The 72,089-nt window shown below is 36.2% G+C and overlaps 3 protein-coding genes and 1 long non-coding RNA gene across 4 annotated transcripts; all 4 read right to left on the reverse strand.

Annotated features, from left to right (window-relative positions):
- Positions 1-29,606: 29,606 nt before the first annotated feature.
- LOC134853996 (uncharacterized) lies at positions 29,607-30,761 on the reverse strand. Its single transcript, XR_010164390.1, has 2 exons — positions 30,481-30,761; positions 29,607-29,868 (listed from the first exon to the last, which is right to left on the reverse strand). It is a non-coding gene; the product is annotated as an uncharacterized LOC134853996 (long non-coding RNA).
- A 7,870-nt stretch (positions 30,762-38,631) lies between these two features.
- LOC134853995 (uncharacterized) lies at positions 38,632-41,914 on the reverse strand. The gene is made up of 3 exons (XM_063870048.1): positions 41,831-41,914; positions 39,458-39,633; positions 38,632-39,202 (listed from the first exon to the last, which is right to left on the reverse strand). The coding sequence occupies exons 2-3, from the start codon at positions 39,626-39,628 to the stop codon at positions 38,903-38,905; spliced, it is 471 nt and encodes a 156-aa protein (XP_063726118.1). The 5' UTR covers positions 39,629-39,633; positions 41,831-41,914; the 3' UTR covers positions 38,632-38,902.
- Positions 41,635-43,152, reverse strand: LOC134854874 (NADH-dependent FAD reductase-like). Its single transcript, XM_063871233.1, has 3 exons — positions 42,926-43,152; positions 41,776-42,053; positions 41,635-41,648 (listed from the first exon to the last, which is right to left on the reverse strand). The coding sequence occupies exons 1-3, from the start codon at positions 43,150-43,152 to the stop codon at positions 41,635-41,637; spliced, it is 519 nt and encodes a 172-aa protein (XP_063727303.1).
- Positions 43,153-56,446: 13,294 nt separating this feature from the next.
- On the reverse strand, positions 56,447-57,864 carry LOC134853947 (26S proteasome regulatory subunit 10B). Its single transcript, XM_063869958.1, has 2 exons — positions 57,229-57,864; positions 56,447-57,141 (listed from the first exon to the last, which is right to left on the reverse strand). Exons 1-2 carry the CDS (start codon positions 57,853-57,855, stop codon positions 56,563-56,565), a joined length of 1,206 nt encoding a protein of 401 aa, XP_063726028.1. The 5' UTR covers positions 57,856-57,864; the 3' UTR covers positions 56,447-56,562.
- Positions 57,865-72,089: the final 14,225 nt, after the last annotated feature.

Below are 72,089 nucleotides of genomic sequence, written 5' to 3' on the forward strand. Positions count from 1 at the left end.
CTTAAAATTCCCCCATAACTAGCAGTAAATTTCCAAATTCTATGCAGTAAATTAATAAAATGCAAATGCAGTACTAACCTTTTGATATTTTCATTCATTCGCACAGAAATTCTATCCACACTCGCACAGCTCGCCCACGAAGAATTGTTTAAAATAATGAATTTCAGTTTCAAGTTTTCACACTCAACAACTCTAACATATAATAACATGTTTCAAACTTTCCTTTAACCCGGTTGGAAAGGAATCATATACTAAACAAAACTAACCAACGCAGCTTACTAAATACCACAAATCATAGAATAACATCATGACTAAGAAAAGGAAACCAACGGTACCCAAACCGGATTAACCCAGTTTAAAACTGGATAATTTATTCTTTTGAAGACTATTATAAAGTCTAAGAAAGAAATAATAAAACACAAAAAAGTCGAAAGACAAACCCATACCACGAACAATTTGCTTTTTGGAAAAAGGACATAACCAACAAGACATAAGAAAAACCACAACAAACCCAACATAAAACGTTGTCACATAACAGGACCCCTCACAAAAACCGCATGAAATCATACTCCCACTCCTGGCCTAACCCACCAGGAAGGACGTCCTGAGCATGCTCTATAGCCGGCCTAACCCACCGCGCTACATCCACGCTTTGTGACCACACCTCTATTTTTAATAAGAGCTACTCAAGTGTGAGTAACTCTTCAAAATAACCGAACTAAAACAAAAAGCTTTTGTGAAAACAACTAACTAAAATCATAATTAAAAAATATTAAACTAATAAATGTTTTATAAAATGTAAATTACATTATGCAATACATAGATCAGAATACAACACCAAGGACGAACATCTAAAGACAAAACGACCCCACTACACTCGAGAGAGAATGGCCAACCACAATCGACATGCCACTCACAATCACAACTCAAAGGATTTAGAGTACGACTTGACTTCGCAGAAAAGGACTTCATTGAACTAGACCAATGACCACCTCGATGTTCAAGTATACGTACAGATCCGAGTAACCAGGCATCCCCTCCACGCACAATCTCCACGCCATTCCCAAACTAGATCAGACACAAAAGAAGTTCTCCACGCAGAACAGAAAAACCTGACATAGCCAACCATTCTGAAATCAGATTTGAGTTTGTTGCAAAGACTTAGTCGTTGTCACTAGAAGACACAACGTCTTATGTCTCTAACTCCAGCTTCCTGGAACTTCTTTAACAAAGAGGAAACGGAAGAAAATGATGTTCGCCAAAAACCAACGTCCATCATCCATCCTTCGAATTGCAGAAGAACTATTCTAAAAAACTCTGTAAAACCCGGATGGGTGGAACCTGATCTAAACTACATTTTATGATTGGATAAATTAGATATTTTACCAATGTAAAGTATTTAATATTAACCAATCATGATCCATCTAACTAACAACCCACTTATTTGTAAGTGCTGAAGTTACTTGTAATTTCAGCACCAGAGAGATTTGAATTTAACTTAGAAATTAGTTGGACTCTCCCGAGCACTTCAGCAGCCGCAATAAACCAGTATACCCTAGATCTATTGAGCCTAGCAGAGACTAGTTAAACAACCTGAGACTAGATAGTATAAGAGTAAGATTAGGATTGGTATTAGACTAAGAAGTTGCACGAATCTATCCGGCCGAAAATAAGATAGCGTGACGAGCAGACGGTGTACCCTATCCGAAATTACTCTATGAGTTATACACTCCAGTCCTAACTCAATTGCTCGCAACGGACAATTCTTCGCACGACAATTTTGTCAGAATGTTTTTCTTAGTAGTTCTGTGCATCATTCCATATCGAGTCCTACACCCGCTAAAAGAACCCCATTGCCACTTACACACTCTCATTCCGAACCCCCCCCCCTCACACACTAGTTTCTTCCTCCATGTAAGGCACTTACACAGTGAGCATCACCACCAGTCCCTCCATACCCATGCCATTGGGCAGCATGAAACACCTGACGACCAAGTAGAGGTTGAAGAAGAAGCAGGCGAGGAACATGCCCAGGGCCAGAGTGCACGCACACACCCACCCACACTCCGTCAGGTCCCTACAATGAACAAACGGAGGTCAACGATCAAAATAAACGAGGAGGTCACGAAGAGATAATGGGATATATTTAACTATCCCCCGTATAGCAAAAAGGGGGGACTTAGTACACGGAACAAAAACTCGCATATGGTTTATCGCTGAATTAGTTCAGCATATGGGGGTGATAAATACCAAGATGCATGTCATGTTAAATAGCACGGTAAAAGACTCATAGAGGGTAAATACAAGTACTGACAAAGATGCTATAACCGGATGCTGTGCAAGTTGATTAAAGTTCACGCACCGTGCGCATGGAATTAAGACAAGCTTTTTTTGGGAGCCCGAATGATGCTCAGAAGTGTTTCAGTGTGATAATACACGCAATTACATACATGCGCTTTTTGAAATTTCTGATTTTGCGTGAAAAAAAAAACAACACAGTAGCCCAAAAGATTCGAAACAAAAAGAGAATTAGAATCAAATATCAAATAAAGACTTCTGTTTTGAATTACCATTAATTACCTTTTCACCCCCAAGTCATTGCCCTTTTTATCTCCCTTTTTGTCCCCACTCCCTTTATTCTCTCCCCCTTTATCGTCTTCCTTTTCGGCTGTGTCGCCTTTCTGTTCCTTCTGCTTGTCTTCCGCGCCCACAGGTTTGTCTCCTGGGTCTCCACTCGGTCGTTGGGGGAGTTCGGACATTTCTCCTTGGCTTCAACTGGAGTAAAAAAGTATTGGGAGCAACAACAAAATCATTAAGCGACGTTGAAAATGCAACATTAAATAATTGACAAACAATAAAAACGATTAAAATTTCGAGAACTCATTCAATCTACTTGAATTTCCTGACAGATAGAAAAAAGATTTCGAAGTCTTGTGTCAAAATCAGATAAACAAATATTTCTCGAGCAGCAACATTAAAAAAAATTGCGTATTATTTTATCTCTTAATTTCAGAACATATAAGCTGCGGGACATTGAAAACGTACCAAAAATAGAAGAATAATGTTTTTCTCAGAGTAAAAATGATTTAAAAAATTGTGAAATCTTGCAAATAACTTGATGAAAATTTATCAACTAACTGGCATTGGATTCAATTCTAATATGGAGACAAAATTAAACGCAAACAATGGCTTTTACTCTCTAAAATGTCTAATTCCAAAAACCAAGTTGGACAGCTTTTCATAAAAATTCAATGAAACTTTAAATCAACCATGAACATGTTTTTGGTTTCAAGTTTTACCAATGCACTTCGAGTCTGAAAAAGAGAATTTTTACCATGTACAGTAGGTTTTTGTTTGGTAGAAAAAAATTTCTCACAAATGAAAAGTAAATAAACGGATCATTCGATGTAAAATACTTTTCAATGACAAAATTGAATTGTGCAATGTGATAACCTTTTTAAGCACGTCTGTGTCTGATAATTCCACATCGTTAGAATAACCTATAATTCTAGGAGAAATAACCCGGAAGAAACTGGCAATTGCTTGAAACCAAGCCAGGATAGGGGATAGCTTGGTCGATGTGGAGTCTTTTGTTGAAATTCTAAGGAAATGCCGTCCAACATAGTCCTTGAATTTAAGCATTTTGGAAAAAAACTTAAATTTGAGCTATATTTGTCCATTTTTTATTTATTTTCTCATGAAAAAAATTCAAAGACGTATTGGAACCTGATCTAAACTATATTTTATGATTGGATAAATTAAATATTTTACCACTGTAAAGTATTTAATATTAACCAATCATGATCCATCTAACTAACAACCCACTTATTTGTAAGTGCTGAAATTACTTGTAATTTCAGCACCAGAGAGATTTGAATTTAACTTAGAAATTAGTTGTCTCTCCAAGAGAAATTCAGCAGCCGCAATAAACCAGTATACTCTAGATCTATTGAGCCTAGCAGAGACTAGTTAAACATCCTGAGACTAGAAAGTATAAGAGTAAGATTAGGATCGGTATTAGACTAAGAAGTTGCACGAATCTATCCGGCCGAAAATAAGATAGCGTGACGAGCAGACTGTGTACCCTATCCGAAATTACTCTATGAGTTAACCACATCGGTTATAACTCATCTGGTGCGATCATAAGTCTCGAATAAGACCTTAATAGCTTAGATTTAACCAAAAATAGATTATAATTAAGACAAAACATTTTTAAAAAAAAATGTTAAACGATAATAATTTAATCGAAATATCTCTACGACTCAATAGATCAGAGCCGATATTCCGAACGATAACAGAACTAACCGGAATCGTAAGAAGACCTCGAACAAGAGACGACATACGACAAAGTAGAAACTTACCATATAGTTATATGGTTGTACGGCAAAAGCCAACACAAACTTTTATATTTAGAATCTTATTAGCAATGAACTTAGATTTTCATTTGCAAACATAAAATTTTGAAGTCAATCTTCATAATCATTTCAGGCGCTAAACAAAATTATTAATATACAATAACGATTGATAAAAAGATCCCAAATTGTTTTCTTAAATTCTGCAGTCTTATATAAAACATGTTTGAAAAATATTTATTGAAAATCAAAACAAAAATTAGTAGCATGACAATAAATTGTAAGTAATCATAAAATCATCTGTTGTCCCATTTTCATCACCTAAACATAACAGCAATCATAAGCTCACTAATATCATTAAAAAACTAAATCTTTTTCTTAAATAAATTTAAACCATTTTAAACTTAAATTCATTTAATTTTAAAATCAGATCATCAAGGCTTATCCTTGGATCTTAATTAATTTCCTATTTCACTAAATTCAAAAACCTGATCATCAAGGCCTATCTTTGGATCAAAAAGAACAATTTTGTTCTCCCCACCCACTTAGCAAGTGTCTAACGACCTCAAACGTCGATTCACTATCCAACCCTTCCAAAAAACCCAAGACTAATAGAAATTTTTCAACAAAACCAACCATTCAAATTAGGATAAACAGTGAAGAACTTAGGTTATTCATCCTTCACTTGAACCCTCCTCTTACCAGACCCAGGATAAATCTTAGACTTAGTAAGTTTAAAATAGTATCTAACGAACTACTTGCGTTCTAATTATACCTGAACCTTGTGGATCTATTTACTATTCTCCAACCCTTGAACACAATCACTACCCCTAAGTAAGATTAAGTAGGTTAACACCTTAGCTTAGACTAGCCACGAGAAAGTAAAAAATCATTCTTCGGAATCGATATACTTTTCTCCCCAACCCTGAACAAAATGACCCAGGTTAAGCTAAACAAAAAATCGTAAGGACTAACAGTCTAAGAAAATAGAAATCACCTAACAACTTTTTGCATCCCTCATCCTAAACCTTATGTCATTCAAAAATCTAGGAAATAAACAAACAATCGTTTTACACAACTGTGAAATAGATAACCAAAAATACGATCTTGTAATCACACCTCATACACAAACAGTTGGATATATTAGAACAAAACGACTAACACTAAAAAGAAAAATAATAAAAAAACAAAGACAAATCACACAAAAAAAATTTTCAAAAAATAGAAACGCATTTTCAGAATCAGAAGCCAGCAATTTAGATGAACTCTATAATTTAAAAGAATCGATTGATAAAAATTGTCCCATTCACGATCAATTATAGTTTTCCGACTCAGAAACAACTTCAAATTCATCAAAAAGAGGAAAAATAAGAATAAAAAAGCAATATAAACACAAACCAGTACACTTGTATAATTGGAATCAACCAATTAGACACATCGATAGTTATATATTAACAGTCAGTAAACGAAAAAATGAGCCACAGCCACACTCAAAGTGACGATAGTCCAGATGACGAAGAGGTTTACCCCTTCCTCATAGATGCACCCGATAATAGAGGGCAGTATGATTTTTGCAAGAATTTACTTGTAAATTTGTTTGAACCCGGAATCAGCCCATGCAAAGCAGAATTCCCAGATGTAAAAATCAAAAGACAATATATTGAACATTATCTGAAAGATATATGTAATTTGACACAACAATATGGAATCTATACCATAGAATTGAGCACACCAAATCCGAATCATCGAAAATATGTAATTCAAACAGACGATCTTGAATTAGAATTTTCAAAAGTATTCTTAGAATAAATTAAAAGCATACAATATCATAATTCACAAATAGCAAACTCCATATTCACTAACGAAGTTTTTGCAATAATATATACCTATATTTCTATATTAGAAAAAACAGAATTTCAAAGTACATCACCAACCGAAACATCCAAACATACAAAAGTACGACATGAAATCACATTATTTTCAACTTTTCTACATATAATCAAAGAAAATTTCATTAAAGACGAGGTTTCACAACACACAAAACATGACTTACAAAAAATTTTGGCATGGTTTATAATAGATTATTTTACACATAATATAGACTTAATTTCACAAGCAAGAAAAAATTTCAGATCTCAAAATCCAAATGATGATACTGCCATTACAGAACAGTCAGACTACGTTTGGGACCCTGAATGGTCTCATCATGCATTTATAAATATCCCACAATCAATCTCAAGTCAAGCAATAAGTACAATATCTTAACAAGAGATTATGTGAAAGTAGTACCACTAACCATTGATGCAACACCATTAAACTACAATACATTTTTACCCGATACGCGAAATAACAGTTTAAATTCGACCATTATACACAATGAAAACCTTAATGGAACTAGAAATCTTACACAACAAGATATCCAAACACTATCACACTTCATAAATGAAGAAATTGTCCAAACAACAACAACTACACAACAAAGTATTTCACCAATACATCCAAAGTTAACAACACCAAAAAATACAAATACTTCATTGGCACAAGTAACCTTACAATCAACCGTTAAACCTTCGGTTGCTCCAAAATATTCACAAATGGATTATCAAACATATAGACTTATGACAGTACCATGAAAACCACGAAGAACGTTCACAAGAAACTTTTTTGCAGAACACAATTATGATTATGCACATTCATCAAAAACAAACTATCCCCCACAAAAAACTAATAATAATCATGTAAGTTCTCACTATTGGGATAACCCAATGACAACAACCAACTCAGTAAATTTTCAGACTAATTCACATCCTCCACAGGACCATAGTGAAAATTATCCATTCTTTCAACAAAATAAAAATAAAAAGCAAGCACCTCATCAAACGGATTACTTATCATCTGATGATGATTATTTACAACCAGACATTTTTGCACCATATACCCAAGAATATCGCAAACAAGGAGCGTGACGACCTTAAACATATAATAGAATTTTTTCTCCAAATCAACAACCAATACAAATGCCAAATCCAACTAATACACAAGCTTTTCAACCAATTCAACCACAAAATCCAATGATTATGCACTCATATCAACCAACTCAAATGCAAAATGAAATACCACTCCCATATTACCTTCAACAACACGAAATAACAAAAAATCAGCTTTCAAATTTTTCACAAATGCCAAATTCCGCAGAATCACTACAAATGACAATGAATCCATACCTTATGAGTGGATCATCAATAACATCAAATAAACCACTAATGGTATTCACAGGAACAGACCCTGAATATTCCGTAGAAGATTATTTAAATGCAGTAACAGCAAATTTAATTTTAAATATAGGACCTGAACCAATTAATACACCACTACATCCAAATTGGATACATCGACGCACAGCGTTGATACAAACAACCTTAAATGGCGCAGCTCAAAAATGGTTTTCAGTATTACCTATAGAAATAAAATCAGACTAGAAAAGATTTACACAAGAATTTTCAAAAATGTTTGACTCAGAAAGAAATAAACAACACCAAAGAGTTTTATGTAATGAAATTCGCAGATTAGCAAATGAAACCATCAAACAATTAGCAGTACGTATCGAAACACTAGTTCGAAAAGCATATTCATTAAATACACATGACTATAAAAACACAAAAATGACAGAAATTTAAATGATGACCTTAACACCTCAATTAAGGAACATAGCAATAAAAAAGAGAGCATCTGATCCTTCTTCAATTCGAGAGCCCGATTTAGATTTTCGAAAACTAGTAGATAAATAAGAACAAGCAAAAATCACAAGGAAACTTGAAGAAACAGAAAATCTAAAACTACGATATGTTAATCGAATTGAAACAAACACTACACATATCAATAACATACAGGAATCAGATACAGACCTAGTTGAAAAAATAACTGAAATATTAAATATTTATGAAAAACACCCAAATTCTAAAGGCAAACATTCTTTCAAAAAATGATATAATTATTGTCGACGATACGGACATAGTATTTCCGAATGTAGACAAAAGCAACAAGATAACCAAAACAAACCTCAAAAGTATAAAGAACCAAATAAATCATTCTATCAATATATGAAGAAAGATCAAAATCTACCAAACAAAAATGTATACAGCAACAACAGTTCAGGAAAATCACTTCCGAACAACACTAATTACACAAGAAATCAATCACCATATAACTCATGCTATAGAGGAAGATCACCAGAACGAAGAAATACACAGAAATCTTCACAAAATTATTATAATCGATCAAATAGTCGAAATAACTATTCGAGATCAAATTCAAATACAACACAATTTGTTTCTAGATCCAATTCCCAATCAAACCCAAGAAATAAACACTATTCAAATAATCAATCACGAAACTCATCATATAACAGAAGTAGAAACTATTCACATAATCGAAATAGAAGTTATTCGAACAATCGAAATCAGAATTACCCGAACAATCGATCAAGAAATAACTCATATTACAGATCAAACTATCACAAACCAAACAACAATTATCAAAACAGATCACGGAATAATTCACAAAACCGAAATTCAAGTTATAATAATCAATATAGAAATTATTCCCAATCACCACATAGTAATAATAACCATTATAATAATTCTAAACATCGATACAGAGGTAGTACACCAAAACATCAAAGACATATTAATCAAGTACAGTCAAATGAAGAAACAACATCAGACCCCCCAGGTGTTGATGACACAGGAAATAACGAACTACAACTAAATCAATTAAACTGTGGATCATCAGACACAGAAAGTGATACAGAAAATACCATTTCCATCAATATGATAGCAGTCGAAAACGACTACGAACCTATTATATATGAACAACCTTTTACATCACATATATATGAAAATCAATTGGAACTCTTTCACAATTATTACATTGAACCCATCAATACTACACAAACTGCACAGGAAATAAACAAAATTAACATGGTAAACAAACCCAATGAAAATGATAAAACAAAACGTCTAACCACAAATCATATTTACCAAAATATACAAAAAGAACAACCCAGAGAAAAAATTTGGACAAACCATTTCTCTTAGAAAGTCCAAGAAACAAAGAATTTCAACCACCAGATCTTGAAATTGATTTTTTAATTGATTTAGGAGCAGAATCAAACATTATTAACATTCCCACATGGAATGAAATCAAAACATTACACCCAAAATTAACGCCTCTTGCAACCTCTAGTAAACTAGCAACAGCACAAGGATCAACATTAGTAAATTATGGAAAAGTTCAATTATTCCTCCTCCCCACAAGAACAATGGAGCAAAATAAAATTCTAAACAAACCATTTAAACAAATATTTCATATCACTGATATTAAACACAATATCATTGGCATACCATTTATCTCGAAATATATACCAACGATCAACATCTTGAATAGTAAAATACTAATCAAAGATAAGTACACAAAAACAAAAAATACAGCTCTAACATTTTTTCAAAGATTAAATAAACAACCACCATTCTTTTCAAAATTTTATCCAATTTATAACCAACAACGGAAACACTTAAACCACTATCAGGAAATATATATAATTTTTCAATAAAACAAGTTCACCAATATGATAAAAGTCAAAATAAACAACAACTCTTTATGTCAGACTTTGAGTTTAAACCTATCCATAAGTTTTTCAAAATCACGATTTCATCTATAAAATATTTGAAAAATACGAATTCAGACATCATTTCGTTACATGTGTATAACAATACACCGTATCAAGTAACATTACCCTTAGGACTTTTAGGATATTGCAAAACAAACGCTACAATATCACCCGTACATGAAAAAGCATACCGCGTAAATAATATACTCCAATTATTAGATATTTGTCAATCCACAATTCTTAACGAAGAACTATCCATAAATAATATAATAAGTAATGAAAAAAGAAATACAGATTATTTCACAAAAACCCCATATTTCAAACCTACCTTCAATAAAAACAAACTACACAAAAGAACAACAACAATTTTTAACGATGTTTAACTTTGAACACTCGCAAATTACACAAATCGAATTTGACAATCTAGCAAAACAACTGTTAAAATATTCAACAGTCTCTGCAACATCAAAATTTGATGTTGGGAAAATCAGTTCATCACTACATCTCCCGTTAAAACCTGACGCAGTTTTCAAAAAACAAAGAGCTAGTAAAGTACCAATTCTTTTACACGACAAAGTAAATAGATTACTCGATATTTTAGAACAATACAAAATTATCTCACCATTAAACAAAAAAGAACAACCAAAAAGTAACACATTTATTAACCCTGTTATCATCATTGTCAAAGGAGAATCATTAAAAATAGTTTTAGACGCTAGATATCTCAATTCACTAATAGACGAATCAAAATGCAATTGGCCTATTGAACCAATACAAGTTATTTTAACAAAAATAAACGGAAAATACTTTACAACCGCAGATATGAATAGTGCATACAATCAAATGCCACTAGATGAACAATCACGACGTTTAACACAATTTGTTATTGGAAATCAACAATATGAATTCAACCGCCTATTCTATGGAATATCCATAGGACCAGCAGCATTTTCAGCTTCAAAAGTTTCAGTATGAGCAAAATTTTTAGATCACTAATACTTAAGAAAAACGCAATCACCTATTTAGACGATGTTTTTATGCAATCACAGACAAAAGAAGAAATGTTTACAGTTTTAGAACACTATCATAAAATACTTCAGAACGAAAATCTGAAGGCTATTCAAAAACTTCAACCACCAACAAACAAAAAGAAAATCCAAGAATTCCTTGGAATGTTGAATTTCTTAAGCAAGTACGTTTATAAAATGCAATTATATTTAAGACCATTCTATAATATCCTCAGACAGCAAAAAAATTTTGAATGGACCACTGAACATCAAAAACGATTTGAAGAAATTAAAAAACTTTTAACTGAACAAATTTCAAACACAATTCCAGATCCAAATCAACCATTCTATGCAATGTGCGATGCTTCAAATTTTGGCATTGGCGCAGCATTACTACAATCACACAATGGTACAAATAAAACGAACCTTATATCATCAAATTCTCGATTATTCACTCAAGCAGAGCTACGACTCTCAACTTTAATGAGAGAATGTACAGCTATAATTTATACGCTTACAGAATATGAATTTCTGATACTTGGATCAAAACATCCAACAGTTCTATTCACAGATCATAAGCCAATCATTTTTCTCTTTACACAAAAGTCAAATCCAAATCACCGAGTTTATAGATTTCAATTAATTCTAATGAAATTTCCAAACTTACATATATTTTGGACAGCAGGAAAGTATCTTGCATTACCAGATACATTAAGTCGAAATACACCACCTGAATTACTGACACGAAAAACTACAGTTGAAATACCCAAAAATATAAAATTTTACCTGGCAAAAGACGAAACATCACCCCGACTAGAATGCAAATATGCAGTAAAAACTGACATTGAACAATCACAGATAAATAACCTACAACACTTCCCGCTTTACTTAGATTGCCAAAATAACCACTACGAAGTTGATCTACTTGAAACATCAACTTTCAAACCAATTCCAAATTCACAATGGATAAAAAATAACACTAAAAAAACGAATAAAACACCACTCAAATAAAAAAGACCTTTTTCCGTTAATTGAAAAACAAAAAATTTAATTGATAAAATAAATTTATCAGGACCACAAACAAATGATTCAAACTACACAATAAGTCAAGTTTTTGACCTCCATGACCCCCTTGACACAATTCCTTTATCTAAATTAGAAATTGAAAACATTCCCCCCCCCCAGTAATTAGACAACTAAAATCATGGCACAAATACAAAACTAAGCCCGTAAAAGCAGATACCACAATTTTAGGAAATAAAACACTCCTCCAATATTTCCGAAAATTTAATAATACAACAATTAATGGAAAAAACACAGACCTTCTAGAATATCAATTAAATGATTCTACAGTTCCCTGTCTCCCTTTAAGTATGATTCTAGAAGCTTTTATATACACAAAACATTAAAGGACACTCTGGATCAGAGAAAACATATTCAAATTTCATACAAAACTTTTATTTCCCAAATTTACCAATTTGGATAAAAATACTATGCAATGATTGTATAGTATGTCAGCTAAATAAACCTTATCCAAATCAAAAACAAATCGCACAAAAACAAAATTTTAAAGGACAAAGTTTATATTTTAACCACCGTATTTCATTCGATACAAAAGGACCAATTTCCTCATCATCTGAAGGAAACTCCTGCATTATGGTAATTGTTGACGCATTTACACATTATGTAGCACTCAACCCAGTACCACATTGTAACGCTTATTACGCTTACACGACACTTTATGAACACTGAATAGTCAAATTAGGATTACCCGAAATTTTAGTTACAGACAACGGTACAGAATTTATAAATAATGAAATCATCACACTATGTCATTTATATAACATCAAGCACAAACCGCGTACATCTCATGCACATTGGACAAACGGTTTAGTCGAAGGTATGAACCGTTCACTACAAGAATATCTTAGATGTATCATAAATGGAAATGACACAAAATACACCGATTGGTCAGCAGATGTAAAATTATTTCCCTTAGCATATAATTCACAAATTACGACAACTCTAGGAATGTCACCATTTGAAATGGTTTTTAATCAAAAGCCACGTAAGCCAATTATGTTTACAGCAAACTCTCATAAAAATGCACAAGGTCATTGCCAACCGAATAAAGACTCAATTTGTTATAACCTACCTTTACACACGCACGATGAAGATCATTTTTATCACCCACAAATCCTTAAATTAGCCTACGCTACACACACCGAATGGATTTTAAATATAGATAAAAAACACAACGAAATTTACCAAAAAGTAACAAAAAAATTGTTACAAAGGCAAAACATTAATGAACAAATAAATTCACGCTTTACACCAGCCTCCGATTTAAAAATTTGAACATTTGTCTTAATACCTAATTTTAATACACAAAAAGGAATTTCTAAAAAATTACAACCCCTTCGCAAAGGACCATACCAAATAACTGCCAAACCCACTGACGTAACATATAAAATCACCGATTCAGACCAAAAAGAAATTGTTCAACATAAAAACAATCTATTGCCTTACTACCCAAAAGAATGCGCACTACGCGAACTAACTCAATTATATTCTTTCACAGGTTTAAAAGTTATTCAAAATCACCCACATACAGAAAATGAAATAAATGAACAAAATGACATTCACATTGAAAAACAAAATAAAAAATCAACTACAACCAAAAACAATACAAAAAAGCTAGACCAAAATATACCTCAAAAAGAAAAAAAAAATTGAAGAATGGTAGAAAAAATTATACCCCAAGAACAAGTCGAAAAATCAAAACATAGAGAGTCATCACAACCACGTAAAAACTAAAAAACATTCATCCCACAATCTAAAATAATAAAGAAAGTTGAATTTCAAAAACAGCTTTAATTTTAAAATTTAATACTATTTGCACCTCTGGAACATTTTGAACTTTCATTTTTCAAAATAACATGCTGCAAACACGCGGCGATTCTAGTTCAAAATTAGCCAATAGGATTCATTCAATCCGTCACCTTCTATAACTCTAACACAAACCAATTAGACGAAAGATATTAAACTCCAGGTATATCTATAACTATAACTTTACAACCTCCAGGTCAAAAATAAGCAAACCACTCAAACTTGACAACTAAAAAAAATACCACCATAATATCATAACCCTCCCATATCTAATAACGCAAAGATCAACAATATTTTCCCAATTCAGACCTCAAAAACCCCCCAAACAAAAATGTTAAATTAGCCTAAAGTGAAAATACGACCATATAAATTTAGCCTAAAGTACAAAAATCTCAAAAATACCCCAGATCAACTGACAAATAAAAATAAAGTAAGAGAAGACCTCCCGAACACCATAAAATTTGCCCCCAACAACTTTTCACAAAACCCAACCCACTTGTCAAAAAACCAATAAATACTTCGACCACACTTGAAAATTGCCCCAAACAATAAAAAATATTCGACCAAAAAGCCATTTCTTAAATGCTCTGCTCTCGATCAGTCAACATAATTTTCAACATTTTCATAAACTTTTTAACAATACTTAAACTTTTATTCATATTTCTCTTTGATACTTTTGAAGCTTTTATAATAAATTTAATCTTTTTTTGCAATATTTTTTTAATTTTCTATTCCCTGTTTAAAATATATCTCCAATTTTCCCAAGTCATTGACCATATTCACAGGTACGAAAACCCAAAATTTATTTAAATGATACGAACCATTTTTAGTAGAACAGATATTTTTTTACTATTTGTAATTTTTATAACATTTTTATCATCCCTCATATTGACAATATGCAAATGTATAAAAAAGGCAATCATAACATTCGCCTTAGCAACAATCCTTTTAATTCGTTTTCTAGAAGAATACTACAATAAACATGAATTTTTTCACTAAAAAGAAATCAATCAAAAAACCCTCAAAAATTGCTAACTAACAATCACACAGTCAGTCTTCACCGACAACATCCCAAGAAAACCCGACACCACCTACAACTACCCAAAACCCCCAAACATCAACGCGAATTTCTTTCCAAGATAACCCATATACTTTTGAAGAACGACACGCTCGCTTATCTGAACCACTAGAACCAGTTCAGCGACAGGCACCTCTAAGTGAACCAACATATAATTTGTACCCAACACTACCACAAGAATTAAGTAGAATACGAAATATTAGACAAAACCAAAATACAGTTGAAATAAATAGACAAATTATGCATCCACGACGGAATAGAAATTTTCAAACCCCCCGAGTTCATTTTGATATACCCCAATCCCCATCACCAAGTACTCCGGAAAACCCAATTAGCATATTACCGGAAACCCCTACACTTCTTTCACAATTTAGCACCTCAAGTCTACCCTCAGATTACTTAGGTTCAACACCAACATCTGAACAAATACGTGAAAATCCCTTTAACCCGCCAAACCAAACATCACGACTACCATATTGGAAAACACAATCATTCACACAAGGTGAACCAAATTTAATAAATGATCCAATAGATATTTCTACGGATACAACAACATCATCATCACTACCAGAAACATTATCATTACCGTCAACACCATCAATAAGCCAGATTTCACCGACGCCTTTCCCTTTAAATTTCCCAAATAACCTCGACGCTAGATATCGAGAACAATCATCAACAAATATCCCTCTAAGATTAGTCTGGAACACATTCACAGCACCCCCACCATTATTTGGACAACACCCAGATAGTAACCGACTCCACAACTGGGCACTCCATAGACTACAGTATAGACAAGACCTTCGTGACCATAACATCCAAATACTCCAACAAAATAGTCTACAATTAAATTTTGAAATCACGGTTAAACTAAACAAAATTGCTCAACATCCTTACCCACTAAACCCACCTAATATAACAGCTCAATCACAACCACCACCATTCATAACAACTGAAGTAATATATAAATACGACAGATATACCAAAAAGACAATTGGTTACATCACATTTTATAACCCGTACTCAGGATTAACATACACATGTATATTCTAAAAATACTGATATTCCTCCAACTCTTTTTTCTAATAATCTCCGATCAGAACATAAATCCTTCTCCCCGCACCGGACCCCAAGACTTATTAGTAACACATTACGATTGTGAAGAAAATGAACAAAAAACACTACACAAATATGCAATAAATCAAGTATCACAATGCGAAACGGAACCACAAGCTATAGAAACAACAAATGTAATAGCGACATTATATTCAAAAGCCCGAGCAACAACAATCATAGGATATAAATTTACAGCAACATTTTCCGAAAAGAAAGTACATTGTTCACAATTTTCAAACGGAAATAAAAACCGACTTGACCATGAATCATTCTACCAAAGTAATATAGAACGACTTCTACATCTCAATCCCGATGATTGTAAAAACGAGCTACTCAGACTAAACATCACAAGAAATAAAAACACCGACAGAAAAAAAGTATATTTTCAAGTCTTTGCCGATTCTGTACATCAAGCAGAACTTGAAGGATATCAAGGACACATGATATCAAGGACAAATACCCATACAACGGCGCACACGGAAGATTAACTTATGACATACACGATAAGCACTAGATACCACACATTGGTATAAATATTGCATCAAACTGCAAAGCAGACACAAAAAATAAAGGATATCAAGAAATAAGGTTTTTCGATTGGAAAATACAACTCGAAAAAATACAACTCACACGAGATTTATCTGACAACACAATGATCTATCAAGGAATTAGACTACCTTGTAAAAACGATCAAGGTTATTGTGATCCTACAACACGGACACAAGCAACAATTGTTTGGTTTCCCGAAGATACATGTACAACATTTCAAGTAGCAAAAATACACGCTCGAATGATAAAATTTCACGAAAAATATTTCATACAATCAATTTCATATGAACAAGTCCATCCATCACGAAAACAAAGTACTGATTTTCGAAATAACCATAATATAGAAAATAAATTAACACGTTTTCAAATATATCAAGAAACAGAAATCGCATGCAAATACAGAAATCCACTTCACAAAACACAATATTCTGAAATATTAGTTGAATACGATAAAGGTTTCGACATGACCACTGGAAAAATAAAAATTGACCCCTATGCCACAGGTCATCCTCTACACGAAGGAACATCATATATACCAGTTAACTTTCAAAAAAGTAATGGTCAACCTGGTGGACACCTAAAGCCACATGACACTAGAAGCACAGGTTTACAAGAACTATCACTAAGGAATAATTCTTATTTTGGTAATATCCACTATGATATTCACTTAGATATGAAGTTAGACTACACGATTAGTCGAATTTTTCAAGAAATGTCACTCTCCGAATTGGAAACACTTCATCAACTATGCGAATTAGAAAGGACACAAATCCTACATTCACTTGCACTAGCAGTATTAAAAATACCCTACGCAGGATATTTATTATCAGAAAATAGATCAAATTTTCTAGACTACGAAGAAAACATTTTATGGTTTTATACTTGTACCAAAAAAGTATCACCACTATATGTTTTTGAAGATAAAAAATGCTATAAAAGAATCTCTAACTTTTATAAAATTAAAGTACATTTTGTTGACACACTTTCAAGACGAACATATTTTTGGGATACCGCAGTCCCATGTGGATCAGAAAATAGCCACAATGTAGTAAAATGGAATCCTCATGAAGATAAATATTATCTTCTTACCCCATACCCCACGTTAATGCAATCACTCAAAAAATTTTCACCCGAAAGCATCAGAGCTATTGCTCGAAACCCAAATATCGATTTACAATCAATTGGAATATATTCAAAATCCGATATCCAACATCACATTAGAACACAACAATTCCAGGAATTATTAACACAAATGGACACTATACAAAGACAATCAATTGACCAAAACTTACGCAAACTTGCCAAAACCGCAGGTTTTGCAGGTATCTATAAACAAGATTATAGCGGATATTTTAAAGACATTAAAGACTATATATATCTAAACGGTGAAAAATACAGACCACAAGATATTTCACCTATAAATATTTTTAGCTTTGTTACACTAAAAAATGAAACTCTCGATTTTCTAGGATGGCCCTATTACATCTTCTTAAAATTAACTATCTTATACGCAATGTTTAACTTTATAGGATTTCTTTTTTCACTTTTAGAAGGAATCTATAATACATGCGCTATACACACACAAGTAAATAGACAAGTAAGTGTAGCACGCATACTATTTGCAGGGTTTTTTGGAATTTTTTCATCATCAATAAACAAAATTCTTCTAGACGCACAAATAAAAGAATATAACACAAAAATAGCGACAAGACAGAACACGTACAACGAAGAACATAATAATATAGAAGTAACGCCTACAGCACCACAGTTACCACCCCTACCACATAACCGACCATTATCCTTAGTCCCACGAAATTCCCGAAACCTAGCAATAACACATAACCCAAATTTTAGACCAAACATATCGCAAAGTCCCATACAACATATAATGACACATCATTCACAAGATGATAATACATATGAACAAATTATCGAACAACCCCATACCACCGCTTTTCAAAATAATAAATTTTTTAGCCCACGATGAGCCGACAACTTGGATCCTTTCACCGCTCAAATTCCCATCCAACCAACCTCAACACTCCAATTACAAAAAATTCCACTTTTTGCTTTCCCGCCACCCAATTTTCCAACAAGTAATATAACATCAAGCATGAATTCGGATACTAATTCAGATATTTCAGTTTTATACTCCATTTCACAACTCAATAACCCTAATATAGAAACCCCTGACGAATTTGCAGACTCCGAACCATCTCCATCCAATAATTTTCAAACCAACTCCTCAGTTTTATCAAAACCCACTTTTCAACCAGTCCCGCCAAATAATTCACTCCCATCCGTTTCCACTCCTTCTTATGCTTCGCAAGTGACCCCAGCCTACTCTCCACTTCATTCCGACCGATCATCTAATTCTCCCGTTACTCCTCAAATCTCCCAAGAACTCGATAATTTTATCACCCTACAACAACAACTAATACATCCTAACACCCTCACTATAAATCAGATTTCCTCCACAATAGAATCCTCAAACCCATCTACTCCTACACCCTCCTCAGCTTATACTGCATCATTAGCACAATCATCCACATCCATCGAATCATCAAATAGCACTAACCGAGCTTATCGCACTTTTAAAAGAAAAATCCCAAACCATCCATTCCCGACCAAACCAGGAACAGCCCGCGAATATATTAATCATCCACACCACACCAACACGAAAGATATTCTAGCAATCGCCTTACCTTCATTTCCACAATATACTTTAAACACACCTAACGACACTAACGACACACGTAGTTTTGTAGATGAACATGTTTTAATGCCTACACTTCAGTGGACAACATATTATCATTTTAATAATCCCCTTTGCCTGCCACTATCTAATACTCATAGCGATATAGAGAAGAATAAAGATATGCTATATAGACTCACCGCAACACTAACACCTAGACAATTTACTTATATAGGATATAAAAAATCACTAAAAACATTCACTGCACCCCGAGCTAACGAATTTACACTAGAATATTACGACCATATTATCATCCGAACTAATCAAGACCAATTTTTAGATGACGACCGCTTCGCTAACCCACAACTAACAGAAAAATTCTTCATCAAAACATCATATGTACTCACACTCAATATTTTTGATAGAAAATATGATCACATCATTTCTGAAGCACTAACTGATATGCAAGCTTACGAAAGTTTGAAAGAAAAATTTCAATTATTTTCACTAACCTTTCACTTCCTTGCACCACATGAACGCGATTTGCACTGTTCAAATGACATTATGTTACGCACTAAACAAGCTCACACATATACATACTATCGCTTCATACAAAATCATTTTGATCTACATACTCCATCAAGACAACCACCCATCGTTTTCAGTTTCTTAACTCTAAGTACACTTCGCCATTTTTTCTAAACTTCACCTATTGCATCAAAGATACTAACCTCCACGGCATCCTCGGCAATTATGACCCAATAACACAAATGTATATATTTTGTCCCATCACGAAGACCTTTAATGCTGAAGAATCCAGACCCTTCCTTATCCCACATGAATTTATCCAACCTATAGAAATCCCTATATTAGAATTCATTCACAATACTAAATACAATCACAAAACATATAATCTCATTCAAACCACACCTTATGAGTTTGCAGTCGGCACCGAAGAACTAAAAACTATTAAAGCACTTCAATTGCTTTGGCCACTGCTTCAAACTAAAAACATCATTCGCATACTAGCAAAATTACTAACAAATTCAGACATGATACACGACATCTTCCCCCACGGTTTTTTCCCAGACGACTAACAGGTAAGTATACTTTACAAATATTCTTAACTAATAAATTTAAAAATTCTTTACTCATGTTTCTTTTAGATTTTTAGTCTTCATACCACGATCATCTGCAAAAAAAAACAGAAAAGAAAAATAAAAAATAAAACTTGTTAAAATTCTTCTAAACTTCATTAATATTTTGCACAAGAAAAAATAATAAAATTCATACCAATGAAGTAAATTAATTTATAAATTGTTTCCCCAAAAGCAGTAATTTTAATTATGATGAAAATTTATAACTTTAACTTTCCCCCAAAATTAACAGTAAAATTAAAATTCTAGGTAATAAATTGATAAAATGAAAATGCAGTACTAACCTTTTGATAATTTCATTCACTCGCACAAGAATTCTATCCAAACTCGCACAACTCGCCCACGAAGAATTGTTTAAATAATTAATTTCAGTTTCAAGTTTTCACACTCAACAACTCTAACACACGATAACAAATTTCAAACTTTCCTTTAACCCGGTTGGAAAGGAATGATATACTAAACCAAACTAACCAACGCAGCTTACTAAACACCACAAATCATAAATTAACAGCATGAATAAGAAAAGAAAACCAACGGTACCCAAACCGGATTAACCCAGTTTAAAACTGGATAATTTATTCTTTTGAAGACTATTATAAAGTCTAAGAAAGAAATAATAAAACACAAAAAAGTCGAAAGAAAAACCAATAACAAAAACAATTTGATTTTTGAAAAAAGGACACAACCAACGGAACATAAGAAAGACCAACATAAACCCAACATAAAACGTTATCACATAACAGGACCTCTCAAAGAAACCGCACGAAATCATACTCCCACTCCTGGCCTAACCCACCAGAGAAGACGTCCTGAGCATGCTCTATAGCCGGCCTAACCCACCGCGCTACATCCACGCTTTGTGACCACATTTCTATTTTTATTAAGAGGTACTCAAGCGTGAGTAACTCTTCAAAATAACCGAACTAAAATAAAATGCTTTTGTGAAAACAACTAACTAAAATCATAATTAAAACACTCTACTAATAAAAATTTTATAAATTGTAAATCATACTTTTCATTATATAGATCAGCATACAACAACAAAGACGAACATCCAAAAACAAAATGACCCCACTATACTAGAACAAGAATGGCTAACCACAACCGATATGCCGTCCACAATCACAACTCAAAGGATTTAGAGTACGACTTGACTTCGCAGAAAAGGACTTCATTGAACTAGACCAATGACCACCTCGATGTTCAAGTATACGTACAGATCCGAGTTACAAGCCATCCCCTCCACGCACAATCTCCACGCCATTCCCAGACGAGGTTGAACACAAAACAAGTTCTCTACATAATACAGAAAAACCCGTCATAGCAAACCATTTTGAAATCAGATTGATTTCGTTGGGAAACACAGTCGTTATCACAAGAAGACACAACGATTGATGCCCCTAACTCCAGCGTCCTGGAACTTCTCTAACAAGAGGAACCGGACAAGAATACGATGTTCGCCAAATAACAACGTTCATATCCTTTGAATTGCAGAAAGATAATTCTAAAAAACTCTGTAAAACCCGGATGGGTGGAACCTGATCTAAACTATATTTTATGATTGGATAAATTAGATATTTTACCACTGTAAAGTATTTAAAATTAACCAATCATGATCCATCTAACTAACAACCCACTTGTTTGTAAGTGCTGAAATTACTTGTAATTTCAGCACCAGAGAGATTTGAATTTAACTTAGAAATTAGTTGTCTCTCCAAGAGAACTTCAGCAGCCGCAATAAACCAGTATACTCTAGATCTATTGAGCCTAGCAGAGACTAGTTAAACACCCTGAGACTAAAAATATAAGAGTAAGACTAGGATCGGTATTAGACTAAGAAGTTGCACGAAGCTATCCGGCCGAAAATAAGATAGCGTGACGAGCAGACGGTGTACCCTATCCGAAATTATTCTATGAGTTAACCACATCGGTTATAACTCAGTATGCATGGAATAAAGGTAATTAATGTTGCGTTTAATGTCGCCCAGTCTAAAAGGCTGCCAAGTTTAGAAAGAGTCAAATCAAACCAATCAAACTGTTAGATGTCACTGTTTAACAAACCATTGAGATGTTTTTACTTCGCTTGTCCAAGAAGGACTTCTTGCCATTGACGTAATATGCTGCGATGTTAAAAATTGGCTGGCATTTACAAGTCTATAAAACAATTATATTTTTAAAATTTTGTTACAATTACATTGAGTCATTTGCTCATTTAACTACTCAAAAAATCTGTTCAAAATATTCCTTTAAAATGATTCAAAATGGTTTATTTGAAAAATGTCACTCGCTACTTTTTAAAGAATTTTGGCTCTGAGAAATTTATCAACTACTTTTGATATGATACACTAGATGACAAAATTACATATAAAATTATGTTATTACCCTCTAATTTGTCCAACTTCAAAAACCGTTTAGACAAAATTTACCAGTTTTATATAGTTTTTTTAATGGAACTGATCTGCAACTTAGCATCCTCTCCAAGTCAACATTACTGAAAAAATTTACTGAAAATAGTAAAAACTGGCATTTTCAAACATGAAATAAACTGGTTCAAAAATCGATCGTTTAAGAGAAGGTAGTTCAGATCACTTGCAGTCAGTTTTTGATAAAATTTTAAGTTTTGTTGTTCAAATTGTTCTTAAAAAAACATTTTAGGCAGAAAAACATAATTTTGATTTAAATTTGCCCGCTAATGTAGGTTTTCATGGTCGCACAGTATATAAAAACAGGCAAAGATTTCGAAAAAAACGCAATAAAGCCACAATTTTTCAGATACCTGAAGTTTCTTAGCTTACTGATATGAATACTGATATGAAAGCAACCCTATCACTAAATTTTTTAAACACTCAAAAAAGTAGATCTATTTAAAAGCTCTTGCTTTGTTCTAAAATACTCGATGATTTATGAAAAAAAAACCTTGAACAGATTTTCTGAAAAACTAAAAAAAAAGTAAATAATTGCTGGCATATTCAAGCTAAGCAGCTGGGGAAAATCTAAGCAATTGGTGTAAATTTTCAGATACACTAGAGGACGTTGCGCAAACTCAGACTTTTTCTCTAAAATACTTATTTTCAAGGATGATTTTGGACAACTTTTACTGGGAACTTAAACAAAACGTTTACAGAAACTCTGCGCTCAATGCAATCATCAAAATTTGATTTCGAAGACTGAACAGATTTTTGCGGGTCTGAATATGCCAGTTTTTACTATCTGCACTAAATGTTGCGTCGGTGTGAACTTTTTTTGTGAAGAAGCGGGGGACAAACATTGACATTGTTCAAGCGATCTGAAACAATGTAGGTATTTATAGTAAAGTGTTCAAGGTGACAATTTAGCTGTTTCTAGCAATTTCACTCGTCTTGAACCATTAAGTGCAGTTGGTGGAAACTGGCATTTTCAGACCCGGAAAAGCCATTTAGGCCTTTGAAACCAATATTTGAAGGTTTCATAGAGGGCAGCTCTGATCTTTTGCTCTTGGTCTATGCAAAAACTTTGTTTAATCAAATTCCTAGAGAAATTTATCTAAAATCATCCTAGGAAACAGTTATTTTAAAGAAAACGAACAAAATTGCGATTAATTTCGTCATTTAGTGTACTTCTAACTCTTTGGAAACTCCTGTATTTTTCTACAAAGCGGCAACGAAAATCCATTGGACACATGAATCAATTTTTGATCAAATTAAAATGGTTGAAGTCAATTATTAATTCTTGCAAATTGTTTTTGTAGCTTTTGGGCTTTTAGTTTTTCTTATCAAGTAAATTATTCAAATGGAAGGAGAAATTTGCCTAAAAACTTCCAAGAAAAAACGATTTTCTTAATTTAAAAAGTCAAAGTAGCTCCAAATATTTTCGCCAAGAACTTGTTTATGGTCAAACTAATAGTCCTACATAAGGCTTGAAATGTTTCCGAGTTTTCAAGACTTCGAAACTGAACAAAACACTATCGAGTTCTCAAAAAGAATGTGGTTTTCGAGGGTTAAGCTTCATTAAAAAAAAAAATTTTCACAAACGTATTGTTCTAAAAACTATTACTTTTTCTACTGTGCTTTTTGAAAGATTCAAGTGTTTTCTAAAGTATAATTAAAAATAGTTCTGAAATTTTTTGAATAAATTGCCCATCACATTTTTTCATCTCGAACATAAAAAGAACACGTACTTTATTCCAATAGTTATGATGCTTTTTCTTCTGTTATGTCCGAAGAGTCCTCGCAATTATTTTCAAAAAATAAGAGCTGTCGAACAATTGTCTGTTTTTTTATACTAAAGGGGCAAACTAAACGCAAATTCAGGTTGTTTTTCCACAATGTTTTTTTTTCAAGGATGATTTTGGACAACAATTGTTTCAAAATTTTCCAACATTTTATCGTAGACAGAGAGCCGATTTAGCCAATTTAGTGCCGAAATAGTGTCGATTTCTATACGCGGAATAATCTGGCATGTTAATGAAACTAAAATTGATACTTTCTAAAGTAGCTGAGAAAGTTGGCTGTTTCGATGTGATTTTTTTTTTTCAAAATTCGAAGTAAATAATCTTCAGAACCATCCTCAACATATGCTTTTTAGATAATAAAAACATCAATATGCGCTTAGAATTGTTTGCTGGAGTGGAAAACAAAAAGTTTTAGACTGCAAACAATTTGCCGTTCTAAATATTTTTCATGCACACTTAAGGACAAAATTAAGCGTAAGTTCAGGTTTTTTCCATCTAAAAAGCCTGTTTTCAATGTCCATTTTGGACAACATTTGCTTCCATCTTCGGCGAAACTTTACATACACAAAGGAAAATCAACGGAGCTACCGTCTAAGAAACTATCAATATTTGATTTTAAAGAATTGCCAATGAAACCGGCTCTGAAACTCCAGTTTTCCTCACTTGCTCTCTAAGTTTTTGAATCCGCGTGAAAAAGAAAGAAACGGCCGATTTCAGTAAAACTTTCACACTGATTATTTCGCATGAATACTTTTTTACTCACCTTAATCGAGAAAAAGTTCACTGCGATGCTCAACTGATAGATTCATAGATGGTAGCTCTGACTATTTTGCTCTTGCTCTTTATAAAAAATTTAACTGAGATTGAATTTAATGTTGTCCAGAATCGGCATTGAAAACGGTCATTTTAGAGATTACAAACCAAAATTTGCGCTTAATTTTGTCCTATAGAGTATCTAAAGACTCCAATCAAACGCGCAATAAATTGTAGCAGATAAACAACAGCTAAACTGGAGAAAAAATAAGGCAACTATTAAATTTAAAAACTCTAAGTTTAAAAACTTTAAATTTTTATAAAATTTTGTCATCATAAAATCTTTTCAAGCCTCGTGTGAAAACACTACGTTTTAAGCATATTTAATGCCAGAAATAATTGAAACAGCAAAAACTTGAAATCTCACAAATATTGGGATCCTTACACTGAAGGAACCAAGATCATACTTTTTTATCCAAATAAACCAGTAATTAGCAAAAAATTTCCTTCCATTTTGAGACTAAAGCAACGTAAGAACACTTTTTGTTACGCGGGTTAATTTTTGTTGTGAAAAAAGCAAAAGTTTAAAGTTGAATCTGTACAAAATCAGCTTTTTCGAAGACTTTTGCGATATTTTTTGCAATTGTTTTTAACTTTTTGTTTTTAAACAAAAAAAAACGTTATTCTCCGTGAAATTTATGGTTAATAGTTACCATTTTATTTGTGTTTACTAAATTTTCCATTGTTTTTTGTTGTTTTTAAATTTTTAAGTTGCGTTACTTTTGGTACAGTATATATGTTTCAAATGTTTGATTGTTCGAATAAAGCACGGAAAAAATATCATTTGAAGCAACAGCTATATTTTGCTTCGAGAAAACTTGTGATCAAATCGAGACATGCAGAGTCGAAATGTGAAAAAATTACGAGATGCAATGTAAGCTGCCGATTATCTGGTATGAAACATACGCTAAAAACTTTAAAAAAACTCACTCATTTGAAAAAGTTTTCATGCTAATACGTGATTTTCTCTTTTTAATTATCTTTAAATGATTGCTCGAACATCTATATTGCACAAATGATTCGAATAAAGCCCTAGTAATTCACAATTTTTTTAAGCACAGCAAGGAAACATATTGAACACATGTGTTATATTTCACTTTAATGATAATGGTTAAAATAGTGCTATGTTTTGCTATTAAGTTCACGCGTGCATATCTGTGTCATATAAGTTGTGCTATAAGTTCACGCGTGCATATCTGCGTCATTGTGACTTTCGGTCTGCTTGACGATAGCGATATAAAGAAAAAAGTAGCTTAATCAAATAAAAATACAAATCTTTGGACTGTTTTTTAGTAGTTTTATGTCGTTTTTCTGAGTTACGCTTTTGCTTAAACGCGAAAAAGTTATTTTTGTGAGCTAATTTTGCAGAAAAAGTTGTCTAATTTAAAACTATTGATTGGCATATCAAAATACAAGTTTTAAAAGTTCTGTAGAACTTTTCGAACTAATATGCTTTTCTAAGATATCTCGGGATGACACTCACAGAAGTGTGCGGAAGAAGATTGATGCACATTACAACAAAGCGGTATATCAGGGGAGCAATACAAGCAAGAGAGCCCTCTAGCTCGTATAGTGGAGCAGCATATCTTGGACAACTAATTTGAGCTAAAGGTGTAATGAAGTATGACAGAATTCACTAATTGTAAAAATAGTGCTTAGTTAAGCATCCATTTGTGACTAGAAATTTGTTGAAATTAGCATAGACACTGGTGAAAAAAAAATAAGGCGCAAATTCCGGTTTATCTCTAAAATGGCTGTGTTCAAGAATGATTTCGCATAACTTTTTAGATAGATCAGGAGCAAATGATCAGAGCTACCCTTCGTTAAATGACTTACCACTTGTTTCAGGGACTTGACTTACCAGTTGTTTTCAGTTGTGAAAATGTCAGTTTTCACCAGAGCGCTAATTTTTTCAGAACTCCTGAAATTGTAAGAAGCATCTGAGTTAAGTTAAGTTGTCACACTAGTCAAGTTGTCAATGTTTCAAATCGCATGAGCTATTTTTTCTCGCTATGGAGGGAAGCTCTGATCATTTGCTATTGGTATAAAAATTTTGGTTTAAACTTCCAGTGAATGATGCTCAAATCATCCATAAAAACAAGCATTTTAGTAAAAACAAGCATCATTACCACAGAATATTCCGATCATAGTCCTGAAAATCACAAGGTATTTCAAAACATTGTCGTCTTTTTTCGGCGTGGTGTGATAAATGGAGCTTAACAAAAAACTGCAAATTAGGTATATTCGACAGTCAAAATAAAATCATCAAATTGAAAAACAATTTTTGTAAAAAAAACAACTTGAAACAAAAAAAAATAAATTTCTCTTCAAGTTTTGCAGTTTTTTGAACTTTTGAAAACTTTAATTCCAAAAAGGCGCTAAAATACTCAAATTAAACTACCGTTACTCAAATAAAACTAATTTTATTTTTTTTTTAATTAAGCTATTGTAAGCTTTTAAGCAACTAAAATAAGACTGCTCCCTCGCTTTACTCGTTCGAAATAAGCCGAAAAATCAAACGTTAAAGCCAACTTCTCTCGACAGAAAAAATTCATTTGAAAATTTTTAATGTGGTTCGAATCACGACGCTAAGGGCTTTAATATGATCTATCACTCAGCCCAATCAGCTCATAATTTGTGGTACCTCATTTTGCGTAAAATAATTTAATAAAAAAATTTTAAGCAACTAAAATAAGACTCCTCCCTCGCTTTACTCGTTCGAAATAAGACGAAAAATCAAACGTTAAAGCCAACTTTTCTCGACAGAAAAAATTCATTTGAAAATTTTTAATGTGGTTCGAATCACGACGCTAAGGGCTGTAATATGATCTATCACTCAGCCCAATCAGCTCATAATTTGTGGTACCTCATTTTGCGTAAAATAATTTAATAAAACACACCCGAATACAAAGTGCCTTCCCATTTTCAATGGTCGGAATAACACGCACCTCATTTTCAAAATAATTCTCGTTAAAAGGCTTGTTAATTTCAAAGATTCAAATTAGGATGCACATCTAAAATGACCCAACTATTAAACTTGACATATGAAATGACCCAACTATTAAAATTAACTTTTTATAATGATAATTTGATTTATCATCTTCTGATTGTTTTATGGTCCAATTTTTTCCAAAAAAAAAACTGCATTTAAAGGTTACTGTCAGTTAAAAAGGTCATCCTCATCTCAGCAGTTACGTCAGTTACTGTCAACCTCATCTCAGCAATATGAAAAAAAAAAATTAAATTCTCCCTGAGATTATGTTAAGTTTTGAAGAAAAAAAAATTAATTGAAAAAAAAACAATATTTTATGATTCCTGAATTGCGTTTAAAAGTTATTGAATCAGGCTCAGAGGTTTCAACTCACAACAACCCGAAAAAAAAACAAATATATGCAATAGACACAGATTCATGACTGCAAGTTCGCCAACACAAGCGAGAACGCAGCAAGGGGTAGCTTTAAATCATGCTTGGCATAAATCTGTGACACATAATTACGCGTGACTTAACGCAAGAGCATTTGTGAGAAAACTGTCCCAAAAAATTCGAAAAAAAATTGACATAAAGAATTACAAATGGGTGGTTAAATTGTGTCGGGAGAGTCGTCAAAACAGCTACTTTGGCTTGTTTCAAATGCACAAAAACACAAATTTTGCTAATGATGATTGGGAATGTAATTAACTTGGACCAATCACACTAATTTCGCATGTTTGAATTGGAAGAGAGAAAAAGAAATCGCGCAATAATCATTGTTTTCCAAACTACTTTCAAGTCAGACTAATAAAATTTTAGATTGCTGGACCTTGACGACAATCCAGGCTAGCAAAAAACTTATCAAATTTAAAATGAATGCTTTGATTTTTTAAAGAAAATTAATTTCAAAAATGTCGAATTCTCCTTGTTCTCAAAATACGCCGCGCATAGGAGTCTCTCGAACAAAGATTTGAGCTTTCTGCAGAGAAAATACCACTAAAAAACGCTGGGAAATTTGTAGCATATTATGATATGTAGCAGATATTCGTAAGAGTCAAATAAATGTAGCGATCTTTGCCTTAATCACTCATTAAAAAAAACAACCAGTTTACTTTTTTGATGTATTATCTCGTATCAAAATAACATCCTCATAGTGAAAGCGTTTAGAGAAAGCAAAAAATATATAACTAGTCAAATGCGATATTTTTCTCTTTTAAACTATGTCGCTTTGGCGTGTTTTCTAATTGAGTTTTCCTTTGATGTTCTTCTTTGAGATTCTCTAGTGTTCTGTTCAGTCGAATTATTTCAAGTCCGATTGAGTAGTTGGCATATTCCTCTTCCAGTGCGGCCATGGATTGCTTGGGTCCTAAATACAAGGTTGCATTACTGATTTGCACTGGTTTTTTTTTTTCATTTTTAGACAAAAATAATGAAATCATCGCCAAATTAATACTTAAACAGGGAAGTTATAACTAATCCCCTTCCATCTAATTAATTCAGCCAGCCAGATGCCAGTTTTCACTTCTGTTTTTTTTTAAATTATTATTTAAGGGGGAGGGGTGATTAGTAGGCGGGACTCTGATTATAGTGATAAGAACTTATTGTAACCAGTTGACTTAGCGTTTGAAATATCTTTTTAGTCCCGCAACTAAGGCCGCGACCAATTGAAAACGTCTTCAATTTGATATATCACTGAACCCTATCTGACTTTAATTGTGGCACCTAGCTTTAATGAAAAAAAAAACGAAATCCGAAAATCCTCGTCAACTTCTGTTATCCAAAAAAAGAAAATAAGAACACAGCAAACACACCATTATAAAAGTGCAAATGAACTCTTGTAAACAGACACAAGATAAACTGATACTTTTTAAAGACTTCCAGCAAAACAGACCGACCGAAAAAAACTAATCAACCTAAAAAAAATAAAAACTCAAACTGTTGATCAATTTAAAATCAAACTGTCTGTCATTTAGTTTACCTCTTCCATTGACAACGTAAGAGAAATCAGGCCACTCATTAAGTGCATCACTCCATATTGCGTGTTGTGATGTATCACTGCTGTTGTTATTTTTGTTGTTGTTTTTAACTGTCTGGGAGTTCGTTCTCTGTCTGAATGAAGTCACACTGTCACCAACCCAACGAGAGTAGTTAGCTGCTATTCGCCTGCTACTACTGATCTGCGCCATTACCATACCATATTTATCACATTTACAGCTTCTAATTATAACATTTCTGCTTATATGCAAAGAAACGCTCATCTCAACTGAAATGAACAGTAATAATTTAATTCATTTATCAGTTTTATTTTCAATTCAAATGTGACAACGCTTTTTCTTTAAAAAATAGAAATATCGATGATATAACAGAAAATTCGATCTTTTCTTTTGAAAGTCAGACCACTAAATGGAAGCGGACACTCAATAAGTGAGAGAAAACACGGCAGAGACAGGGCTGGCACTGTTGTAAAAAAAACATGATAGTGATTTTAAAAAAACTTTGTTTTTTTTTGTTTTGCAAAAGCAAACGTTGTGTGTAAATATTAAAATCCTGAATGAAAAAATTTAGAACCCAAAACAGGTGCTAAGAGTCCTGACGAGCTCAACCGGTGTTCCAAACTTACTTAACACAAACCAGTGAAGGAGCGATTGCGCGAAAATTTTGTCAACCAATCAGAGCTCATAATGAAAAAAAAATACACGGGAAACAAGTGAGAAATTTGGTCAGTTTGGGAGTTTAAAGGTCGCTGATTGCTTGAAAATTTTGGCGCATTCGGTCCTTCGCGGATCAGAATAGCCTTTACCAGAGCACAAAAACTGAAATCAACTACAAATTTTTATAAACCAATTTGCAAAACACCCAGAACAGTAGTAACCAAAAAGAACAAGCCAAAAAACTTAACAGGCCTCAAAAAAGTAGAAAAAACAAATTAACAGTTTGTCAAACTTGACTTTCAAAATTATCAACGTCGTTGCAATTCAAAAATGTTTAAGCAAACCCATTTTTGATGAAGCTGATCCAAAGAGAAAAAAATGATTGAACGGGCAAATTCGTTATTATAGCAGAAATTCTTCAAATTGAAATCCGGATTTGTTGAAACTAAAAATCGGATCTTGTTAACTATTTCCTCCCTATGCTTATGCATCTACTATTTTTGATAACCATTTTTGTATAAAATATGCAATTCAAAAATGTCAACAATTAATTGGTTTTCATTTTTGCGCGCTCGTAGTTGTAGCACTCCACTCCTTAAATAATACATACTTTAAAAATTTTAATTAAATATATTTTCTGAAAATTGTTTTCAGCTATTGAAAATGTGTCAGCCAAATTTGAAACTTCTGAAAATCAAAATACGTCCCGTACCCAGGGGATATTCTGTGCAAAATCTGAAATTCTTTATTTCTTACATAAATTGATTCTCAGATCTGAAATTCTTTATTTCAATTCTTGATAAGAATTTACAAATTTCAGAGCTGAAATTTGGATCTGAAATCGAAAACTTCAGATCTGAAATAACCTTGAAAAACAAAAATTCAGATCTGAAATCAGATCTGAGAAACCTTTTGTTAAATTATAAATTAAGCAGTTTGAACAAAAAATGAGTGTTTATTAGTTGATGTTTCTGCAATACACAATTATGTTTAGATTAACTAGCGGTAAAAAAAATTCCAAATAATTTCACAAAAAGTGTTTATTGGAACTAAATTTTTTGTTCAACTGTGTTAAAATAATTTCAAAACTGTAAGATCTGTCAAATTTTTGATTTTTATGAGCTATTTAGTTGAGAGCATAATTTTCCTTTTGTTTGGAGAATCGTTTTGAATTAAAAGAAATCGAAAAAATATATATATTTTCTTCAACACAAAATTAAATCATTTCGAAAAAATTGGATCAATAGGTAAACATTTTATTCAGCTGTGAATTCCAAAAACTGAGATGCAACTAAGCATCAAGATCCAATTCAATTTTTTAAATTGGAAACCATAATTAGGTCCCTCTGAAAAAAATATGTTCAAAAGTAAGCTTTAAAAAATTCACAGACATACCACTCAACCAGCAAAATGAGGTTCAACCAATTTCGTGCAACAAATAGTTACACGGCCTATCTGAATACAAAATAAATAAGTGCCCAAATCCACTTTAAACAAAAAAACAACAAAATTGCGTTTTATAACCTGCTTGAGATATTGACAATTTTCGGAAAATAAATTCAGAAAATTGTCATCACACTTTTACTGTTAACACTTTTTAACTATCAATTTTCGGAAAACAAAATATATCACGTGAACCTCTCTGAATTTACACAATCTAATATGGTCATAATTTGTTCATACAGCTAACCCCAATCAGAGAAAACAAGATCAAACTATGTATTCAATTATCCTATTATTTCAAAACGAAAATCAAACGGCAAAAATTTTTATAGCGTGAACTTAACTTAAACTCTTTCCTGAACTAAATCATAGCCAGCAGAAGGTTGGAAAAAAAAGTAAAAGAACAAAGAAACCGAAAAAAAAGTCGAATATCTTTCGAATAATTTTCAACGTTTGATGGTTTTATATGATTAGCTTGTTTTGTTAAATTTATCCCTTTTACAGAAATTTGACCCAATGTAACAATTTTTTGTTTAGCTGAAAACTCAGACAACTCAAGTTCATATTCGAAACTATAGACATGAATTTCGTGATCATTCGTGATCTTTGCACTTTTTCGTGATCTTTGCACTTTTGCTATTCTATAGTAGAATTTCCACTCCTTCTAACAAAAAAATGACTTGAACTTGAAAAGACCAAAATTCAAACCGCAAAAAATCAATATTGAGAGAGATCAAATTTTAAGCCTTTTTGATGAAAGAAAAATCAGCCAACAGAGAGCTGGGAAAAGGTCAATAAACGCAAGAAAACAGATACAAACAGGTCATTGTGAAAAAACCAGGTCCGTATAAAAACATAGGATTGCATAGCCATTAGGTAGTTTGAGAAGTTTTAATGGACATTACGTAAGAAAAACTTACATCACCTTTGCGAATCCAGAAATATAGAAATTCAGGAAACAACCTTCAATTTGTTCACGATCAAATTGGATTTTTCGCGACATGATTGTTGATTTCTTTATAAAATCAGTTCAAATTTTTTTAAAAGAAGACAAACTACAATATCGAAGAGCAAAAATGCAAAGTTCACGACAAACGTTTTCGAATTTTTCGAGTTTATTTCTCATATTTCCCAACGGAATAAAAAAAAATTATCTTATGATCCAGTTTTCTCACATTGGGTTGATGTTATCAAAAAAAGTATCAGTCATGAACTTTTATGAAATTCGAAGAGCTTTAAGGGCATTTAGTTTTTTCTGAAATTGGATTGTTGTTATTTTTCAAAAACCAAGCCAGTATTTGTTCTGTTTCCTTGCGTTCATAGACACTTTTCAAAAGCGGAACAAAAAACTACCTATTGATTAGTTAGTTTTCAAATAGGTTATTACTATCAAAAAAAGTATCGACCATAAACTGTTCTTGAAAATCAAAGAGCTTAAAAACTTAAGGGCAAACACTTTTTCGTTGAAATTTGAAATAGGAAGTCAGTCATTGTTTTTTTTTGAGTTTTCTTGCAGTCATTGAATCTTTTCCAACTGTTTGTTGGATATGTATGATAAAATTCACCCAAAGAGGAAAATAGATCAAAAAGAAAATTTTATGATTCAATAGGAAATCTGAAAAGTAAAAATTCATTTAAAACTAAATCTCAAGCTCCATTTTCCCTCCCTTTGTATCTTTATTGTTGTTGAGCACAATTTGCTTTTTACTTAGCAAATTTTAGCCGGAAGTTAAATTGAATTGAAAAGGTATAATCTATGGAATTAAAATCTATGACGACGGTGCAAACTATGAGCTGTTTGTTTATAAATCTCCATCAATCACTCATAACTAGTTGTTGAGCTCCCAAAAAACTTGCTTTCAAAAATTTTAGGCTGCTCTGCATCATACTTGAATTCAATGACCACTGGAAAACCAAAGCTTATGTGAAGATGGTGTTTTGAGGCCCGGCAGCTTAACATAAAATTTAAAAAAAAATCCCAAACTTGCAATTTAGCAGTGTGGTCTATGCCGACCACTTAATTAGGCGAAGATTAACTTTTACATTCATTAAAACACATATTGAAAAAGAGTAATGAACGCAAGAAAGCAAAAAAAAACACTGATTTTCTTTAAAAAACCTCAACTTTCGAAATTCATAGAAAAAAAGATGCCTATTAAGTTCTTTGAATTTCTAAAATAATAAATGACTGGCGCTTTTTTGATAATATGAACCCAATTTGAGAAAAATGGATCAACAGGTAAGGTTTTTATTCCGCTGGGAAATCTTAAAAATAATTTCCACTTTCGAAACTAGAAATCGTTCACGTTTTTTCGCGCCATTTCCCCGTTCGTATTTGGAGAGTACTATTTACGTCATTTTCAGCAGATTAATTTCCATTGAACTCAAAAAGTGCATTTAAGTGTATCAATATTTCAAGACTTTTTCCTGAACAAAAAACGAAAAAAAATCAGCAAGACCTATATAAGAGTCTTCACTACGCACTACGTTCATTAGTCATAAAAATCAGGTTGTTTTAACATATTGAAAATTAAGGTTTGATTGTTATTCGTCTTCATGAGCTTTTTAGCACCTAGTTAAAGCAATTATAGCATGGTGAAAAGCACAAATGCTTACCCTTCGCCACAAGACACCACTAACTAACTTTTACTTGAAACAACCACTTAACAATACCAATAAGCTGTCTAAAAAAATTGCATGGTACAAAACTGTCAACATTCAGTTATTATAAAAGCAAGACTGCTCATATATCAGAAAAGCCCTGAATATTCCAACTGCCGCTTTATCGTTATCGAATATTTGTTGGAAAAGAAAAACAAAAAACCGTTATTTTTGGACTATATGAAACATCTAGCGTGAAAACTTGAGATGTAAGAAATTAACATGAGCGATTAGCTTGCCTCAAATCAATTTGGAACAATTTGCTGAAGCGGTATATTTTTAATGGGAGATGCTATCTTTTTTGGGATATCAAAAAGATTTGTAAATAACCATTCTTCCAATACTTGGGTGAATAAAAAAAACACCCGAAGCACAAATATTCCGCATTTCTTCGAAAGTCGGAACAATATTGCAGCACACTTTTTAAAAAAGATAGTTATTGCAGCCCGCAACATTAGTGGCTGCAATCATCACATAAACTTCTTAACAATCCCTTTATAGTATCTACTAAAAATCTCAAATTCAAAATTGCCTTTCAACAAAAATGTTTCTTTATTCCAGATGTTTTAAGGACAAAGATAATTAATTGTAGTTCCTGCGAATCGCAGAGGAGCTATCAGTAGGCCTAAACAGTCCTGTCGAGGATAGTCCGTTTGTATTATTTCCCCACATTCCAGACTGTGTTATTTTGTTGAGCGAAGCTCTTTTTTGCGACTCAAGGCCGTTTTTGTGCGTCTAGAACTTTCACGTGGTACCACTTTTGCAGCCAAATTTGGTCAGGTTGTGGTAGACCTGAAGCTAGAGGTCAAGTGAGAGCTCGTCCTCACACACTATCATTGCCATGGCATGGGATCGATTACACGATCTGACGATTCCAAAGTGAACGCCTTACCACTATGCTAAGTGCCCCAGGCTATCTTGCAAGATTCTTGCGAGATCTCGCATGAGAGAACAATTCTTTTCAGAACTTCTACAATATTTTAGTGAGAAAACTCAACTAAACACCTTGCACATTTTTCTATGATTCTTCTTTGTATTTCTGAATGAACAGTACATAATCTACACATTATAACAATTCAAAATAATTTTAAGTCAGGGGACTGTCTGGTCTACTGTAAAACTAATGGTAGACTAAATGTTCGGTCGGAGAAATGCTTTATTTTACGTTCCGACTCAACTTATTGCAATTCGTTTTCTTTTCATTATGTCATTCAATGTGAATACAAAAAAAATCCAGTACAGTGATACTTCATGGCAATATACGACTTACACAATTTCCATGATTCCCAGAGGCTATGACAAAGGCGGGTTATCATCATCGGTTCTGTAATGAAATTTCCATCATCATTAAGCTCAATATTGGTATGATCAGCTACAGTTGGCAATTGGTTGGACTTAAAACCCTTTAACAACATCGTGAAATAGCAGTATCAGTGATTTAAAAGCAGCGTAGTCTACTTGATACGGAAAGTATCGAACATCGTCAGGGAGGCTGTTCATGTTCACATTACTCAGCCAGGAGTGATCCGATGGAAGTCGTTCCATGCCCGTAGATGGTCGGTCTGCTTGCGGCATCCTCGTCGAGCAATGAAACTTATTATTCTTCAACAATCAAGGCTTTTGAAGTATCCAAGTGGATTTATTTAGAAAGAGAAGCAGCTTAAAACTACTACGTAACACTTCAGTATTTTATCAGCCTTCTTGTAGTAAACTGGTCCGGCTAAGTTGATCATTGTAGACGAACGGTGGCGACGGGTTGAATCTCTTACTATCGTAATTTTCCATAAGCTGAATCATTGCTCTGCTATAAAATCTGAAGCAAGCGATGCATTTGCCTGTTGTGCCAAAGACTTGTCTCGTAGGATCCAGAATTGCTGATTATTGCGACTGACAGAGGCATTTAATCTAGTATAGCTGAACAAGCTGACTTTGGAGAATCATAGTTTTTGACAAATACGTTTTCGGAGACCAAATTGTGCTAACATTGTTTATTCAATTAGGCAGTTAGCTGCTGCGAATCGTCCAGTAACACTAAGCAATTCATCATTGTCTATCAATGAATACAGCTAAACGAGGCTTGATGTCCGGTTACCGTCTTGGAGGTTCTATGATTTTTTGAGCTCAAATTCTTTAGAGGTTGGAAAAATAATCTGGAAAAACTCCCAGCAAAAACCTAGAAGTCGTTTCAACAATCAACAACGCTGATTTTAGAAAAATTTGCCACCCTACAATTCAATTCAATTTTGTAATGAGAAAAGCAACATACTTGTAAATCAATATGCTATCAGATTCCCCAATTTTTCTGTATTCTTTAGTCGTTGTATCAATTTTGATACCAAAGGAACAGTTTTTGTTCTCATGCGAAAAATTTCGCTAGCAAAAATAGAACTTTTTGCCGGTAACGTGGTCCAGATGCGCGGAAATTCAATTAAGTTTTTATGTAGGTAATTTTCCCTCATCGAAAACTTTTGAATATGTAGGTTTTTGGCTCTTTTCCAGTTTCCCACCCATTTAAAATAGACTTTCATCAAATAAATTTCAAGAAAAGTCAAAGAGGGGGACTGGAAAAGAGCCAGGTTTTTGCCCAAAATCTAATTTTGATTGAGATTTTTCCATAAATTCTTTGCAAAAATTGGTGCTCGAAATCTGATTTGTATTGACATTTTTCATGATTTCTATAACATCTGGCACGTGTGTATAAAAACCGCGACTAAAATATTACTATTTTTTACTAGCATGTTTTTCAGATTTCTAGTAATCAGATTGAAGTTCAGGTTCCAATAAGTAACGGGCACCAAAATTGCATTATGGAATTTTGCCACATTCCGGCTTTGCACAGCGATTATTAAAGAAAATCAAATAAAAATTAAGGATATATAGGAAAAAAATAAAGATAACACGGGATATTATATTCCCTATCAATCTCACCTTCGATAGTCCTTCTTTATAGCGTAATGCAAAAACCCATGCGCTTAGGACCGAGGACTACTCGCATTTGGACCAAAATCCGAAGAAAAAATAATTTGCCAAAATAATTTTGGACACATTAAACGACAGTGCGAGCATTCAAACCTTCTTCACGATAACAGCAGTCTGGCTGAATGTCCCACGTTTCGCCCCCGACACATTTCGACCCTCTTGAATCTAGTGCCACATTTCGCTCCTCACACATTTCACCCCTAATAATTTCACACATTTCGTCCTCGCAAGTTTGGCCCCTAACTTATTACAGTTAATTAACCGCCGCTTTCTTAACGTACATTAGGGGCGAAATGTGTTTGGGTCGAAATGCGCCGTAATTTATGAGGGGCAAAACGTGTGAGGGGCAAAATGTGTGAATACCAGTCCGGTTATCTTTAGTTCTGATTAAAAAATCAAGATCAACTTTGACTTAAACCTACATGTAAACCGATTATCGCAACAAACGTTTGAAGTGGACTAGAATCATTTCAACTAAACACACCAGCAATGTATATCAAAGCAATTGGTACCTTATTGACAATACAATTTCATTTTTTGAACCATAAGCAATTTACGATTATCAAGGATTTAACTCAGCGCAACTTGACCCGGCATTCCATCAGCCTGTTAGCATGTGATAAGTACTAATGCCGACAAGTGACCTTTTTTCTTCTAGATGCCGCATCATTCGACAGCAACTTTAGTTAATAGGTTGTCGAAGTTTTTGACATCTGGAGGTACGAATGTTCGCTTTGCTTCCTCACTCAAGAACACCTCCTTGGAGTAGTATGAGAAAGGCAGACTCGTATCCTGCAAGTGAGGGTTCCGACTTAGAAACTCCTCGAAGGACTCCAGACTGTCAGCGGGGGAATCCTTGATGGCATTGTTGACCATGGAGAGGTAGAAAACGGAGATGGTCTCACTGTACCCGAAGATGATCTTGTCTCTGTTTGTGCTGTTGAATTTACGGATACCTTCTCGCACCTTAACACAAAAAACTAGGTAAATTAGTGGAATGTCTTGTTTCAACAAACAATGCTTTATTAAGACATAATTTTTAACCATGATATTTAAAAAGTCAACTTGTTGCATAACAGCGAAAACATTGTCACAATTAATTTTTATTGTTCCAGTATAATCTCAACTTGCATCTTCTAAGACATCTTCTTCGCCGTAATGAGCAAGTGAATTTTTAGCTGAGACCAAATCTAAACTTCAGATAAATTCACCCCAACTGACCTTATTGAGGGCGGTGTGCATGTCGTATTGTTTGAGGTAGTTCCACCCCATGCGCAGATGTGCCTTGTGGGTCCAAAAGTCATAGGGTAGCGTGGTGTCTTCGAAGGCTGCGATGAATGTGTCATCTCCGATGGATCTGTATGACCTCCCGAAGAATAGTAGAGGAGACATTCCGGCTAGAAAAAGACAAATGAAAAAATTTGGGTCCCTCGAAAAAGCAAGTCTGTATGAAGGTTCCCGCTACTTTATAAGTATTTCCAAACTCACAAAAAATTGCATATCGGTTCCCATCGTATTTGCATCTATATATTCTAACACAGAGGCGAGGTTGCACATGGCATACACAAGAAAAAATATGACGCTATTGAGAAAAACTAATGAGTAAACCTTTGAGTGTACAAAATTTCTTCAGTGACGCACGCCAATTATGAGTCTGCATAATTGCTAAGTGATGCAAGCCAGTTATGACGCATTAGCAGTACCAGTCAATTTGGAAAAAAAAATTATCAACTAACATGCCTCAATTTATAGAGCGGATGCATTTTAAGTTGTGTACGAAAAATTTAATTGAAAACATCCGACCCTGCCCAGGTGCGAACCCTCTTATTGCTTGCGGGTCTAGTTCCCTACCTCTACGCTACAGATACATGATAACTTGGTTCTAAAGTGCTATTTGTAATTTAATAGTCTTTGTTAATATCCTTAGCATTGGCTGTACTTAATAGCTGGTTTTTGATCAAAATGAACTCTTTCAAAATGAACACATTTTGTCGCAACAATATTTGCGTCGCAACAATATTTCGACTTAGGTCGAAAAAAAAAGTTCAAACAAAAACTTTGTGTAATAAATTAGTCGAAAGAAAACTTGAAAAAAAATGAACATTTTCATTGGAAAAATGAAAAATCAATTTCATAAAATCGGCCGAGAAACACAATCACTAGCATTAAACAATCTTTTAGTATTTAAGGAGCGGTCACTTACTCGACAACACGTGGTAAGACGCCCATTGATCCAAAAAAAAACGCCAAACAAAATTTTTGTTGTAAAAAACTTGAGCGATTAAACTTTTAAACTTTTAATTTTTGCACTACAGCCGACCTGATTTAGTTAAAACCAAAATAATCATTTTTGCCCGTATCCCGATAGTGAATAAGTTCACTAAGCCGACAAAATAAGAGCCGAAATCATTTGGGCCGCAACAAAAAAATGCAAAAAAAAAGAAAACATACCAATCAGACTTAGTAATTCACAATCTACAGGGGTCATTCAACGACACTTGAGATTTCATTTAAAATTGCTTAAAGCTCAAAAACAAATCCGTGGTGTGGCAACTAAGCTGAGAAAACATAAGCCAAGCCGACATTCTCAACTTTTCCCGGAAAAAAGTTTTCAATTTCAGACTTTGTAAAAAAAACAAGGTCCGACTGCGACTCAAACCCGAGAGCATACGGTGCAAAGGCGACAGCATTACCTCCAGACCAACTGGGACTGGCAATTGCCCAGGTTCGATAATACAGCAACGTCATTTTCTTAGAACGTCATTTGTTTACCGGTAAAAAGTCTAGTTACCGATTGTAAGACACGCAAGTGTAATTAAAATGAAAATATCGAGAGAGTGGAAAATATTTCGGCTACCATCTTTGAAAATATTCTATTTTGAATTTAAAAAATCTGACCATGCCAGTTTTCAACATCTGCAGTAAATTTTCCCAGCCACGTGAAAAAGCAGAGAGAGTCTAGGAACTTGTTTAAATATCACACTGAAATGTTATCAGAAAAATATACTCCTTGAATTTCAATCCCATTCAACTTTCGCTCTGTGAATATTTCAGATTGCATGCCTAACTTTTTTCGCCGCTTATTGGAGAAAAAGCTGATACCACTGAAAAACTTATTGCATATGGTAAAAAAAACTGGCATTCTCACAACCGAAGCAAACTGACATGTCCTTTAAACTAAATATGGATATCATCATTTGCACTCGCGTAAAAAAAATTCAAGATGCCTTTGAACATATCAAAACTTCATGTGTCATTGTCCGGAGTTGATCCCCGGCGCTTGGTTAAAAATCACTTGCCTCAACCACCGTGTCAAGCTGCTTGTCTAGATCGTACAAAAAGTAAGACTAGTAGGAAATAAATTTCTGCGTACTATTTCGTTTTCAAGATTTTATATTTTACACATCATATCCTAAATAAAACTCCGGAATGAAAATTATACACAGAAAACTATCAATTTGGATGAACAAAATGACTTCGTAGTATAAAACAAGCTCTACCCGTATTGAAAATATGCAAGAAAATGTAAGAAAGAGTACCGTTAGCGATGATGGTTTTGAGGACATCGCCATACCATACGAAGTGGTCGCCCACCTGATGGAACTCCCTCTTCGAACAGAGTAAGTGGCCCACACACCCCTCTAACAGGGGCAGATTGAACTCAGTGTCTATTGCATGTGGTACTCTCTTGAACTGACTATTTTCCTCTTCCGTGCCTTGGGCCAGCGGAGTTGAGAAGCGGATACTGAGGTTCGCTTGTGTCTCTGAGAGAATGTTCACTGCAAACAGTCCACTCTCTGTCAACAATGAGTGGAATCTAAACGAAACCACTCAATATAGCTTACAGACATTCGAAAAAATTTCAATTAAATTTCACGAAAGACAACACTGACTAACATATTTTGAGACAACTGGATCAATAAGCAATTTTTTGGTTTCACTAGATCTTAGAACTAAAGTCCATTTTTGAAACTTGAGAACTTTCGAAATTTTTTGTGCCATTTGTACTTTTGTACAATGTGCTTTCCATTTAGCATATGAATTTGAATTGGACTTTAAAAGAAATCAAAAATCCAACCCCGAAAAAATCAACTTCAGTGCGTACTAATTTTAAGACATTTGCTGAAAAAACACTCGCTGCAAGCCTGCAAACAGTCGCTGCAAACCTAAATAAGTGTCTTCTTCTCAATCATTAATACTTTAATGTACTCAAATACAACTAAATTTTTGAAAATCGTCTCCACCCTTCTCAATGAGTCAAATAGAAGTGTCAAAAAGCTAAGAGTTTCATTCAATCCAAAACCTTCAAATATGCCGAAACTCGGACCTCATTGTCTGACCATTTTTTTAAACTGATTGAAACTGGATCCAATTCCATAAAAACTAATCAAATTGTCTTTTACTGTTAAAATATTCAAATAAGAACGACGTTGCTTACGCAAAAATCCGCATTGTAACAATTTTTTGGCCACTTTATTTTAAATAAATGCTACCTGTGAGATAATGTGAAGCAGTTGAAATAGAGAGCAACAAAAAGTTCAGAAGTTAGAATTAAGGCCTTGTTTTTCAAACAGAAATAATATCTTACGGTCACCTGGAAACTTGAATGCAAAATGTCTTCAAAATCACCAGGTTGCTTATTTTAAATAATTTTGTTCATTTTGATTAACTTTTTGCAATTTATAATACCTGCTGGGATTCTGCATGCAGAATGAGACTACAGGTGGCTTGGCTGACACACTTGTGAAGGAGCTACAGGTCACTCCTCGCAACACACTCTCCCCGCCTCCACCTGGCGCTCTAGTGGTGACCACGACCACAGAAGTGGGCACATATTGCATCACTCTTCGTAACTCCCTACCTCCACCCCCACTCGAAGAAGAGAAGCGACAGAAGAAGAGACGCCATATAAACATAGTGGGGCCTTTCACCTCACAAATCAATAAACTTTACTATGGTGTCGGCTGTCTTGTTTATGTTCATATCTCAATTCACTGAAACGGAAAACCAGGCCATATTACGAAAAGTATACAACTTTTCACAGATGCGTTCAAATAATTGAACAATACTAGCATACCCACCGCAGCAATCTGCTTCGAGAAACAAAAAGCTTGCAGATATACTACAATACGACCCAATACAAAGTTGATAGATTGCTAAGGTGAATAAATGGATGTATAGTTTTGGGAACTTTAACACTCTCCTGCTCATTTTTTTTTCAAAAAAGTTTTCCTAAAATTTTATACTAAAATCGCTTTCACTTTCGAAAAAAAGAACTTGCATTCATATGTGGGTACCCTCGGCAGCATTAAAAATTATTCCACTTGAATGAAAATGAGGTTTCGACGTTAAATCATCTAGGAAGAGATGGGTAAATACTTGCTTCTGATACATGCCTACTAGCCTACTTAATACGATTGGATAAGCAATGCACAAGCTAAACAAGACTGCTCGTATCAGGGCGAAGCCCTGAAAGTTCCGACTGCCTTTTAAGGTCTATGGAGCATTAATAAGATGAAAAATTTCAATGTATTAAAAAAATTTAATAAACTTTTTGAAAAAATTTGAGATAAAATTTGAGTAAAAACATCCCCCCACACGTCATATTAAGTACAAAGTGATAGATTTTGCGCCTATTAACAAATCAATTATGGCATATAAGCTTCCTTGAACCAATGTGGAACGATTTCTAAGACGGATTAAATCTCGCTTACGCGTTAATAGCGCGAAATTTATCGCGCGTTAATTGTCCCAAATTGGCCAAAATGGCAATCTTTAAACCCCCATAACTTTACAAAAAAAGATCACAGGTGAAATATCTTTTCAAATTCAAGCTCAGGACAACAATACCTTTCGAATGATACAAAAAAATTCCGTCAAAAATGGCTAGTTAAAAAGTCGAAATTTGTCTGAAGAAAAAAAAACCCACCCCGAGCACAAATATTCCGTTACTTTCGTATCGAAAGTCGGAACAATAATGGTCGAGATTCAAAAATTAGTTTTAAGATGGCCAGATCGGTCTTTGCATAACTATGTGAAATTATTACGTTGATTTAAATTAAACATAGCGAGATACGTGTCTCACACTTTAATATGCAATAGATATGAGGTTTCATCAATTTTTCATGAGTTGCGACTGAGGTTTCATACAACAGACATGTAGACAGTCGTCGTTGATTCAGTTTGTATTAAATGTTTCCAGAGAAACCGTTCAAAACTTTCAACCTTTAACGTATATTGACCTAACCGACTGGTTGTATAAAAATAAATTTACATATGCGAAGCTGTAAACAAAGCTAAAAATTAAATTGAAAAATCGAAACAATTTGAAAGTATGTTGAAAAATATTTAGCCAGTGCGATGACCCACTGCGAAATGTTTCTGAAATCACTGTATAATTGCTAATCAATCTAAGCAGCAAATTTTTCCAGGAATAAAAAACATATGAACAGAATTTTAAAAAGTCTGTTTCAATATCTATTTCTTGGCGAAACTTTTCATTTCATCCTGTTTTCCACATGCCCGATGGTTCCTGAAACCTGTAGCTTCGCTATTTAGACTAGACACAAAAATTCATTGAAAACCAGAAACATTTTTCAAACGTTAAAAGTTACCGCAAGCTCCCATAAATTTCACGTTAAGCTATAGAGCCGAACAAACTATTTTTTAGCTATTTTTAGCATATAGAGGCCAAGCGAAGCATTAAGTTAGCGAATAGAAAATGCGACCCGAAAAAAATATAATTTTAATAGAAAAAAATACTAATAGAAAACCCGAAAAAAAATTAGGTTTTTTTAGCAAAAAAATGAAAACAATTTCAGTCATTCAGTCGAAAACAGATAGTGTTAAATAAGCTTTTATCATTGATTAAGCGGCCAGTAAGCCGACCAGTGGAAAAAAAACAATTCCATAAAAAGTTGTTGTCAAAAAAGCAATTAGGTTTTCAAACTTGCATCACAAACTACCTAAATTTTTTAAATCAAGCATTTTTTGGCTTTAAAACTACACAAAAATAAATAACGAAGCCGATAAAACATGAACCTGAAAAAATTAGTTTAGGCCGAAAAAAAACTTTTATCCGAAAAAAAAGACAAAGGAGAAAAAGGGAAAAATAAGTCAGGGCTATTATTTTAACAAACGAAATTTGGTGACATTCCAAAAAAATTCCCGATGTGGCTACTTAACTGACAAAACAAAAGTAGACAAACGAAAGCCCGACAATTGAATGTTACCCGGAAAAACATTCTCAATTTCATACATATTGAAAAAAAAGTCGTTCATAACTCTAGTTTTCTGATTAATTTTGAAAATAATCTTCGGAGGTGAAAAAAATGTCTTAACTTTGACCGGAACAAAATGTCTAGCGTTGAAAAACTTACCCGTTTGTCTATAAATCTTCCTGATAATAAATTTTATTTTTCATGTTAATTTTTCTCATGAATTGCCTAATTGTCTCTTGATTTTGTTGCTAAGTTGCCACAAATTTTCAAACAGTATTGTCAAATAAATTATCAGATAAATTGTCAAATAACAAAGGTTTATCATGATGTTTGTACGAAAGCAAATTATATTTTGAATGATAATTCTTGTTACTTTTAACATCAAGATAAATCTTCGTTATTTTATCTGACAATTTATAGTAACTTAGCCAAGGAAACCAAGAGACAATTGCGCAATTAGGAGCTTCATATAAAATCTTTTCACAGAAAAAAAACAAAAAGAAAACTCATTGGCAAAAAGGTATGAAAAAAAACGAAAATAAAAAAACTTAAAAAATTACAACTAATAAAAAAGATATTAAGTCCCCCTCACCCTCAAAACACAGACACGCACATGTAAGCTTTTCGCTTGTCGAAAGACGCAATATTAATCCATTAAGCCGATATATTATCAGCCGAACCCCTATCAAGACAAAAAAGGGAAAAAACAAAAAGCTAAAAATGTCATGAAAAAATTTGAACTATAATCGTTATTAAAATTTTTTAGCATTTTATGCAATCCAGAGTGATCATTAAAACGACTCAAAATTAGGTCACTAATCCGATTACGTATAAACCGAAATTATTTGGGACAGAAAAAAGTTTTTAAGCAAAAAAAAACATTAAAAAGAAAATATGCGCAATCAAGGCTAGGAAAATTATTAACAGCAGAAATAAATCAGAACACTTGACGCAATTACAAACTCGATTGTGATCGGCAAAAAAAATCTACGATATGACATTTTATCACCCTTAATGACTCATATCTGGAAGGGAGCAGAAGACGTTTAGCAAGCAGGGGCAAAACTACAATACAAGCTTCGAAGAGGGAGCATCAACCTTGAAACAAAAATAGCCGGTTCTTGTGCAATTAGCAATGTTCAGACCAGTTATCTTGAGAAAATGAAAAAAATATATATTTAAAAAATTTTTTTAAAAAGTATGAATGTAGAAAAGAAACAACAAAGATAGTTGCTAAATATTTCATTGATAAATACGTCAAGAGTTTTGATAAAGTTTAAATACTGTTATGATTTTCGGCTTAGATAATGTTTTTTTTTCACTACCGAAGATGTGAATTCAGGTGTTTTCACACAAACCTAAGTTTCTGAAACAAACTTCAGACAGTTGTTGATCATTCACTATGAACCACTTTCAATCGTGACTCCGGGTACAATGCAAAATTATTAGTTGGCGTTTAGACAATTTTATTTTAGAGGGACGAGTTGATCAATTGAACCATCAAGTCTGTGCTCTGAAATAGTATGAAACAAAATATTCGAAATTTTACTCAAATCAATTTATTTGACTTTAATTAGATATATCAATCACCCTGATCTGAGCTTCATTTGTGGAATTTGGATTTTCGAGAAAAAACAAGAAAACGAAAGGTTCTTCGACGCCTTGAGAGATCAAACTTTTATGACATCCATTTTGGGCGACCAAATCTAAAATTTTTCTGAAGGTGTCTTTGGCGCGAGTATTTAGTAATTTTGAAAGAGAATGCGCCAAAAAACGCGTTTTTTAGTTCAAAAGTTTCCAAAAAGCAGAAAAACAACATTTTTGACCTGTTCTTTCAAAAATTTGGCTGCGGCACAGTAAATTATGTTGAAATAAGGTCTTTATAGTGCTCTGGGAGCACTAGGGAAATCAATTTTCTCAGACTAAAAAAAGTTTTTGAAAACCTCGCTCGAGAAAATCCTAGATCCGCCCCCTAACAATACTGAGCAATAGCTCAATTAGGTCTATACAAACGTCACAGAAAAATTTTTGGAACAAAAAACAGTTCTTCTGATTAATCGTTGTAAACCTTATTTTTCAACAAACATTTTGACATTTGCTTCAACATTCACATCCCGCTGAAACAAAAATTACAGAGGCGAAGCTTCGCTTCGCAAACACAAGCGAGAACACGACAAAAAGCAGCTTTAGAAAGCTCAATAAGAAAAAATAGAAATAAACCTCGAATAAGCAAAAATTCGTCGAGGTCTAGGATTCGCTCTGCGACCTAATGAAATCAAGAGATTTTGAGTCTCACGCACTATCCACTCAGCCACGCAAGCTTAACAACGGACAAACACTAGTCACGAATAAAGCAGTTACATATGCTAATAAATTGTCAATGCCATTCAGCAAAAGTGCCACCAAATACAAATAGACTAAATTTTGCAAAAAATAATTTGGAATATACAAAACTGAAGGCATCCACACTAACTTTGCATGTAACAAACCAAAAAACATAAGGCCACGCTGTGTATAATTTATGCATTTCAAAAAATTGCGAGATATATTGAGTTGTAAAATTTCTTCAATCGAGTTTTCATTATTCTTATGTTGTTTCAAACAAATCACTTTTTTTCGGTTCATTTGATGAATTAAAAAGGCGTTAACTGTGTTACTTATTACTATTCGAATGTCAAAGCACAAGCTATGAAAAAGCTGTAAAGGTGTCCCAAAAGTGACGCCAATATTTGCTACTCAAGTTAAAAAAAGGTTCTTAATAATACACTAATCTGACGCTACTGAAATAACATAGCTATAGCAGAACAGCAAGTATAAGCCAAAAATGAAATCCGAATAAACATCAACCCAAAAAATTGCTTCAGATTAGACCCCGCAAGGCAACTTTCGCAAAACTAAGGCACCACAATATGTAGTTTTAATGCGCGTATTGAATTTAGCTGTTCACCCAGTAAGCTGCATTGCATCCACCGGTAGATTGGACTTCGTAACTTCTCCGGTCTTATATTTGCTACCAGCTGGAGCTGAAAAAAGCTTGCCACAGAGAAATGACCTGACAAAGAGCGCGATTTAGTTCTCTCGAGAAAATAAGAAACTAGTGTGAAAAACTTGCAGTTCTATTCACAAAAGACTCTTAATTCCCAAAATATCATATCCAACACGATCGCTTCTAATGGGTACCATCTGCGAAACAGCCCGTGATTTTCTGCGAAAATCAAGGAATATAACTCAACAGCGAACACGAAAGGCATTTGAAAAAAGATGCAAACTGCACTTCGCAAACAGACGACAAAATAAAACAATAAACGTACTCAAGAAGTAGCTTTAAAAAGTTAAAGAGAGGCAAGAAAATGAAAGAAATTATCAATTTTGAAGAACAAATGTCATCTATAAATCAAACCACAGAAATCGAGCATGCAAGTCGCGATCCCTACACGACTGATTTAAGGACACTTATATAATCAAAACTATCGCAACTGATAAAACGGAGAGCACTTGCAATCAAACCTTCAATACTATGAAAACCATCAAAATTAGCTCTACTTTGCGCGAGTTGGATTGGAAAAAATGAATGCTTAAAATAGTACAATGCTCGCACCTCGCGTAGGTGTAAAAAATAGGAACTGAAAAAGTTTTCCGAATGGCATGGACAAAAAATTAATAGAAAGTACAACATGAAGAAACATGACCAACAGACAATTGGAAAAGAGCCAGTGAACGCAAGGAAACAGAAAAAAACTTACTTGTTTATGTCAAGCCTTAAAACTCTGTCAATTTCAAGGGAATTTATCATTGTTATTCTTTGATAAAAAATTAACTCAGCTTGAGTAACGTGGATCAATAGGCAAAGTTTTTTCAATGGGAATCTCAAAGATTCCAATAGGAAATCTGATATTTAAAATTAAAATTTAAGCTAGAAGCCGATCATGTTTTTTGTGACCTTTACAGTTTTGATGTTCGATGCTGGAATTTGTCTTCCTTTCAACAAAGGAAATGAACTGAACTTTTAAACAAAACTAAAAGTCAAAATGCGAAAAATCAAACTTGAGCGTGATCAAATTTTTAGAGTTCTCCTGGAAAAAAAAACGAAAAATCATCCCGACCTATATAAGAGTTTGAACTAGAATCATCCACTCTTAACTCTAAATTTTGGAACCATTAACTCCCCTGGTGATATTTTATCTGAACTACTGAAGCTTATTGACAACAGGCAAATAACGAGAAAACAATTCTCACCGAGAACTTATAAGCTAAACGAAGTAAGACAAAAATTGACTTCTATCGTTGAGAATCTGATAACTTATAGTAAAAACCGTTTGCACCTTGAGGAGCTATGTGACACTGGGATTGCTCCGAACGGGACTTAAATGGCATCCAAACCCATTACCTTCGTGTTATGAGTCGTCATCTTACCCACTCGCTCACGGCCGCTTTCTATACTCGGGTCGTAGACTCTCTGTATTTTTCGCAGTTCTTTTCTCTTGATAATAAAAAGGAATCAAATTAGAAAATAAATTTAAAAAACGAAAGCATGTGCGGATCATAATCATCATTTCAATTGTTTTTTAATGCAACAATCCACCTCACTAGGCAAAACTAGACACACTACTTTGTCTTTAGCCTTTTTATTAGCAAAACTTGCGTCCATTTAGAAGCTACTTCTAGAAACTTGCTTGCTTTACTATCTTGAAAACTGTAAATTATCAAAAACTAGTTAATATTAGTTGAAAAAAGATGCAGACAAAATTTGCTGAGAACTTAAACAGAATTTATATGGGGCATTTTCTACTCAAAATTTCACACCAAAAACGGATCATTTTTGGCTTTTTTAAAATGTTTCGCGCAGTTTTGTGGAGTTGAGCTACGTAAGAAGCTCGTATATGAGCTACGTGAGAGGCTCACTATGATATACTTTTGGCAGTAATTGACCGTGTAGCTGCAGCGTAATATTTGATTGGCTCATTAAATTGCACTGTATTAATTCTGTTAAGTTCGAAGCAAAATTTGTCTTCATCATATTTTACCTAATGTCAACGTTATTTGAGAAACACGCGTTTTAAGTTTCAATTTTCAGGTTTTATGCTTTCGCTCAGATAACTTAAATCAGCACTGTATATCGATTAACGTGGACTAAAAAAACATCTCTGACATAGATTGGTAATTTTGTTGTGAAACTTTAAAAATAAAAAACATAAATGTCGAAAAAAAAATGAAAACGTTCAAATAAAAGAGTTCTACCAAAATTTAAAATTTTCGTATGCCGGACATTTGAATATTAAATTAGGAACGGAAATCTTTGAGCTGACACAAGATTTCATAGAAAAATCGTTTAAGTTTTAAGTCCCAGCTGAAACAACAATGAAAGAACACTTGCACTCGAAACTAAGCGGCAACTAAGCCGACGATATTTCAGCATGCACCAGTTGAGCCGAAAAAAAATTGACACTAAAAAAATAAACTTTCTTGAAGCTATAAAGAACAACTCTTGAACTGCAATGAAAGTTACTTAACAGAACAAGCAAGATGTGTGTTAGGGCAACTGAACCAATAAAAATTGAGCAGACAAACGAATTTTATGCCACTTTTTTAAGTTGCATACACACTGAAAAAAACAAGGTTTGCCCAAGATTCAAACCCAAAACCTTAGGGTTCAAAGGCGACGGAGTTACCTCAAGGCCAAGTGTGACGGACCCTGAATGTTGTGCAGGTTCGATTGAGCCGAGTTGAAAATTTCTAAGAAAAGTAGTTTACGGAAAAAGTCCAATTCATTCTCGCAAGAGCAATCAGTCTCGGCCAGTGTAGTGTCATCATTTCTAACAATTTTCGGACGTGACTAACAAGGTCACTAATTAGCCAAATATTGTATCAACCAATCAGAATCGAGATAAGAAAAACAATGATTTTAGACAAAACTTGAACGTAAAATAAGGCAAAATTACATTCAGCAGAGAAAAAAATCGCTACTCCCCATGTGGCTTCATTATTTGGTTCAAACCTAATTAGCTCGGGGTGTGGCTGATTACCGCTCATGTTTAAGATCACTATCACTACACTTCGTGTATTTAGGTTTAAAAAAATTTTAGTTCAGGTTTTGTTTCGTTTTGATCCGTTTGGGACCAATCAAAATCTAGCATTTGATTTTTGTCTATTACTAGCGATTTTGAAAGAGCGGATGCCTTATTATAAATTAACTACTCTACATGTTTCCAACTCCTCAAAAACAATACTATTTGCATTCTGCAAGGTAATGGCTACGCGAAAATTAAAGCAGGAAAATGTTGTTATACATACTTACGGTTCCTATTGTTTTAATTTTTTTCTCCCAATCAACGGCTGACCTGCAACCTCTTCGACTTGAATAGACTCGATAACTAATAATAAATTCACTTAAAGGCTCAATCAGACAATTTATTTGTTTCTTTCTTCTCATCATTAAAGCAACATCCACTCTTAAATCTAAATTTGGGAACCCTCAACTCCCTTGGTGATGTTTTATCTGGACTACTGAAGCCTATTGACAACAGGGAAATAACGAGAAAGCAATCCTCACCGAGAACTTATAAGCTAAACGAAGTAAGACAAAAATTGACTTCTATCGTTGAGAATCTGATAACTTATAGTAAAAACCGTTTGCACCTTGAGGAGCTATGTGACACTGGGATTGCTCCGAACGGGACTTAAATGGCATCCAAACCCATTACCTTCGTGTTATGAGTCGTCCCTCTTACCCACTCGCTCACGGCCGCTTTCTATACTCGGTTCGTAGACTCTCGGTATTTTTCGCAGTTCTTTTCTCTTGATAATAAAAAGGAATGAAATTAGAAAATAAATTTAAAAAACGAAAGCATGTGCGGATCATAATCATCATTTCAATTGTTTTTTAATGCAACAATCCACCTCACTAGGCAAAACTAGACACACTACTTTGTCTTTAGCCTTTTTATTAGCAAAACTTGCGTCCATTTAGAAGCTACTTCTAGAAACTTGCATGCTTTACTATCTTGAAAACTGTAAATTATCAAAAACTAGTTAATATTAGTTGAAAAAAGATGCAGACAAAATTTGCTGAGAACTTAAACAGAATTTATATGGGGCATTTTCTACTCAAAATTTCACACCAAAAACGGATCATTTTTGGCTTTTTTAAAATGTTTCGCGCAGTTTTGTGGAGTTGAGCTACGTAAGAAGCTCGTATATGAGCTACGTGAGAGGCTCACTATGATATACTTTTGGCAGTAATTGACCGTGTAGCTGCAGCGTAATATTTGATTGGCTCATTAAATTGCACTGTATTAATTCTGTTAAGTTCGAAGCAAAATTTGTCTTCATCATATTTTACCTAATGTCAACGTTATTTGAGAAACACGCGTTTTAAGTTTCAATTTTCAGGTTTTATGCTTTCGCTCAGATAACTTAAATCAGCACTGTATATCGATTAACGTGGACTAAAAAAACATCTGACATAGATTGGTAATTTTGTTGTGAAACTTTAAAAATAAAAAACATAAATGTCGAAAAAAAAATGAAAACGTTCAAATAAAAGAGTTCTACCAAAATTTAAATTTTCGTACGCCAGACATTTGAATATTAAATTAGGAACGGAAATCTTTGAGCTGACACAAGATTTCATAGAAAAATCGTTTAAGTTTTAAGTCCCAGCTGAAACAACAATGAAAGAACACTTGCACTCGAAACTAAGCGGCAACTAAGCCGACGATATTTCAGCATGCACCAGTTGAGCCGAAAAAAAATTGACACTAAAAAAATAAACTTTCTTGAAGCTATAAAGAACAACTCTTGAACTGCAATGAAAGTTACTTAACAGAACAAGCAAGATGTGTGTTGTGGCAACTGAACCAATAAAAATTGAGCAGACAAACGAATTTTATGCCACTTTTTTAAGTTGCATACACACTGAAAAAAAACAAGGTTTGCCCAAGATTCAAACCCAAAACCTTAGGGTTCAAAGGCGACGGAGTTACCTCAAGGCCAAGTGTGACGGACCCTGAATGTTGTGCAGGTTCGATTGAGCCGAGTTGAAAATTTCTAAGAAAAGTAGTTTACGGAAAAAGTCCAATTCATTCTCGCAAGAGCAATCAGTCTCGGCAAGTGTAGTGTCATCATTTCTAACAATTTTCGGACGTGACTAACAAGGTCACTAATTAGCCAAATATTGTATCAACCAATCAGAATCGAGATAAGAAAAACAATGATTTTAGACAAAACTTGAACGTAAAATAAGGCAAAATTACATTCAGCAGAGAAAAAAATCGCTACTCCCCATGTGGCTTCATTATTTGGTTCAAACCTAATTAGCTCGGGGTGTGGCTGATTACCGCTTATGTTTAAGATCACTATCACTACACTTCGTGTATTTAGGTTTAAAAAAATTTTAGTTCAGGTTTTGTTTCGTTTTGATCCGTTTGGGACCAATCAAAATCTAGCATTAGATTTTTGTCTATTACTAGCGATTTTGAAAGAGCGGATGCCTTATTATAAATTAACTACTCTACATGTTTCCAACTCCTCAAAAACAATACTATTTGCATTCTGCAAGGTAATGGCTACGCGAAAATTAAAGCAGGAAAATGTTGTTATACATACTTACGGTTCCTATTGTTTTAATTTTTTCTCCCAATCAACGGCTGACCTGCAACCTCTTCGACTTGAATAGACTCGATAACTAATAATAAATTCACTTAAAGGCTCAATCAGACAATTTATTTGTTTCTTTCTTCTCATCATTAAAGCAACATCCACTCTTAAATCTAAATTTGGGAACCCTCAACTCCCTTGGTGATGTTTTATCTGGACTACTGAAGCCTATTGACAACAGGGAAATAACGAGAAAGCAATCCTCACCGAGAACTTATAAGCTAAACGAAGTAAGACAAAAATTGACTTCTATCGTTGAGAATCTGATAACTTATAGTAAAAACCGTTTGCACCTTGAGGAGCTATGTGACACTGGGATTGCTCCGAACGGGACTTAAATGGCATCCAAACCCATTACCTTCGTGTTATGAGTCGTCCCTCTTACCCACTCGCTCACGGCCGCTTTCTATACTCGGTTCGTAGACTCTCGGTATTTTTCGCAGTTCTTTTCTCTTGATAATAAAAAGGAATCAAATTAGAAAATAAATTTAAAAAACGAAAGCATGTGCGGATCATAATCATCATTTCAATTGTTTTTTAATGCAACAATCCACCTCACTAGGCAAAACTAGACACACTACTTTGTCTTTAGCCTTTTTATTAGCAAAACTTGCGTCCATTTAGAAGCTACTTCTAGAAACTTGCTTGCTTTACTATCTTGAAAACTGTAAATTATCAAAAACTAGTTAATATTAGTTGAAAAAAGATGCAGACAAAATTTGCTGAGAACTTAAACAGAATTTATATGGGGCATTTTCTACTCAAAATTTCACACCAAAAACGGATCATTTTTGGCTTTTTTAAAATGTTTCGCGCAGTTTTGTGGAGTTGAGCTACGTAAGAAGCTCGTATATGAGCTACGTGAGAGGCTCACTATGATATACTTTTGGCAGTAATTGACCGTGTAGCTGCAGCGTAATATTTGATTGGCTCATTAAATTGCACTGTAATAATTCTGTTAAGTTCGAAGCAAAATTTGTCTTCATCATATTTTACCTAATGTCAACGTTATTTGAGAAACACGCGTTTTAAGTTTCAATTTTCAGGTTTTATGCTTTCGCTCAGATAACTTAAATCAGCACTGTATATCGATTAACGTGGACTAAAAAAACATCTCTGACATAGATTGGTAATTTTGTTGTGAAACTTTAAAAATAAAAAACATAAATGTCGAAAAAAAAATGAAAACGTTCAAATAAAAGAGTTCTACCAAAATTTAAATTTTCGTATGCCGGACATTTGAATATTAAATTAGGAACGGAAATCTTTGAGCTGACACAAGATTTCATAGAAAAATCGTTTAAGTTTTAAGTCCCAGCTGAAACAACAATGAAAGAACACTTGCACTCGAAACTAAGCGGCAACTAAGCCGACGATATTTCAGCATGCACCAGTTGAGCCGAAAAAAAATTGACACTAAAAAAATAAACTTTCTTGAAGCTATAAAGAACAACTCTTGAACTGCAATGAAAGTTACTTAACAGAACAAGCAAGATGTGTGTTGTGGCAACTGAACCAATAAAAATTGAGCAGACAAACGAATTTTATGCCACTTTTTTAAGTTGCATACACACTGAAAAAAAACAAGGTTTGCCCAAGATTCAAACCCAAAACCTTAGGGTTCAAAGGCGACGGAGTTACCTCAAGGCCAAGTGTGACGGACCCTGAATGTTGTGCAGGTTCGATTGAGCCGAGTTGAAAATTTCTAAGAAAAGTAGTTTACGGAAAAAGTCCAATTCATTCTCGCAAGAGCAATCAGTCTCGGCCAGTGTAGTGTCATCATTTCTAACAATTTTCGGACGTGACTAACAAGGTCACTAATTAGCCAAATATTGTATCAACCAATCAGAATCGAGATAAGAAAAACAATGATTTTAGACAAAACTTGAACGTAAAATAAGGCAAAATTACATTCAGCAGAGAAAAAAATCGCTACTCCCCATGTGGCTTCATTATTTGGTTCAAACCTAATTAGCTCGGGGTGTGGCTGATTACCGCTTATGTTTAAGATCACTATCACTACACTTCGTGTATTTAGGTTTAAAAAAATTTTAGTTCAGGTTTTGTTTCGTTTTGATCCGTTTGGGACCAATCAAAATCTAGCATTTGATTTTTGTCTATTACTAGCGATTTTGAAAGAGCGGATGCCTTATTATAAATTAACTACTCTACATGTTTCCAACTCCTCAAAAACAATACTATTTGCATTCTGCAAGGTAATGGCTACGCGAAAATTAAAGCAGGAAAATGTTGTTATACATACTTACGGTTCCTATTGTTTTAATTTTTTCTCCCAATCAACGGCTGACCTGCAACCTCTTCGACTTGAATAGACTCGATAACTAATAATAAATTCACTTAAAGGCTCAATCAGACAATTTATTTGTTTCTTTCTTCTCATCATTAAAGCAACAGCTTTAATAACATCAACCAATTCACAGTTCAGCAAATTTACACTGGCTTATAGTCTAGTTTCGTCTCCAATTTTTTCGCCTCGTTCACTTTTCGAACAGCCTTCATAAAATCTTCCTGGGTGACGTAATCTCGGGTTCCACGAATTGCAAACATTCCTGCTTCGGTGCAGACGTTTCTTAAGTCCGCTCCATTAAATCCATCAGACAATTTTGTCAGTGCTTCAAAATCAATATCTCCGTGCTTTGTAATTTTGGCTGAGTGAATTTTGATGATATCCAGTCGTCCTTGCTCATTGGGCAGGTCAATTTGGATTTTCCTATCGAGTCGGCCTGGTCGTAACAGAGCTGGGTCCAGAGTATCTGGCCGGTTCGTGGCCATTATCATTTTAACTTTCCCAAGGGTGTCAAATCCGTCCATCTGGTTGAGCAATTCCATTAGAGTTCGCTGGATCTCTCGATCAGCAGAAGTTCCCTCAGAAAACCTTCGGCCACCGATTGCATCGATTTCGTCCATAAAAATAACACATGGTTGGTGATCTCGGGCGTAATTGAACATTTCTCGGATCAACCGAGCGCTCTCCCCGATGTACTTGTCAACGATAGCCGATGAAACTACCTAAAATTGCATATATAATCAATATTTGCTGTCATTTTTAAAATAGTTTCTCTTCATCTAGTGCAGAATTAAAAATAAGAAACTTGCCTTCAAAAAGTTTGCGTCCAGCTGTGAAGCAACGGCTCTGGCAAGCAACGTCTTTCCAGTACCTGGAGGCCCATAAAGCAGGCAACCTTTGGGCGGAGTGATGCCTACGCGTTGAAACAACTCAGGGTTAATCAGAGGCAATTCAATGACTTCTCGCAGCTGCCTCACTTGTTCCCCAAGACCTCCGATTTCCGTATACGACACATCTCCAGGACTTTCATGCGTCATGTTATATACCAATGGATCAACTTCTCTAGGCAGATATCGCATTATTGTGAGAGTAGTCATATCAAGAGCAACCCTTGTTCCCGACTTAAGCTTGCTTTTGTCTAATGCTCGTCTACATCCAACTACGTAGCGCGGACCATTTGTTGCTTTGACAATAAACTTGTCTGGTGTCAATTGCTTGAGAACCTCTCCAACAATTTGGCCAACACTTTGAAGCGCTTTCAATGCATTCTCGGACTTGTCAAACTGTTTGGACAGCTCCTTTTGTTGCTCCCGGATTTCTCTGAGTTTGGATTCTGTTTCCCGGTGTTCGAGTAGTTTTTTTCTATAGTCCGCGATTGCTTTATCTCGAGGACTTTGACGGGGCGTTGTTACTGATGCAGTTGCTACAGCAGACATTTGTTCTAAAAAACATAAACCATGTAAGACCAGACAAACTGAGATATACCTTCACGTTCTAACTGCAACAATAATTGCCAGGAAGGAGTAATTGCCAAATCAATTCAGCAAAAGTAAAGGAACAAGTGATGCGATTGTTTTGAAGATAGAAAGAGACATCAATAAGGAGTTGTTGGCTGAGGAAAAAAGACGAAATAAGTGAAAACTTATTTCGTCTTTTTTAGGATGAGGTCCACTGGGGATGAGGTCCACTGGGGGGCAGCCCGCCAGGCTTTATGGGTTGGCGAAAGTGCATAAAGTGAATACCCCATTAAGACCGGTCCTCTCCTTGCCTGGTAGCTCTTATTATAACTTGAACAACGTTCTTGCAAAACTTTCGAGAAAATTGAGGGTGCAAACATCGAAACCAACTCACTAGATGCGAGAGAAATCTTAGAGAGCACTAATTTTGAGCCCAAAGAAAATTTGCTATCTCTAGATGTGAAGAGCTAGTATACAAATGTTCCACTGAAACAAGCAATAGACATAGCTCTGAGAAAACTGTATGAGCAAGATGAACCACCATCAATTGCTAGGAAAACCATGAAGAGACTGTTGAACATGGCAGTTAGTCAAGTCCATTTCAAGTGCAATGAAACATGGTACGTTCAGAAAGATGGTTCGGCAATGGGGGCATCTCTTGCCGTTATTTTAGCAAATCTTTGGCTGAAGCAGTACGAAACTGCACTATCGAGGGATATTCCCGAAATGTTTTTGCCCGAGAAAGATCCTAACGGAATATGTCCCGAGTGCAATAAGAAAGTCACGTACAGGTCAAAAGTTGTAGAATGTTAATGCTGTTTGAACTGGTATCACGTAAAATGCGGTGATATATCAGATGATGAGTATCGAAAAATAAGTGAAACCGTCTGGTACTGTAGAAAATGCATTGCAATAGGGGAGAGATAAATAAGTCAGTGCAGCAAGCTAAGTTATATCTCCGTTCCGTTGAAGATATAGTGAGAACAGTGAAGGGAGATCCTGAAAAATTGCTACGGGCTGTAAACTTACAACATACAAATTTACAGTTCACAATACGGACACCAAACACAAACGGAAATTTGGCATTTTTGGATTTAAAAAATATTATTGACAATGTGCCATTCTGCCCGATTGGCACAGCGCAACCTTCCGGCGGGACAGAAAAAGACGACTAAAGGCCTTAGAAACAAAAAAGTGCTGCGAAGGAGGGTTGAAATATTCCGGAAATTTAAATTCTCAGAAATACCTAAAGACGGCCATTTTGACGAAAAGGAACGAAAAAACAGAACAACGACAAATATGTAACATTCGCCCGGAAGATACATATCGACGGATAACAAAACTAAGTCTTAAGACGACTGGCTAGCGTCTAAACAGAGCTTTGTATGCTTTTCACCGTCTCTACCAAGCCAGTACTTTTCGGTGGTCTTTCCAACATCGGGTCGACAAAAACGTTACTGCTCTCCGGCTTCGACCAGAACGCTCAAATTAACTTAATTACATGCAAATAGTGAGCTCATTGCTGGGTCTCAGTATCCCCAGACCACGAGGTCAATCCTAAAAACAGGGCTACTATTTATTATATTACTATTGTTTTTGTTCAGTAGATAAAAATCATCATCTCCATCGAAGATGGATCAACCCTTTCCCCCAACTCCTAGCACCTCATCCTTGTCAAAACTAATCCAAATATCAATTAAATTCAAGTCAGGACATGACAGAATGCTAAAAGTTCATACGAGTCAATAAAAGTTTTCCGTCCCGAGACCCTTCCAGATTCTTGAATCCGGTGAATCAAGCCCGTTGATCTCGATTTCTTCCCAATCCGGAAGGCTGATTTCTTACCCTTCACCGTTGTTCGCAACGGCCTTGCAACTATTGTAGCAGCACAATAGTTGCAACTCGGAACGTTTTCTGCAATCTGCTGCTGTTTTTCTTATCACGATTGTCGTTGCTATCGTCAGCGCAACTAATGTTGTTGTGTTTCTTCTCTCGTTTCTTGTTAAAATGGCCGTTTCACCATTTCTCAGAAATGTGACGTCATCATTCGAATTTTTGAAATTTTAAAATTCTAGAATATTCCAGCCCTCACCGTTTGGCTAAACGTTCCAATAACGCCCTTAGTTCTTAAAAACCACCAATCCGGAAGGCTTACTGCTAAAATTCCGAATTCTGCAGAGATTGCATTTTGGCCATTCTGGTCGAATGTCACATACTCCCCGGACAGTCCGGTCAATGTCCTCATTGAATCGCGCAATGTTCGTAAAATGGTTACAGTGTCATCGAACAGAATTTACAAAATGCACGAAATTACTTTTATCCACGTCACATCGACTCACTGCAGAATATAAATGGCATCATACTACATCACTATAGCCTCCAAATTCTTTCATTAATCTGCACAATAAGGATAAGACTTAAGATAAAACATATTTTCTGACTTCCATTGTCAATGTCCCGATTAAAACTTTTTCTCTTAGATTTAAAAGGTGTTGGCTTGCAGGACAGTGCTGCCAACCAACAAGCTAAAATTATCCTACTATGCTTCTTCCCTTCGGAAATCTTGCTTGTTATTGTCCTGAACATTAAAACTAAGAAACTCTGTGGTTAGAAAGAACAATGAAACAATCTCCCTCTTCGAGAGATTACTCAAGCCTTCCACGTCACCACAAAGTGATCAGTCTTCCTAAGTGATTAAAAACAATCATGCAGGCTGGAATATTTAAATATACTCTTCCCTTAAACCTTTCTAAATAAATAATAAGTGAGTGTCTCTAAAGCCACTTCAACTAAAATCAAAATGCAAATTTATAAATGCAACAATTTCAAAACTCAACTTAATGTTTCAGTTTTCAATTACAACTTGGTTGCTTGGTTTCTCACTTGAGTTTTTCACACACATAAAACAATTCTGAGTTTTAAGTTTTCTTCATCACTCCTTTGTTCTCTTCTTTTTTCGTCGTTTAGAAGTTCTAAAACTTCTAAATTCTTCTAATTTTCTTTCTTGTTGCCTCTTGTTTTCTCGACCACTCATCAATGTTCCATTTCTTCCTCCTGTGATACTGACTCCGCACTTTCGGTTTCCGTGTCTTGTAGCACATCGTTGGCTATCCTGACGCTGTTGGAAGCCGTCCTCCAACACTTCTGCTCTTCTACCCTCTGTTTACAGCAAGGTAGGGGATCCACGTTGGATTCTCTGCTTCTGCAGAAACTGTTGTGGAGACACAACGTCACGTTTCTCTCCAAATCTTCTTTCAGCATCTCTGCCTTCTCATTTCCACCACGCTCACTCGTCCTGGAAATTCTTTTCACGGCGGTGGTCACTGCATTCCGATGAGTCACGAAAGCTCGCTTGAAAGCTCCTGCCCCAATGTCCAGCTGATATTCACTGTACACTCTGCCATGTTTCGACATATGCTTTTTCGCATACTCGTACAACCATGCAGTCATGTTAGCTCTGAACCATGGCATCAATCGTTTTCTCGCCCATATCTTCTTCACTTCCATCGGAATGTTTAGAACTTTGCACATTGTCTCAAAAAGATCTAAGTCTTTTAGACAATCTAATTTCCGCAATTGTTCTCTCGTCGGCGCCTCCTGTCTATTATTTTCTCTCACATGAGCTTCCAGCCATCGTATTGCCATCATAACTCCCACTATCACTATTGTTATGGGCTGTGATGAATCTGGTAAACCCATGGAGAGCAGCTCTCCAGAGTCCCAGATCAACATCAGATTACTACGCTTGGGATACCACCAGGTCTGCAGCAAGCAGTGGCAAGGAAACTCGTCATGCGTCAACATGATGCTCCTCCAATTACGTTTTCCCGAAGCTTCCAGCAATGGTTCCACTTCCATCATCACTCGGTGGATTTCATCATTCTCATCTACTGCATTGTAATCTGTGACAGTTGATCCTCTCTGTTTCTGTTTTTCGAAGTCACTGAAGTTCCCGCTCACATATCCCACGAACTTCTTTCCTAGTATTGACTCCAACTCTTCTTTGGTTCTCTCTGGAATTGCTGAGAACATCTTACATAGTAACTCGTAAGACTTTTCAGACATTCTCGCCAATCTCACACACTTCGGCACTGAGAAGGCTTGATCCACAATCGTTCTTGTACTCTTCACGTCCACAGCTACGAAATGTATAGGATATCTGCTCTTGCACATTGGAGCCAACGTTGAGCCCACCAAATATCGTGCTCCTGATGGTCTACAATAAGTTTCGCTGTGTCTGATGTTCATCTCTGTTTCGATTGCTTCCCTCCATTTTCCTATATACTTCTGCTCAGTCTGCAGAACTCCTGGGAATACTTCTACGCTGATGGCTGTGACCATCTCATGTTTCTGTTCTAGATTCAACAGTGACTCTAAAGAACCAAACATGCTGTAGAATCCTAGTGCTGTCACTAGATTCACATCGGTTCCTCCATGGCAATCTGCTATCAGTTCCGTTTCCGTTCTTGCTTTCATCACTACATTTCCAAACAATACTGTCAATTGCTTGTGTTGTTTCTCCAGGGTTTTCACACAGTCTAGACTTCCACAAAAGTGACCCTATAGTCCACAGACTTCCGCCAGACAGCTACCAGGTTTGACCCAGTCTTCTGGTCCCCAGCCAGGCAACTCCACTTTATCTTCTCCGTTGCTCTTAGAGGCTGTTATCATCACATTATATATGATGTTGAGGTCACGCAGGTTACAGTCTGCATTCAGTTCCCTCTGTACGTCTTGTGTCGCCCGTAATATTGAGTCAGCGTTGGGACTAGGACACCATGATGGCCTCATAAATTCCCACACTGCCATCAAGCTCGTTCTCAGTAATTCATCTGAGAATCCCAACCCAAACTCCACTCTCTTGTCGGATTTTGGTACTGAAGGTGCAGTCACCTCTTCTTCCAAGACCAATCCCAATTTGGCCCGTGGATTGTTAACGTTCTTAATCGTTACAATTCTGGACGTCCAGAATCTTAGTAACACCGCCTGCTCATAATCAAAGAAGCAATCACGTATGTCTTCACTCAGGAAAGGATTGCATGCTATCCCTATGATCCCGGATACGTAGCTATATGACTTCTTCTTGATCGGTCCACAGTATTCACTGGATTTCGGCTATGCTCCCATAGATTCTTTAGTGAGTCTCAACTCCTTGTTTGAGAATCTCCTGATCTCGTCTATCTTTTTCATGGGTTCCAACTCCTCCAGTTCTTTCATGTTCACCCTCATTGGTTTACTTTGCTGCATATCCAGCATTGTTAGCAAGAACAAGGCTTTCGTTCGCTCCTCGCCTTCCCTCAACATTTTAACACAAGTGTTTAATGCAGGTACTGAAATCTGCTCTATCAGGAATCGAATGAAACAGAGAGCATCTCTCCGCTTCGCACACGCTACTGCTGCTCCCTCCTGGACTATCAGATCCCTCAGATTCGTCATAAGGAACACCTTTTCTTCTTTTGACCTTTTTCTTTCCTCTGAGTCATATTCTTCGCGAGTCAGTCCCATCATGCACCAGGCGAACCTGAGTTGTAACTCTGTCCTTACGTAAGGTACTGCCACGAGAGCATGTATTGTTGGCGTAGTCCTCATTTCTTCCTCGAAATACCTCAACACTACTGCTTTCCATGGAAGGCTCACTAACTGCTCGATCGTTTCCGCCTCTACGTCAGACGACGCCAAAGTTCCATACGCCTTCTGCTTGAGGGTGGTGCCTTGCAACATCATTTCCAGATAACCCTCCATGGCTTTTTCGTCTTCCAGGGCCATTACATACCCTCTAGCCGAGTTCCGGCATTCCAACATCTCCATGTATCCTCCAGTGGGTTCATCTATCGACACTGTCTCCGACACGGTTAGTCGGTTGTATTCCACTGGTGTTAGTTGTCCTGCAACACTTCCCTTTCCATGATTCATGGGAGATGGCTTGAAGTCCCTCATTTTGCTCTCTCCACATTGGCTGAGTATTTCCATTTCTAACGCTGCTCCAGTCAGAGTGCGGTCACTCCTTTTGGATTTATAACCGGTTGACTTTATCCCCGCCATGAGAATGGGTGGCACCATCGCTATATCGGTTAATATTCTATCTGTGCCAGACAATTGATAATCACCTTGTCCCAAACCCATGACCTCCTCAACTCGTTTTCTTTTCGCTGAGTTACCAGCTTTCATCGATATTTCTGAATCCACTTTCGTCTTCCCAACTCTCCTCGGCATCACTCTGCTGCCTAACTTCATTTTCATCGCATTGATTTTATCAATCACCATTTTCGATCGCATCGTCCCTCTCCTGGTTCTTGACAGATACACCACCTCTCCTTCATCGTCCTGCGGTGTCATCTTGATGGGAGAATTCGCTTCACTCTCATCAGTAGCTGAGTCGATCAACAACTCACTCAGTCTCCCTTCACACTCATCAAGCTTGTCAAGTATTTCTCTCATCAAGGGTTGATTGAGACCTGTCTTGAGAATGGACTGGGTCCCATAGCTCTGAATCACGGTCCAGACTTCTTCCATAAACGCCACTCTGTCCAGCTTACGTCCCGTCCTACTCTCGTGGTCTCGGTGATGTACTTCCCATTCTTCTTCGGGCAGCGTTCCCAAGAAAGGTACTCTGGCTGAGGCCTCTATTCTTCTCCTCCTAGGTGATTCCATGAGGATTCTCTGGTCGTCTTTTCTTGAATTGCCAGGAGAGCTGCTCTCCGGCAAATTCCGTTTCATTTCCATAAAGGCTGACGGAGGCTCCAGTGTCGAGATGCCTTCATCCGCTGGCTCAGTCGTTTCCAACGTGTCTGCATTGTTCTCAAGATCACTGAAGATATTGAAATCCAGGCTGGATGTTCCTCCTGTCGATGCCCTGTCGTCTTCCCCACCAGCTTGATCTTGTTGCATGGGTTCTTCCGTCTGACGGCTTCCACCCTGTCCGTCATCTCCTTCTGACTTATCCTTGTTCGAGCTCGATGGTCCTTGTTCGTCATTGTCGGCTTCTTCCTGGAATCTCGGTATGAGCAATGTACCGGCTGATTTGTCTTCCTCTTCTCCATGGACCACTTTGATTTCTTCACAGCCGAATGGTGCTAGGAAGGTTCTCGTCTGCAATATTCCTCCCACTTTTATCTCCTTTTTCACACTGGTCAGGATTAATGAGGCTTCAGGCAATTCTGTCCTGCCTCTCATTCTCATCGGAGTTAAGCCTAGTTCCTTCCATTCCTCATCAAATCTTCCAGGCTTGGGAGTAGCGGCGTTGCTTATTCGCCTTCTCGTCGCTTGATCCGTGTATGCAAATCGCGTGTACTGTAACACGGCGGCATTTCTATCCACGAAGTATGGATCCATCGTCACCGAGAAATTCCCTACTCTCCTTTCATTGGTTTCGAATGCTCTCAATCTAGGAGTTTGTACTACGGAGACTGCTCCGAGCAGCATCCTTCTTATCAGAGGGAATTCAGGGATTGCCTCCGGTAGCTTCTTGTAATCGCCCCAGTCCTTCGTCTCTTCTCTCACTTTGTGATAGGCTGCTGTGAGACGAGGCACCCTGGTCACTTCACCATTCGTTTTGTCATAGGGCCTCAGATTCCAAAGCTTTGGAAACACCTCGATGTGTCCTCTTTCTACTTCTCCCATGCGGTCACAGAAGTGATCGTCAAAATTGATGACTGTCATCTCCGGCTCCGATATTTTCGCAAACAACAGATCTTCACTCATGAGCTCCCGCAGTGTGTGCTGCTCACACCAGTTCAGTGTACTACCGTCCACTGCCGATATGAGGTTCAGGTGCAGCACCGACCTCCTATATGCTTCCACTTTAACGTCAGGGAACGCAAAGGTGACTGCTGGTTCATAGATCACTGTCACGAACTCCGTGACTCCTCTGATCAGCGCCAAGGGATTGGTCCTCATAGCCAAGCTCAGATCTGTTAATAGCGGCATGCCTCCAACATGTCGTCTAACATCTTCCTCTCTATCAATTGTTTCGTCTTCTCCGGTTCCAAAGCGATTTTGCTGCAAGAGATGTTGGATCAGAGTGTGTCTCAGGTCTCTTATTTTGTTCCACGAGTCCGTGGACTTCTTCATATCCAGGCTCCTCACTCTCTCTTTCATCTGCTCTGGACAACGTGTCAGTTTCATTAGTCCTCCCAAGTTTCCGTGAGTTATTGCGATCAATGTCAGAAGTCCATCTAGTCGCAGGTTCTGTATTCCATCCGTAAGCAGTATCGCCGGTCCTTTCACGAAACTCTCCGCTCCGAATGTCACGAACAAGGCTATTAATTCCACTATCGATACTTTCACTACTGCTTGGAGGAATTCCTTTATCAAATAGTGCGAGACTTTCGGGTAAACTTTTGCCAAGAAGGACGCGGTCCATCCGGCTCCCAACCCTTCTAGCATGCTGTCTGTCCTTTCAAATCCCTCCTGTCCCTTCACTTCCTGGGTCCAGAAGGTTTCCAGAGTAATCTGACACATTCTGTTCACGAACTCAGCTGTCTTTTCTCCGGCATTTTCCGCCAGGTTCACCTCCTTCAACAAGTAGGCGTGTATCTTAGTGATCATTACTGGGCCTTGCTGAAAAGCATCTGCACCCAATGCCGCTACTCTAGGATTCAGGTGTAGCCACTGGTTTGCTTCCGGCTTGGTTCTCAGCACCATCGCTTCCAGATGAGCTCTCGTCTCCAGTGAATTCTTTCTTCTCGTGTCTTCACTCGCCACTTCCATTGCTCGGAACCACAAGTCGTTGGTCATTGCCGTGATCACTCGATGGTCATCATCTATTCCTGGTTTCAGTTTGAGTTGCCGACTGAAGTTGGACAGTTCCAACCCCAGCACTTCGTCCAACACTAACATGTGTAGCGCGTGGTCCTTGAATCCTCTCATCGCGTTTGAGATATCTGACCATACTGCAGGCAGTTCAGCCTTAAGTGGCCTCAGGTTCTCCATTTCTATCATGCGATTCGGGGCTGATATGATCAGATCATATTTTCCTTCCGAAAGTAAGGCTACCATTGCAATTACAAATTTCAGTCCATCCGGGAGATGTGCATATCCCGGAGACAACGCAAATACTACTCTCAACGTCACTTTATTGAATGATCCCTCCTTCGTCGCATCCACCACTTCACCCATCGACTCCAGGATGTCTTTTATCGCTGGCCATACTGCGTTTTCTGCTGTTGCAGGATCTCTGAGCCTGCTCAGAAAACCTCTACTGTGTAGATGGTCATTGATGCCAGCAAACACAATCGTTATCGGGTTCATTTCTGTCTGCCTTTGTACCCCTATAGCCAATGACACTGATTGCAATAGGTCTAGGTCAACTGCGGCCAGCATTATGACGTCCGGCCAAAACAAAGACTTAGAGGTGTACACGAACTCTGAATTCGCTACTACCATGATTTTGGACTTTCTCATCTCTGCTTTGTCGTAGGCGGCGAAGATGGTCTCATCTTTCTTTATCGCTGTCAATCTGCCATATCTCTGGGCATCACCATCTTGGTTCACTAGTTTTGGGTACACTCTCTCCTTCACATGACCAGGTGGTGTCGTCAGTTGCCTAAATATCTTCACGTGTTGTCCAATCGGCGCTCTCGCCATCAGGAATCTTCCTGGTCTTTCTTCACGATTCCTCTCATCATGGTTCAACCTCACATCTTGCAACGGTCTTGCATTCACAGGTCCCATTGTGTTGTTGGAGGGCAGTCCCTCCAAATCAGCAAATCTCAAGGCCGTCGTGGAGCTGAAATTTATGCTAGCGGCTATCAACCAGTCTACGCCGGTTATCGAGTATAATCTGCTGACGGATAGCGTCGCTCCATTCAGCATCCTCCTTGCATCTTCAATGAAGCTTACTCTCTGTAGGTCCAGCTTCATCAGTTCGTCTTTGTATATATGCCAGGGAGACGGTATGGATCGGGACCACAACAATGAGCCTCTGCTCGGTCTCTCCTCTCGGCTGGTACTCGTCGTCTCCGATCTAGTGTCCGATCTAGATGTGCCTGCTACTTCTTCGATTGGTTGGTTGACAGGTCCTATCCTTCTCCTAGGATGAATTGTCCTCCTCATCGGTGCTTCTCCCAACCGATCCTGCACGTCTATTCTTCGACCTGGTTCATTGGAGCTTTGTTGCCGGTAATTTGTGACGGCTGGGACCGTACCCAAGCGTGTTTCCAGGTTAGGAGGCACAAAGGTGGTGATCACCGTATCACTCACCGTTCCCTCTTCCTTCAGCACTCCTGTGTCAAAGAGTTCTGCTTCCAGCTCATCCAACCGTTCTTGGAAGACTCGATTCAACCAAGCCTGTCCTTCGATGCTGTCGAAGTGGATGCCATCCGTGGTCAGTCTGGCTTGATCCATGGCTCTCAATTCATGTTCAATGTCCATGAGGATCATTCTTCCGGCATTTCGATTTGCTAGGTTCCTCAGGATGTTGTTCCATCTCATGACTCCCTCGTTGTGCCTCCTTCCTGATGCTGTCAGGCTTCTCGTATTCATTGGCACAGTGCAAACGGTCAGTACCGCGCAACTGAACTTCTGCCAGAGAGTAGTGAACAAACACACCATCATTGACTCCCACAGTGCTTCCTGCTCGTCTGATCCTCTGGAGATATCATTCGTCCCGACTAAGATCATCACACTGGGAATCTTCCCTGGATTCATCAGTTCCACCATCCGATATAATTGGGCAATCGTCGCGCCTCCAAAGGCCATCACCGTGGCGACCCATGAGGTCCTCAAATTCGACAGCACTCTGACTAAGCTGTCTCCCAATATCAGGTGAGATGTCCCGAGTGGTGGTTGCTGCAGGTTCACAGCCGGGCTCCAGGTAGCTCGATTGAAGCAGGCTCTCGGATCTGTCTCCGGAACTCCCGTGAAATTATACTTCAATTGATTATTCTTCTGCACGTCTATTATACGAGACACTTTCTTCGCTGGCATCTTCCGTACTTTCCTCTCTGGGATTCTCGAGCTCCCCATGACTGGTGTCACGTTACTCATCCCTTGTCTGATTACTGTCTGGGAGAGTTGTACTCTGCCCGTATCGTCAATCGTTCCATAGGGTGCGGTCACCCCGGAACCTGGTGCATTCTTGTTAGCGACCAATCGTCCAGCTGTCTCTAACATTTTTCTCACTGTCTGTTCTACGACGGGATCACCCAAGGTGTCACTAGGATCCGGGATTGTTACTCGGTTCGTCTCTGCTGGAAGCCGTGTCTCCGTTGTTTGACTCATTTCTCGAGGTGTCAAGAGCTCCATCGGGGACTGCCCACGAGGAATATCCCTTGCAGGTATCACTTTCTCAATGGCCGTTGTCAACGCCGCCTGTTCCGATCGCTCTTTGTATTCCTGCCTTAAGCGTTCGATCTCTTGACCCTGCTTTTTGTTGCAGTCTTCAAACAACTTTCTCCACATGTCCCGGTCTTCCTCCATCGCCAGCATGGTCTTCGTCATATCGTCTAACTCCTTCTTCGTACTTCTCAGCTGATCGTTCATCTCGTCCAGATCTTGTATGGTTTGGTTCGTCTGAACCTTCTGTGTTACTTTCGCCCTTTTTGGTGGCACAGCTGCTCTCAGTGGTGAACCAGACGAGGTCGCCTCGCTGTTCATCTCCCGATGCATTCTCGTCAGCCCAGGTTTAGGCTTAGAGGGCATTGGCATCTCACCTGGTTGGTAAGTCCTAGAACTTCCCAATCCAGGCTCATTCGCCAAGTCACTCCCTGAGAGAGCCCCGTTTCTCCACCTCATCACTCTCATGTTCGGGCGGTCTAGTACTCCTCTTTCTCCATATGCTGCCATCAACAGGACTTCCGTGGGGCGGTCCCCACGGTTGTCGTGCCCCAAGATGTTGATCAGGGCGGTCAGCAACATGACCACCTCTGGTTCCTCCAGAGCGAAGTCTCGTTCGATCAGCCGACGATAGATCGCATCTACCATCGGTCCTACATATGCCTCTGCCAGGTCCATCAATTCATCCAGGTTGAAGTTGTCCGTTCTATTCTTTTCAAGTTTGATTTGATTCGATTCTTTGACTCAAGTGAGTAATTTAAATGATCAATCAGGATCTAGAAAAGAAATCACGAATGTCACACCTGTCAGTTTCACCTTAACATATATCGTTAAAATTTGCTTAAAACAGTTCAGATAAAAAAATTTTATCCTAAAATTTTTTTAAATCAATTGGTTTCTAAAATTTTGGAATTCGACCTAAGATTGGACAGTCCAAACTTTGGATCTATTCCCAAGATCGTCATTCAGTTGTTCATGGTCACTAACCCCCACTTACCCATGATCTTAATAACCTAACACATAACATAACATAACACACATATCACATATTACACACAACTTAATCTTTGGCCTAACACTCTTTCGCACTTCACTCAGCCTATACTTAAGTAATATTTCTTATGTAGATACACTTGTATGTTTGTATCAGAGAATATCACATGTACAAGCGCGTACAATTCCCGAGGATGCAGTCTTCCTCTGTTTGGATCGTACACTGGAAGCGAGAGCTCCTTCACGTCCATTTCCACAAGGAAGTCCCTCAGCCTCGTCAAAGACAAGACTAGGTTTTCTGGGTCCACGTGCTGCTTCTCTGTCGCCCTCGTTACCAAGAAGCATAAGTACTTTCCCGGTATCTGCGACACCGCCGGAGGTAAGGCTGCTACGCCCCCTATCCCTGGTCTTTGCTTCCAAAGGAGTTCCATGTTTTTGTATTCTCTCTTAAAGTCTGCCGCTAACGCTGTCCTAAAACTCATGTCTGCGGTGATTGCTATCGCACATGTTCTGTTTGTGAGTATGAAATCACTGTCTGTTAGTATTATGTTACTTGAATATTCATTTGGTAAGTTAAAGTATGACTCAACCACCCTGCCTATGTCAGGTTTCTTAGGTTCTTCGCCTGTTTCTGCTTCTAACTCTCCTGTTTCTCTTGCTATTCTCAATTTTTTTATTATCAGGTTTTCAGTGTGGGTAAGTCCTACCCCCACTCCCCGGACAAAAATATCCATCGGCGTCCCCGTCGATCGCATACCGGATATCAAGTCAAGGTTAGAAGCTGGAATGAGAAGTTGTCCTTCCTGGGCAGCCCAGGAAGGATCATCTCGTTCGATCTTAATGTATTTCGCGCTTTCACGATCTACGTCTTGAATCGTAACGCTGGTCACTTTAGGGTCTGATGTCATTTCGTTCAGCCACTCTAAGACACGCAGGTTCGTCAGGTCTTGTTCATTTGACTGCTGTTGCTCATCGTCGAATTCCACCTCGGGTTTCGACCAGTCGTCAACCCACTCATCGTTGTGATCATCGACTATGTCAATGTCTTGTGACACGGTGGTTATTTCCTCTAAACCCACTACTTCCTCCACTATTCTCTTCAGATCTATCCTATCCACTACAAAGTCGTCACCGTAAGGATTGTATTTCTTTCTTGGTCTCGTCCCGTCCTTCTGACGAGTCCGCATCGTGAACGGAAGATCTGGTTCCAAGTTCTTGGGAACCTCTATCTGTTCGGAATTCTGCCAATCTTCCTCTGCGTAGGGTAAGGTTTCATCGTCCGCTTCGATCTGTTCGTTTGGATCCAGGTCCAATGGTGTATCCGTGCCTTCCTCCACGACTTCGTTTCCATCGTTCTTCTCCCTGGTGCCTTTTTCATTGACCTCACAAGCAGGGTCCATCATTAGATAATCCCCTTCTTCCATGTCTGCAGGTATACACCAGTCTTCTGTCGATGGATTGTGTGGCTTGATGTTCTCGTAGTGAGCGGCTCGGCCAGTACTCAGTCTATAAAAACGTCCCTCCTGGTGCACCTCCGTAATCATGAAGGGTCCCCTCCACTTTTTTAGAAGCTTCTTTGTTCCTTTCGGTGGTATAACGTTCTGAAATACCCATACGTAGTCTCCCACCGAGTAGGCCTTTGCACCAGCTGCTTTCTTGTCGAATCTTTTCCTCTGCCTTGCCTGTGCTTGCTGAGTGTTTCGTCTACACAAATCGTTCAACTCCTGTTGGCGTCTGATCACATCCCTCACGTAGACCTGTGGGGACGTGTTCTTTCCCTCATATTCTGGGTAGAAGAAGGTTAAGGGTAAAGACTTCTCGTGTCCAGTCAACATCATGTTCGGACTGACTCCAGTGGTGGAGTGTTGCGTGCTATTATAAGCTCCCATCACCTGTGGAAGATATCTGTCCCAATCGGTCATGTACCTGGAACAATATACCCTCAG

The sequence above is a fragment of the Symsagittifera roscoffensis genome, chromosome 9, assembly GCF_963678635.1.
Source record: "Symsagittifera roscoffensis chromosome 9, txSymRosc1.1, whole genome shotgun sequence".
Classification (NCBI taxonomy): Eukaryota; Metazoa; Xenacoelomorpha; order Acoela; family Convolutidae; genus Symsagittifera; species Symsagittifera roscoffensis.

Coding starts and splice junctions, on each gene's coding strand:
- LOC134853995 (XM_063870048.1), bottom strand. CDS start 39,628: ATGTCTCCTCTACTATTCTTCGGGAGGTCATACAGATCCATCGGAGAT. Junction 39,203..39,457: donor TGCACACCGCCCTCAATAAG/GTCAGTTGGGGT, acceptor TTTTGTGTTAAG/GTGCGAGAAGGTATCCGTAA.
- LOC134854874 (XM_063871233.1), bottom strand. CDS start 43,152: ATGTTTATATGGCGTCTCTTCTTCTGTCGCTTCTCTTCTTCGAGTGGG. Junction 42,054..42,925: donor TGCATGCAGAATCCCAGCAG/GTATTATAAATT, acceptor GGTTTCGTTTAG/ATTCCACTCATTGTTGACAG.
- LOC134853947 (XM_063869958.1), bottom strand. CDS start 57,855: ATGTCTGCTGTAGCAACTGCATCAGTAACAACGCCCCGTCAAAGTCCT. Junction 57,142..57,228: donor TGGACGCAAACTTTTTGAAG/GCAAGTTTCTTA, acceptor ATGCAATTTTAG/GTAGTTTCATCGGCTATCGT.